Source organism: Pogoniulus pusillus, chromosome 27, assembly GCF_015220805.1.
Source record: "Pogoniulus pusillus isolate bPogPus1 chromosome 27, bPogPus1.pri, whole genome shotgun sequence".
In the NCBI taxonomy this organism is placed as follows: Eukaryota; Metazoa; Chordata; class Aves; order Piciformes; family Lybiidae; genus Pogoniulus; species Pogoniulus pusillus.
The window spans coordinates 2,034,992-2,089,805 of NC_087290.1; the positions used below are offsets into that span (position 1 = coordinate 2,034,992).

The 54,814-nt window shown below is 54.5% G+C and overlaps 1 protein-coding gene across 1 annotated transcript; it reads left to right on the forward strand.

Annotated features, from left to right (window-relative positions):
• The first annotated feature begins 1,275 nt into the window (after nucleotides 1–1,275).
• Nucleotides 1,276–39,202, forward strand: YWHAG (tyrosine 3-monooxygenase/tryptophan 5-monooxygenase activation protein gamma). The gene is made up of 2 exons (XM_064166376.1): nucleotides 1,276–1,570; nucleotides 37,924–39,202. The coding sequence occupies exons 1-2, from the start codon at nucleotides 1,484–1,486 to the stop codon at nucleotides 38,578–38,580; spliced, it is 744 nt and encodes a 247-aa protein (XP_064022446.1). The 5' UTR covers nucleotides 1,276–1,483; the 3' UTR covers nucleotides 38,581–39,202.
• Nucleotides 39,203–54,814: the final 15,612 nt, after the last annotated feature.

Genomic DNA, 54,814 nt, shown 5'->3' on the forward strand with positions numbered 1-54,814 from the left:
GTGGGTCTTGGTTGTGAGTGGCTCTGGGCTGTGAGTGGGTCTGGGACAATTGTGGCTCTGGGCTGTGAGTGGGTCTGAGCTGTGAGTGGGTCTTGGTTGTGAGTGGCTCTGGGCTGTGAGTGGGTCTGGGACAATTGTGGCTCTGGGCTGTGAGTGGGTCTGAGCTGTGAGTGGGTCTTGGTTGTGAGTGGCTCTGGGCTGTGAGTGGGTCTGGGACAATCATGGGTCTGGGACAATCATGGGTCTGGGTTATGAGTGGGTCTGGGTTGTGAGTGGGTCTGGGACAATCATGGGTCTGGGTTATGAGTGGGTCTGGGTTGTGAGTGGGTCTGGGACAATCATGGGTCTGGGTTATGAGTGGCTCTGGGTTGTGAGTGGGTCTGGGACAATCATGGGTCTGGGCTATGAGTGGCTCTGGGTTGTGAGTGGGTCTGGGACAATCATGGGTCTGGGTTGTGAGTGGGTCTGGGCCGTGAGTGGGTCTGGGACAATCATGGGTCTGGGTTATGAGTGGGTCTGGGTTGTGAGTGGGTCTGGGCTATGAGTGGCTCTGGGTTGTGAGTGGGTCTGGGCCGTGAGTGGGTCTGGGACAATCATGGGTCTGGGTTATGAGTGGGTCTGGGTTGTGAGTGGGTCTGGGCTATGAGTGGCTCTGGGTTGTGAGTGGGTCTGGGACAATCATGGCTCTGGGTTGTGAGTGGGTCTGGGCTATGAGTGGCTCTGGGTTGTGAGTGGGTCTGGGACAATCATGGCTCTGGGTTGTGAGTGGGTCTGGGTTGTGAGTGGGTCTGGGCTGTGAGTGGGTCTGGAACAATCATGGGTCTGGGCCGTGAGTGGCTCTGGGTTGTGAGTGGGTCCAGGCCGTGAGTGACTCTGGGCCGTGAGTGGGTCCAACCCCACGCATGAGTCACCTTCGCGAGTGGGTCCTGCTTAGGAGCGGGCTCAGGTCCACGCCGGGGCCTTGCGTGCCCTCATCTCCTCCTGCGCACCTCGCTCCCCCTCCCCCCATCCCCCGCGCCGGCGGCAGCGCAGGGCCCGGGCGGGCCGGGCCGGTGCCGGTGAATCAGCACAGGCCTCGGCGGGCGGCGGCCGGGGGGCGGGGCGGGGGGCGGGGCGGGGGCGGGGCCGAGCCTCCCGGGGCATGCCGGGAGATGGAGTCCCGCGGGGCGGCGCTGGAGGGCACCTCCCGCTCCCGGCGCGCCCCCCCCGCCGGACTGCATCTCCCGGCGTGCCCCGGTGGCGGGCGGCCGGGCGGGGCGGGGCGGGGCGGGGCGGGGCAGGGGGGTTGTGGTGGCCCCGCGGCGCACGCACAGCACCGGGTGCAGCCGCCGTCGCCTCCAGCCGCAGCAGCGCCCGTTCTCCTCCTCCTCCTTCCTCCTCCTCTTTCCTTCCTTCCTCCCGAAGCCAACCCTTCCTCCTCCTCCTCCTCTTCCTCCTCCTCATCCCGGAGCCTTCCTCGCCCTCTTTCCCCGGCCCCGTGAAGATGGTGGACCGCGAGCAGCTGGTGCAGAAGGCCCGGTTGGCCGAGCAAGCCGAGCGATACGACGACATGGCGGCCGCCATGAAGAACGTGAGTCCCGGCCCGTGGCCGCCCGCTCCTTCTCCCTGCTCGAAGCCTGTGCCCCCTCTCCCGCTCCAGCGGCGCCGGGGTGGGCAGGGAGCTTCCGCGCTCCCCTCTCCCGTCCCGCGGTGTGTCCCCGTCCCATTCCCCGCCGCCCCTCCCCGCCCCGTTCCTGTCGCCGTCCCGCCGAGCGGACCCGGTCCCCGCTGCCTTGGGCTTTCACCCCGCTGGTCTCTCTGCCTTAGAGCCGCCCCCTCCCCGTCTTTTGCCCCCTTCTGCAGCCCCCACGCATCTCTGTCTCCTGCCCCGCGACCTCTCGCTCTGCCCTGCGCATCCTCTTTGGTACCTTACAGCCCTCCACGCGTCCTGCGCTCTGAGCTGGAGCCCCGCGCCGTGCCCCGGGCATCACCTCCTTCGCTGCCGTAGGGACCCTCGCTCTGCCCCCCCAGTCCCAGAGCCCTCAGCACCTCCCTTTTTCTACCCTAGATCCCCCCACTTTGCCCCACGCATCCTTTCTTTTTCCTACCCTGGAGCCCCCTGCCCTGCCCCGCACCTCCTCTTCTCTACCATAGAGCCCTCCCCCCCCTCCATTCTGCTCCACGCATCCTTTTTTCTGCCTTAGAGCCCCCCACTCTGACCTGCACATCCCTCTCCTCTCCCCTGCCCTCGACTCCCCACGCGTCCTCTCCTCTACCCTAGAGCCCCCCCCGCGTCCTTTCCTTGCCCTGCTTACCCCCCCCAGCCTCTCCCCTCCCCTGCTTCCCCCCACATCTCTCTTTCCTGCTCTGGAGCCATCCCCCACGGCCCTTTTGGCAGCCCTAAAGCCCCCACCCAGCCCCACACGCTGCGTTCCCTGCCTCGGAGCCCCCACCCTGCCTCGCCATCACCTCCCTGCCCCGTTTCTCCTCTCCCTCCCCCTCGCCACCAGACCCCTCTGCCGTGCTCCCATCCCCACTGCCCTGCCCCAGTGTGTTGTTGGGGGGTGTGGGGGGAGAGCAGAGGAGCTGCGGTGCTCCCTGGGCAGGATTTGGGAGGATGGCTGGGGGGGAGTGTGGGGGGGCGGATTTCGATTGCCAAGCCCTGTAGGGAGCCCTGTGGTGGGTCTGGGGGGTGGGTGGAGAGGGGAGGTGTGGGTTTGGCTGCAGAGCTCTCCTCTGCTGCCCACATTGCTGCCGTGCATCCCTTCGTCTGAGCAGGGTTTGGGGGGGGGTTGGGTTGCCAAGCCCTGTAGGGAGCTGTGTGATGGGTCTGGGAGGGGGTGGGGTGGGTTTGGCTGCAGAGCTCTCCTCTGCTGCCCATATTGCTGCCGTGCATCCCTTCGTCTGAGCAGGGTTTGGGAGGGTGTTGAGGGGGGGGGTTGGATTGCCAAGCCCTGTAGGGAGCTGTGTGATGGGTCTGGGAGGGGGTGGGGTGGGTTCGCCTGCAGAGCTCTCTTCTGTTGCCCACAATCGCTGCCCTGCATCCCTTCGCGTGTGGTTGGGGAGGGTTTTTTTTGGGGGTGGGGGGGGGAGGTAGGGTGGTTATGCAGTGACACCCCCCCCCCCGCCCCACTCCACCAAAAATGGGGAGCCCTCGGGCTGCCAGAAGCTCTGCTCTTGGTCGGAGAGCTCTGAATTGAGTCATCTTGTATTCATTTCACGCTCCTAAAATAAAGCCTCTGCATATAGCAGGCTGAGCTGGTTTGTGACACTGAGAGCTCCCCTTCAATCCTGACATTTTGACAATATAAGAAGAGGAGGAAAAGGGGAGGGGGAGGAGAAGGAGGGAGGGGGGGAGGAAGGCAATGACTCCCCCCCCCCCCCCCCCCAAAAAAAAAATCCAAACCCAAAACCCAACTCTCTCTCCCCCCCCCACCTCAAAAACAACAACCACCCCAAAACCCAACCCCTCCAAACCCAACCACCCAACCCCATATCTCTGCTCTGATCTTGCAAACAAAGCAATCGTGGGAGGCAGGATCAAGTCATTCCAGAAGATTCTGCATTTGTCATATTGCAGAGAGGCTAGACTGGGTGGAGGGAGGGAGGGAGGGGGTGCTTTAAAGGGGAAAACTGGGATGGCTGCTTGGCTCCTCCAGGCAGCTCCCAGCCTTTCGCCGGGAGCCCCGACGGGTGGGCAGGGGGATGGCGAGCCGGGGAAGGCGCCGCCGCCAGCCCCGGGCGCAGCTCTCCGGCTCTCTCCCGCTGCCGCTCGCTGTCTCCTGCCCGGATTGCACCATTTTGTCAATAACCTTGGCGGTTATCAAGCAGCCCAGCCCTGGCACCGCCCGGCTCAGCGGCGGGCAAGGCAGCAGTGAAATGTGGGATAATGGCAGCCAGATGTTGTCACCTTGAAGCCACCCAGGCTGTCCCTGCGCTGACGGGGGTGTGTGTGTGGGGGGGGTGGGAAGAGCTGCCGGCAGCCGGGCTTTAGCCTGGGAGCCTGCTGTGTGAGCACATCCCCGCAGCTCCGTGCCTTGGGGATGGTGCAGCCGCCCCCGGGACAAAGCCGGCTGGGCACGGCCGGAGCCCTCGCTGCGGCGTTCCCGGCGGGATGGTTTCCCTGCCTTGCCCAGCCGGGCTGGCTGTGAACCCCGAGGCGCTGGCCGGGTGCTTTCTGTCCCTGCCTGGTCCTTGCTGACCTGCCTGGAGGAGAAAGGAGCTTTTGACAAGGGCTTTGGAGTGAGTGGCAACGGATTGAAGGTTGAGAGTGGAGAGTAGGAAGGAATTCTTGCCAGTGAGGGTGGGCAGAGGCTGGCATGGGTTGCCCGGGGGGGAGGTTGTGGATGCCCCCCACCGTGCCTGGAGGTGTTCAAGGTGAGGTTGGATGGTGAAGTTTTTCCTGGCCAGTATCTCCAGGAAGGAGGACATCCACAGCCTCCCTGGGCAGCCTTTGGCCAGGCTGGATGAGGCCTTCCTTGAGCAACCAGCTCTAGTGGGAGCTGTCCCTGCCCGTAGCAGTGGAGGGGGGGAGTTGCAACCGGATGATCTGGAAGGTCCCTTCCAACCCATTCTGTGACTCTGAACACCAGGGCTGGGGCCCACGGCGAGGCTCGGGCAGTGCCAACACCTGCCGGCACGGCACACAAAGGCAGAGCTTTGTTCTGCAGCCCTGCTCCAGTCGGTCCGTCCAGCCCTGACGGACGCCCTCGGGCTGGCTCTTGTGCCAGCCCCCAGCCCCCTGGTGCAGGAGGCTGATGACCTCGCACTCATTGCCTTGGCAACGCCTGGTGATGTCATATGCCATGGTCCAAGCTGCAATGCACCCAGGTGGTAGCAGAGAGCATGCGGGCTGCGGCTGCCTGAGGTGATGCAGAAGCATTCTCCTGCTCGGTTGTTGTCGCCTGCCCTCCTCCTTCTCCTCCTCCTCCTTCCCTGAGGCCGCCCTGGGAAGTGCCAAGTGGGTGGCTTTGCCCTGCCGCTGCCGTGCGTTCGTTACGGAGGTGTCCTGCCCCCCCGGCTCCAGCTCGCTGCTGCTGGCGGTGGTCCCCCCGCGGGTGGTGGCACAGCAGCCCTGGGTGTGGTGGTGCCGAGCGAGGCTCAGCTCTGCCTGTCTGGGAGCAGAGTGGCCGTTTTCATGGTTTGAAGTGGAAATCATAGGATCCCGAAATGCCAGGTTGGAAGGGACCCCCCCCCCCTCCAGGATCATCTGGTGCAAGCTTTCTGAGTCACTGTGTAGCTGAAAGGAGCTGGCCCAGCAGCCAGGCAGGCTGAGCCTGCAGGCTGCCCAGCGTGGGGCACTCCACTGCTTCCCCTGGGAGGTGATTCCAGTGTCCAGACGCTTTTTCTGCTGCAGCCCAGCGGGAATCTCCCCGGCAGCAACTTGTCCCCATCGCCTCTTGCCTTCCCCGTGGCCCTCCCTGTGAGAAGGGAGCCTGCATCCTGCTGGCAGCCACCCCCTGGTGCCCTGCCCGTGGCAGTGAGGTGCTGGGGCTCTTGCTGCTTGTGGTTGCCCGGTGCTGGTTGGCCACAGCCCTCACACCAGCCCCCTCCAAGCCCTGCTCCCCATCTGTCACAAGTCCCAGCTCCCTCTTGGCTGCAGCTGGTCCCTGCAGTCACGTTGCTGCCGTGGGAGCAGGGCTGCTCCTCCCACCCCTCAGATGGGACAGCTTTGCTGGGCAGCCTCCCTCGGCAGCAGATGCTCCCCGTGCCAACCAGAGGGAGCAGGATGTGATGCTGGACCCAGGGTGGGTGCAAGGCTGGGCGCAGGGCATGGCTGCATGACCTTGGTCGTGTCCCCTGTCACCTCAGCGCTGTCTAGGGGGTGCGGGCAGCCTGTTAGCAAGCAGCAACCTCCCTGCCGGTCCCCGGGGTGCCGACCCTTGGCAGAGGGCAGACGTTGGCTTTAAGCTTGCCGTCGCCGCGGGGGCAGCGGCCAGGCAGCCCCAGCAGCTCCCCTCCTTGCCTGCAGTGCCCACGCTGGAAGCCTTCCCGTCTGGATCGGCTCCGTGGAGAGCTGCCCACCCGCGCCGGCGTGGGGCTGGCGATCGATAGCCATTAGCTGGGGAGGGCTTTTTGCAGGTGGAGCCCTGCCAGGCCCCCGGCGGGCACGGCGTGGGCAGCACTGCACGTGGCTCCCCGCTGGGTGCGGGGGATGTGGCGGTGCCAGGCAGGGCGGTCTGCGGCAGGAGTGCCCTGGGCAGGGTGGGATGTGTGTGTGTGGGGGTGATAGAATTGCACCTATGTGTCACGGAGCTGCGGCAGAGCCCTTGAGGGCTCCTGGGAGGGCAGTGCCAGGCTGTGGGAACCCAACCCCTGCGGAAGGGCTGTGGCTGAGGAGCATCAGCCGTGGTGGTGGGTGTGGAGGGCTGGACTCTGCCGAGAGGCAGCCAGCTGCTGCCAGGCACCGCTGCCTCCCGGTGCAGCAAATGGCTGCGGTGGGTGGAGGAGGAGCGGGGCGTGGGGCACCCCCTGGCAGGCCGCCGTGCTCCGCGACCAGGCTGGTGCAGGGAGCAGGGAAGAGGAGAAGGGACACAAATCCCTCCCCTGCGGAGAGTCCCCGGGGAGCAGGGCAGGGCTGCTCGGCTGCCTTCCGCCAGACAAAAGGATGCGGTGGGCAGGCTGCCGGGCAGCCCATCTGCGCCGGCTGCGAGGGAGCAGGCAGCGCAGGCTGCTCCAGTAGCACTTCCCAGGGGGCTCGGGGAGGGCTTTGGAGAAGCCATCGGCGGTGCCAAGGTGGAGAGGGCATGGCTGGCACCCGCCGCCTGTGGCGCCGCTCGGCCTCCCGCCCCGCTGCGGTGCGGCGCCTGCTTGCCAGGCAGCTCTGGCACGGAGGGGAGAGGGGCACCGGGGCCCTGCCCTGGGCGCTGGGGCAGCGGGAGTCAGGAGCAGGCAGCTGAGCTCCCTTCCCGGAGCTGCGTGGGGGCAGGAAGCGATCTCCTGCTGTGTCCAGTTCTGGGCCACTCCATTCAAGAGAGATGCTGAGGTGCTGGAAGGTGTTTGGAGAAGGGCAGCAAGGCTGGGGAGGGGCCTGGAACACCAACCCTATGAGGAGAGGCTGAGGGAGCTGGGGGGGTGCAGCCTGCAGCAGAGGAGGCTCAGGGCAGAGCTCATTGCTGCCTGCAGCTGCCTGCAGGGAGGCTGTAGCCAGGTGGGGTTGGGCTCTGCTGCCAGGTAACCAGCAACAGAACAAGGGCACCCAGTCTCAAGTTGTGCCAGGGTAGGTCTAGGCTGGATGTTGTTAGGAAGTTGTTGTCAGAGAGAGTGATTGGCATTGGAATGGGCTGCCCAGGGAGGTGGTGGAGGCACTGTCCCTGGAGGTGTTCAAGAAAAGCCTGGATGAGGCACTTAGTGCCATGGCCTGGTTGACTGGGTAGGGCTGGGTGCTAGGTTGGACTGGATGAGCTTGGAGGTCTCTTCCAACCTGGTTGATTCTATGATTCCGACCTCCTGAGGGCTCCTTGCCTGGGGCTGGCTCTGCACGAACTGGCCTGGGGACCGTCGAGTGGTAGGGCTTGAGTGGAGCAGCTGACCTGGAGCCCCGGGGTCTGGGACACATGAGCTAGGGGAGCTCGCTAAGCCTGCAGCACTGCAAGCTCTCTTACAGTCCTCTTTAAGGTCTCTCTCAGCTTTAGGGGAAAGCCACTGCCTGCTGAGACCCTGCTGGGGGCTTCTCAGCTGGCCAAGGGCAGCAGCCTGGGGTGGGCTTGGTTAAATGTTGGGTTTGGGTTGTCTTTTTAGCTAAGCAGAAGTGATACTGAGGCTGTGACAGAGCACACAGCAGCTGAGTGGTCTGCAGAGGAGTGGTGCAGGGATTGCCCTCATCAGCTGGGCACTGCTGAGGCCATAGCTTGAATCCCAGGGTCGGGTTTGGGCCACTCACCACAAGGACATTTGGGAGCTGGAGCCAGTCCAGAGAAGTGCTACAGGCTGGGGCCAGAGTGGCTGAGAGCAGCCAGGCAGAGAGGGAGCTGGGGGTGCTGGCAGAGAGGAGCTGCAGAGGAGGCAGCAGTGTGCCCAGGTGGGCAGCAGAGCCAATGGCATCCTGGGCTGGCTCAGGAGCAGTGTGGGCAGCAGGGCAAGGGAGGTTCTTGTGCCCCTGTGCTCAGCACTGCTCAGGCCACCCCTGGAGTGCTGTGTCCAGTTCTGGTCTCCTCCATTGCAGAGAGCTGTTGAGGTGCTGGAAGGTGTTTGGAGAAGGGCAGCAAGGCTGGGGAGGGGCCTGGAGCACAGCCCTGTGAGGAGAGGCTGAGGGAGCTGGGGGTGTGCAGCCTGCAGCAGAGGAGGCTCAGGGCAGAGCTGATTGCTGCCTGCAGCTGCCTGCAGGGAGGCTGTAGCCAGGTGGGGTTGGGCTCTGCTGCCAGGCACCCAGGGACAGAAGAAGGGGACACAGCCTGGAGCTGTGCCAGGGCAGGTCTAGGCTGGATGTGAGGATGCAGTTCCTGTCAGAGAGAGTGATTGGCACTGGAATGGGCTGCCCAGGGAGGTGGTGGAGTCTGTGTGGCTGGAGGTGTTGCAGCCAAGCCTGGCTGGGGCACTTAGTGCCATGGTCTGGTTGGTTGGGCAGGGCTGGGTGCTAGGTTGGGCTGAGCTTGGAGCTCTCTGCCAACCTGCCTGATTCTATGATAAGGGCTACAAGGCTGGGGAAGGGTCTGGAGAACAGGGCTGGAGAGCAGCTGAGGGAGGTGGGGGTGGTTTGGTCTGGAGAAGAGGAGGCTGAGGGGAGACCTCAGTGCTCTCTACAGCTCCCTGAGAGGAGGCTGCAGCCAGGTGGGGCTTGGGCTCTTCCTGTTGGTAATAAGTAACAGGACAAAAGAAAGTGGCCTCAAGTTGCCCCAGGGGAGATTTAGGTTGAGCAGGAGGACCAATTTCTTTCCCTGAAGGGTTGTAAATCCCTGGCCCAGGCTGCCTCATCCAGCCCAAGGCCTCATCCAGCCTGGCCTGTGAACATCTCCCTGGAGATGTTCATCATCAGGTTGGACAGGAAAAACTCCATCACCCAGCCTGGCTTTGAACACCTCCAGGGAGGTAACATCCACAGCCTCCCTGGGCAGCCTGTGCCAGTCTCTCCCCACCCTCACTGCAAAGAATTTCTTCCTCCTCTCCATTCTCACTTTCCCCTCTCCCAACTCAAATCCATTCTCCCTCCTCCTGGCACTCCCAGCCCTTGTCCAGAGTCCTTCCCCAGCTCAGGCACTGGAAGGCTGCTCTGAGGTCTCCCTAGAGCCTTCCTTTCTCCAGGCTGAACAACCTCACCTCTCCCAGCCTGTCCCCACAGGGGAGGTTCTCCAACCCTATGATCATCTTCATGGCTTCCTTTGAACCTGCTCCAGGTCTTCCTTGTGCTGGGGGCCCCAGAACTGGCTGCAGTGGTGCAGGTGAGGTCTGAGCAGAGCTGAGGGGCAGGATCTCTGCCCTGTGCTGCTGCTGCTGCTCACACTTCTGATGCTGTCTGTGCACAGCTGCTGCAGCCTCGATGCTTCCAGGTGTTGTTCTGTCCTCCAGTGCTCTGCAGCTCAAGTCAAAGCTTTGGAAAGAGCTGTGGAGGTTTTTTTTTGTGCTGGCTGGTTTGGAGCCAGCTTAGACCTTCCTGCCTTTGCTCTCCAGGCTTGCTTTCTTCTCCCTAGAGAAGGGCAGCAGAGCAGGGCTGGTGAGGAGCAGTTGAGGGGCCTGGGGTTGTTCAGTGTGGAGGAGATGAGGCTGAGGGGGACACCTCATTGCCCTCTACAGCTCCCTGAGAGGAGCTTGCAGTGAGGTGGAGGTTGGGCTCTGCTCCCTAGTGTCAGGTGACAGGACAAGGAGAAATGGCCTCGAGTTGCACCAGGGGAGGTTTAGGTTGGACATGAGAAGGAACTTCTTAACTAAAAGGCTTCTTGAAGCCTGGAGCAGGGAGGTGGTTGAGTCCCCATCCCTGGAGGTGTTTGAGAGGCAGAGATGTGGTGCTGGAGGCCATGCATTAGCCCCAGCCTTGGCAGAGCTCAAGAGTGGCAGGACTGGATGAGCTGGAAGGGCTTTGCCACCTGAAAATGTGCTGAGTCCTGAGGGCTGGAGGCCCTGGGCAGCTGCTGCTCCTTGCTGCAGAGGGAACCAACCCGAGCTGGGGTCTCCCTGCCAGTGCTGCCACAGCAGGTGAATGCCTCTTGGTGTCTGGGAAGCAGAGCAGCTACTGCCAGCAGCAGAGAGTTCTGCTGCCTTGGGCTCTGAGAGTGGTGCTGAGTGCTGCTGGGAGCCTGCTCAGGGGAAGTGGCTGTGGCTTTGTCACTGTGCTGCTGAGAGTCACAGAGTGTCAGGGGCTGGAAGGGACCTCCAGAGCTCAGCCAGCCCAAGCCCTGCCACAGCAGCAGCACCCAGAGCAGGTCACACAGAACACATCCAGGCAGGGTCTGAGGATCTGCAGAGAGGGAGACTCCACAGCCCCCCTGGGCAGCCTGTGCCAGGGCTCTGCCACCCTCACAGGGCAAAATTCCTCCTCAGGTCTCCATGGAACTTCCTCTGCCTCAGCTCCCACCACTGCCCCTTGTGCTGGCACTGGCATCCCCCAGCAGAGCCTGGCTGCAGCTCCTGGCACTCACCTGCACACATTGATCACCACTGCTGAGGGCACCTCTCAGCTCCTCTGCTCCCAGCCCCAGCTCCCTCAGGCTCTCCTCCTAACAGAGCTGTTCCTTCCCTCCAGCATCCCTGTGGCTCTTAGGTGGTTGGGGGCCTGGGCTTTTAACCTCAGAAAGCTTCAGCTTGGCTTCAGGCTGTTGCTCAGAGAGATGGCCAGGGCCAGCTTCATCACAGACTGGCAGGGCTTGGAAGGGACTTCTGGAGATCAAGTGCAATGCCCCTGCCAAAGCAGGGTCACACAGGAATGTGTCCAGGAGGCTTTTGAGTGTCTCCAGAGCTGGAGAGTCCTCAGCCTCTCTGGGCAGGCTGCTCCAGGGCTCTGGCACCCTTACACTGAAGAAGTTCCCCCTCATGTTTAGGTGAACTTCAGAGCTTCTGTTCCAGCTGGTGCTTGCTGGTCAGTAGATGAACTGCTCTGCTGTGGCTGCTGGCTGCCAGGCTCTGCCTGTGCTCCTGCCCATGCAGCCTGAGGTCTTGGCAGGTGGATCTTCTGTAGACTTCTTCAGCCTTCTCCCTCCACAAACACAGCTCTGTGGGAATCCAGCCCATGCTGGGTGCTGCCTGAACCCACTTGGCATTGATACCAGGGTGGTGGAGGACCCTGCAAGATGAGCAAGCCTGTGGGGAGCCATGGGAGTGTTCTCCTGTAGGAAGCAGATGGTGGAACAGCACAGGGCTTGATCATTCTCAGAACACAGAATCAGGCAGGCTGGAAGAGAGCTCCAAGCTCAGCCCAACCTAGCACCCAGCCCTGCCCACCCAACCAGACCATGGCACTAAGTGCCCCAGCCAGGCTTGGCTGCAACACCTCCAGCCACACAGACTCCACCACCTCCCTGGGCAGCCCATTCCAGTGCCAATCACTCTCTCTGACAGGAACTTCCTAACAACATCCAGCCTAGATCTGCCCTGGCACAGCTCCAGGCTGTGTCCCCTTCTTCTGTCGCTGGCTGTCTGGCAGCAGAGCCCAACCCCACCTGGCTACAGCCTCCCTGCAGGCAGCTGCAGGCAGCAATGAGCTCTGCCCTGAGCCTCCTCTGCTGCAGGCTGCACCCCCCCAGCTCCCTCAGCCTCTCCTCACAGGGCTGTGCTCCAGGCCCCTCCCCAGCCTTGCTGCCCTTCTCCAAACACCTTCCAGCACCTCAGCAGCTCTCTGCAATTGACCAGCCCAGAACTGGACACAGCACTCCAGGGGTGGCCTGAGCAGTGCTGAGCACAGGGGCACAAGAACCTCCCTTGTCCTGCTGCCCACACTGCTCCTGAGCCAGCCCAGGATGCCATTGGCTCTGCTGCCCACCTGGGCACTGCTGCCTCCTCTGCAGCTCCTCTCTGCCAGCACCCCCAGCTCCCTCTCTGCCTGGCTGCTCTCAGCCACTCTGGCCCCAGCCTGTAGTGCTGCTTGGGGTTGTTGTGGCCAAAGTGCAGAACCCTGCCCTTGGCCTTGTTCAGTCTCATCCCCTTGGCCTCTGCCCACCCATGCAGCCTGTGCAGGTCCCTCTGCAGGGCTCTCACCCTGGCTGCAGTGCTCTTGGGGCTCTGGAAGAAAATTCTGGAATGTGGAGCTGAGAGATCCCTGGAGGTGTCCAAATCCAGGCTGGCTGGGGCTGTTCCAGGGTCTAGTGAAAGGTGTCCCAGTGGCAGGGGAGTTGGATCTGGATGATCTTCAAGGTCCCTTCCAAGCCATTCTGTGCATCTGTCAGATGATGAAGCAGCAGCCCTGGGGCTGCAGGGAGCTCTGCTGAGGCTGCCTCTGCTGAGCAGTGCTGGGGTGGAGCTGATGGGACAGAAGCCTTTGGCTAAGAGGAAGCTTCCCCTAGTGTCAGGTTCTTGTGTGTTCCTGAGGAAGGACCCAGCAGAGCAGAGCTGCTGTTTGGAGGCAGGCTGGTGGCCAGAGGCCATGGGCAGGGCAGTGGTTAACAGCAGCAGGAGAGTAGCTGGGGAAGAGGAGATGTCAGTGGTGATGGCATGAGAGGCCCTCCAAAGTGATCCCCAGATTAGGGATTAGAGGACTTAATGTTCTCCTCCTCCTAAAGGAGATGTCTGAATTGAGTCAGCCCAGGGAGGTCTGACGCAGCTGCTCCTGGGCCAGCAGGGACTGGGAGCACAAAACATTCCCTAATTGCCTGCAAATTCCCCCTGATCCCTTTGGGATGTGTCTTTGCACCAGGCAAAGCTCCCTGGCCTCTCAGTGTGCTCCTGGTTCACAGAAGGGCAGGGCTGGGTGGGCACCTCAGAAGACTAAGTCCAACCTCCCCCCTGCCAGAGCTGGGGCCCCCAGGGCAGGGCACACAGGGACACATCCAGGTGGAGCCTGAAAGTCCCCACACAAGGACACTCCACAGCCTCTCTGGGCAGCCTGCTCCAGGCCTCCAGCACCCTCACAGTCACAGATTTGCCACTGCTGCTCCCCTGGCACCTCCTCTGCTGCAGCTTGCCCCCAGTGCCCCTTGTGCTGCCCTTGGGCAGCCCTGGGCAGAGCCTGGCTGCATCCTGCCCACACTGCCCTGCCCAGCTTCAGCAGCCCTCAGGCTCCTCTGCCCCAGGCTCAAGGGGCCCAGCTCATGGAATGGGTTGGGTTGGAAGGGACCTCCAGAGCTCATCCAGTCCAAGCCCCTGCACCCAGCAGGGACATCCTCCACTAGAGCAGGTTGCTCACAGCCTTGCCCAGCCTCACCTTGAGTATCTCCAGGCCTCAAACACCTCCCTGGACAGCCTGCTGCAGTGTTCCAGCAGCCTCCTGCTGCAGAACTTGTTCCTCATATAGAATCATAGAATTAACCAGGCTGGAAGAGAGCTCCAAGCTCAGCCTGCCCAACCTAGCACCCAGCCCTGTTCAATTAACCAGACCATGGCACTAAGTGCCTCATCCAGGCTTGGCTTCAGCACCTCCACCACCTCCCTGGGCAGCCCATTCCAATGCCAGTCACATCCAATCTCAATCTGCTCTGCTCTCATTTCAAACCATTGCCCCTGCTGCTGTCCCTGCAGGCCTTTGGGAACAGTCCCTCTGCAGCCTGCTTGGAGCCCCTTCAGGTACTGGCAGGCAGCTCTGAGGTCTGCCTGGAGCCTTCTCTTCTCCAGGCTGAGCAGCTCCAACTCTCCCAGCCTGTCCTCACAGCAGAGGTGCTGCAGCCTCCTGCATACAACCCTTGGACTCCTTCCAGCCCAAATCTTCAGCCAGCAGAGGTTTATGTGAGCAGGAGCCTGACAGGCATCAGAGGGTCAGCAGGGACATCCTGCACTGGCTCAGGCTGCCCAGAGCCCTGCCCAGCCTCCCCTTGGGCTCTGGGCAACCTCTGGGCTTTAGCCCTGAGTTTGAAATAACAAAAGGTAGGAGAAATGTTGAGGACATGATCCTGACCTGAGATCACAGAACTGTGGAGTGGTTTGGGTTGGAAGGGGCCTCCAGGTCTCATCCAGTCCAACCCCAGGAGGTGGAGTGGGATGGTGGCCACCAGGTAAGGAGCCTGTGTCTGGCCTTAAACCTCAATAGGAAGAGTCAGAGGATCGTGGAATGGTTTGGGTTGGGATCTCAAAGCTCATCCAGCCCAACCCCTGCACCCAGCAGGGACATCCTCCACTAGAGCAGGTTGTACACAGCCTTGCATAGCCTCATCTTGAATATCTCCAGGGATGAGGCCTCAAACACCTCCCTGGGCAACCTGCTGCAGTGTTCCAGCAGCCTCCTGGGGCAGAACTTGTTCCTCACATCCAATCTCAATCTGCTCTGCTCTCATTTCAAACCATTGCCCCTGCTGCTGTCCCTGCAGGCCTTTGGGAGCAGTCCCTCTGCAGCCTGCTTGGAGCCCCTTCAGGTACTGGCAGGCAGCTCTGAGGTCTCCCTGGAGCCTTCTCTTCTCCAGGCTGAACACCCCCAGCTCCCCACCTAGCAGAGGTGCTGCAGCCTCTCTCCAATGGTTTACAGCAAGGCTCTAGCAAAACACCAGAGAGAAGTTTGGGCTCCAGCCTCAGCCAGGCTGCTGCTGGACACCTTGTTTGGACAGCTGTGGTGCTCTGCAGCATCCAGTTTATTAACAGCAGTGGGAGAAGCTGTTTTGCTCTGCTGCAAACCAACAGGCAAGCTCCAGGGCTGCTGCAGGAGATACCAAGGCCTCGTGGCTTGGGGTTGAGCAGTGATGGAGAGAAGGTTCACAGCCTTTGATTGACACCCAGCCTGTTGGGTGGGATGCAAGTTGCCTTCCTTTGAAGCTGGCAGTGCTTGAAAGGTCCCTGGTGGAGTGAGGAGATCAAAGTCTCTGCTGATTGTTGTCCCTTGGGCTTCAAAAGAGGGTTGAGAGCTGGAGCTGGGTGAGGGTGGTTAAACCTCCAGGTCAGATCTGGTCCAACCTGATGGTGAACATCTCCAGGGAGGAGGACATCCACAACCTCCCTGGGCAACCTTTGGTTGCCCAGGGAGGTTGTGGATGTCCTCCTCCCTGGAGATGTTCAAGGCCATTGAGCATCCTGGGCTGGTGGGAGCTGTCCCTGCCCATGGCAGGGGCGTTGGAACTGGCTGAGCTTTTAAGATCCCAAACCATTCCTTAGATCTAGGAGAAATGTCTTTGCTGAAGGTGTGTGAGAAGGGAGTCTGTGCAGTGCCTGCAGCAGTGAGAGGCTCAGGTCCCTCTGCAGGGATCAGGCTGGTGCAGAAAATGAAGCTTCTGGTAGAGTCACACCTGAGTGTGGTGGGAAGGCTGCTGCTGGAGGTGGTAAAACACAGTGCAGGTGCTGCAAGGAGCTGCTGCTGCTGCTGCTTGGAATTGTCAGTGCTGGAAAGGACCTCAAGGATCATCCAGCTCCAACCCCTCTGCCAGGGGCAGGGGCACCTCACACTAGAACAGGTTGTTCACAACCACATCCAGCCTGGGCTTAAAGACCTCCAGGGATGAGGCTTCCACCACCTGTGCCAGGGGCTCACCACCATCATCCCTCTTCCCAACATCCAATCTCAGTCTCCCCATTTCAGCTTTGCTCCATTCCCCCCGAGGTCCTGTACCATACCTGACAGCCTGAGAAGTCCCTCCCCAGCTTTCCTGTAGCCCCCCTGCTGAGGGCCAGGGTTCAGGGGTGCCCTGGCAGTGCTGGCTTCAGGGCTGGACTCAAATGACCTGAAAGGTCTCTTCCAACCTAAATGATTGTGTGAGTGGATGCCAGGGCAGGCCTGAGAGTGTTTTAGCATCCAGCCTTGTCAGGAGCTCAGCAGGTCCTTCCCCTGCATTGGCACAGAGTTAACCAGGCTGGAAAAGACCTCTGAGATCATAGAGTCAAAGAATCAGTCAGGGCTGGAAGGGAGCACAAGGAGCAGCCAGTCCCAACCCCCCTGCCATGCCCAGGGACACCCTACCCTGGAGCAGGCTGCACACAGCCTCAGCCAGCCTGGCCTCAAACACCTCCAGCCATGGGGCCTCAACCACCTCCCTGGGCAACCCATTCCAGCCTCTCACCACTCTCCTGCTCAACAACTTCCTCCTCACCTCCAGCCTCACTCTCCCCACCTCCACCTTTGCTCCATTCCCCCCACTCCTGCCACTGCCTCACACCCTCCAAAGTCCCTCCCCAGCTTTTTTGGAGCCCCCTTCAGATGCTGGCAGGCCACAAGAAGGTCTCCTTAGAGCCTGCTCTTCTCCAGCTTGCCTCAGCTTGTCCCCATAGCAGAGCAGCTTCTCTCCCTGCAGGAGCTGCAGGTTGCTTGGCTGCACTGCCAGCACTGCCTCTGCCATGGAGACAACCAAGGGCTGCCCAGGTACCAGCTGGTGTGCACAGCAGACCTGGGTGCAGGCTGCTGCTCACAGATTGCATGGGGTTGGAAGGGACCCTCCAAGGTCATCCTGTCCAACTCCCCTGCCCTCAGCAGGGACACCTCCAGCTGGAGTAGGCTGCCCTGGGACACACCGAGCCTGATCCTGAACGCCTCCAGGGATGGAGTCTCCACCACCTCCCTGGGCAGCCTGTTCCAGTACTGCAGCACCCTCCTGGTGCAGAGCTTCCTCCTGGTGTCCAACCTAACTCTGCCCTGCTGCAGCTTCCAACCATTGCCCTCACCCTGTCCCCACAGGGCCTGCAAACAGCCCCTGCCCAGCCTGCCTGGAGGTCCCCTTCAGGTGCTGAAATGCTGCTCTGAGGTCTCCCTGGAGCCTTCTCCAGGCTGCACAGCCCCAGCACTCTCAGGCTGTCCCCACAGCAGAGCTGCTGCAGCCTCTGGTCATCCTGGTGGCCTCTTCTGCCACTCCATCATATCAGAACCAAGCAGGTTGGCAGAGAGCTCCAAGCTCAGCCAGCCCAGCCTAGCACCCAGCCCCAACCAACCAGACCATGGCACTCAGTGCCCCAGCCAGGCTTGGCTGCAACACCTCCAGCCACACAGACTCCACCACCTCCCTGGGCAGCCCATTCCAATGCCAATCACTCTCTCTGCCAGGAACTTCCTCCTAACATCCAGCCTGGACCTGCCCTGGCACAGCTCCAGGCTGTGTCCCCTTCTTCTGCTGCTGGCTGCCTGGCAGCAGAGCCCAACCCCACCTGGCTACAGCCTCCCTGCAGGCAGCTGCAGGCAGCAATGAGCTCTGCCCTGAGCCTCCTCTGCTGCAGGCTGCACCCCCCCAGCTCCCTCAGCCTCTCCTCTCAGGGCTGTGCTCCAGGCAGGTCCATGTCCCTCTTGTCTTGGAGGCCCCAGAGCTGGGCATAGCCCTGCAGGTGAGGTCTCAGCAGAGCAGAGGGGCAGCATCTGCTCTCTCCACCTCTGGCCACACACAGTGAAGGGCTCCCAGCCTTGCCTGAGGTGCCTGTGGCACTCCAGCTCTCCTCTGCCTGGGCAGAGGCCGTGGGCACCACGTCACACTGTCACTTTTGAGCCCCTGATTAAGGGCAAGCCTCTGGTGTTGGGCTGGCCCTGGGAGCTGCTGGGGGATTTGATGCTCTGGGGGCTGGCTGAGGGGAGCAGGGTGCAGGGACAGCTGAGCCAGATTAGTCCTTGGAAGCTGTGAGGTAAAGTCCTTAAGCAGCTCAGGCTCCCAGCAGCACTCAGCACCCTCCCCACAGCAAACTTGGGGCCTCGTTCTGCTGGGCCCCAGCTTCATGTGCTGGAGCTCTGCAGCCTGCCCAGGCTGGGCTCTGTTCTGCTGGGTCCTGCCCTTGGCTCACAACCACCCCAGGGAGGCTCCAGCCTGGGGGCAGAGTGGCTGGAAACTGCCCCATGGAAAAGGCCCTGGGGGTGCTGGTTGGCAGCAGCTGGAGATGAGCCAGGCTGTGCCCATCTGGCCAAGGAGGGCACCAGCAGCCTGGCCTGGCTCAGCAGTGGTGTGGCCAGCAGGAGCAGGGCAGGGTTTGTGCCCCTGTGCTGGGCACTGGGGAGGGCACAGCTTGAGCCCTGGGGTCAGTTTTGGGGCTCTCACTGCAGGGACATTGAGGAGCTGGAGCAGGTCTGGAGAAGGGCAGGAAAGGTGGGGAAGGGTCTGGAGAACAGGGCTGGGGAGGAGCAGCTGAGGGAATGGGGTGGGGGTAATTTGGAGGGCAGACCTCAGCCCTGGGAGGAGGCTGGAGCCAGGTGGGGGTTGGGCTCTGCTCCCTAGTCTGAAGTAATAGGAGAGGCAATGGCCTGGAGTTGTGCCAGGGGAGGGTTAGGCTGGAGATGAGTAAAAGTTTCATTGCTGCAGGAGTGGTCAGGGCTTGGCACAGGCTGCCCAGGGAGCTGGTGGAGTGCCCATGCCTGGAGGTGCTCCAGACAGCTGTGGCCATGGCACTGTGGGGCAGGGTTTGGTGGCCGTGGTGGGGCTGGGTTGATGCTGGACTGGATGATCCTGGAGGCCTTTTCCAACCCAAACAGTTCTGTGATGTTAGGAAATGGGAGAGAAAACAAAAGTCAACCTTGCCCTGTGCTGGCCAAGTCTTAATGCTCTGAGAGTTCCCAGCCCCTTGGTGGCTGCCTGAGAGTGGATCCAATCCTTCTGCAGGTGGGAAAAGGGAGAAGCAAGTCCTGAAACGTGTCCAGCAAAGCTGTTGAGGGGAGAGCTGCACTTAACCCTTCAAGAGCTTTTCACCTTGCAGCTGCAGAAGTTGCCTGCAGGCCAGAAGAGTCTGTAGAGAGCCCTGAATTGTCACTCTGCTTTCCCCCCAGCATCTGCTCTGAGCTTCAGGCTGCCCACAGAGGTTGTGGAGTCTCCTTGTCTGGACACCTTCCAAAGCCACCTTCTGGCACTGTGATCCTGGGCAAGCTCCTGTGAGTTGCCTCTGCTTGAGCAGTGATGATCTTCCACAGGTCCATTCCAACACCACCATCATCAGGTCCTCAAACTGCTCTGTGTGCCCCAGGAGCTCCCATTGAGTCGTGGAATCAGTCAGGGCTGGAAGGGACCTCAAAGCTCAGCCAGTTCCAACCCCCCTGCCATGGGCAGGGACATCTCCCACCAGCACAGCTTGCTCAAGGCCTCATCCAGCCTGGCTTGTGAACATCTCCAGGGAGAAGGACATCCACAACCTCCCTGGGCAACCTTTGGTTGCCCAGGGAGGTTGTGGATGTCCTTCTCCCTGGAGATGTTCATCATCAGGTTGGACAGGAAAAACTCCATCACCCAGCCTGGCTTTGAACACCTCTAGGGAGGGGACAGCCACAGCCTCCTTGGGCACCCTGTGCCCACCCCCAGCAGCCTCCAGCCTGGTACCAGGATGTGAGTGCTCATCCTGAAAGAGGCAGAGAGGCAGCAGTGGGGACCTGCCTTCTGCCCACAGCCTCTGCTCATCATCTCTGCTCATGTCATGGGGGGTGAAACACTGGCACAGGTTGCCCACAGGTTGGGGATGCTCCCTCCCTGGAGGTGTTCAAGGCCAGGTTGGATGAGGCTTTGAGCAACCTGCTCTAGTGGGAGGTGTCCCTGCCTGTGGGAGGGAGGGGTTGGAACTGGCTGAGCTTTGGGGGTCCCTTCCAACCTAAACCATTCTGATTCTGTGTCTGGGACAGAATCACAGAATCAGGCAGGGTTGGAAGGGAGCACAAGGAGCAGCCAGTGCCAAGCCCCTGCCATGCCCAGGGACACCCTACCCTAGAGCAGGCTGCACACAGCCTCAGCCAGCCTGGCCTCAAACACCTCCAGCCATGGGGCCTCAACCACCTCCCTGGGCAACCCATTCCAGCCTCTCACCACTCTCCTGCTCAACAACTTCCTCCTCACCTCCAGCCTCACTCTCCCCACCTCCAGCTTTGCTCCATTCCCCCCACTCCTGACACTCCCTCACACCCTCAGAAGTCCCTCCCCAGCTTTTTTGTAGCCCCCTTCAGATCCTGGCAGACCACAAGAAGGTCCCCTGGGAGCCTCCTCTGCTCCAGCCTGCACAGCCCCAACTCTTTCAGGCTGTGCTCACAGCAGAGCTGCTGCAGCCTCTCAGCATCCTCCTGGCCCTGCTCTGGACACTCTCCAGCATCTCCACAGCCCTCTTGTCCCAGGGGCTCCAGAGCTGGATGCAGGACTCCAGGTGGGGTCTCAGCAGAGCAGAGCAGAGGGGGAGAATCCCCTCCCTGGCCCTGCTGGCCACACTGCTGCTGCTGCAGCCCAGGCTCTGCTTGGCTCTCTGGGCTGCAAGTGCACACTGCTGGCTCCTGCTGAGCTTCTCCTCCAGCAGCACCCTCAAGTCCCTCTCCTCAGGGCTGCTCTCCAGCCACTTACTGCTCAGGCTGGATTGGTGCTTGGCATTGCCTCAACCCAGCTGCAGGACCTTGCCCTTGGTCTTGTTGAACTTCATGAGGTTGTCTTGGGCACAGCTCTCTGGGTGGCATCCCTGCAAAGAATTTCTTCCTCCTCTCCACTCTCCCTCTCCCCTCTCCCATCTCAAAGCCATTCTCCCTCTCAGGTCATTAGTGACAGAAGAGAAGGGAATGGCCTCAAGCTGCCACTGGGTAGGGTTAGAGTGGACATCAGGAAACATTTTTTTCCCAGCAAGAGTGGTCAGGGACTGGAATGAGCTGCCCAGGGAGTGGTGGAGTCACCCAGCCTGGGTGTTATTAAAGGTGGTTTGGATGTGGTGCCTGAGGATGTGGTTTGGGGTGAGCCTTGCAGAGTTCTGGCTTGGACTTGGTGGCCCTGAAGGGCTTTGCCAACCTGGATGTGTCTGTGGTCCTGTTCCAGCCCTGGCCCAGGCTTGGGCCATCATCCCTGGAGGTGTTGAAGCCAAGCCTGGCTGGGGCACTTAGTGCCATGGTCTGGTTGGTTGGTTGGGGCTGGGTGCTAGGTTGGGCTGGCTGAGCTTGGAGCTCTCTTCCAGCCTGCCTGATTCTGTGATATGATGGAGTGGCAGAAGAGGCCACCAGGATGACCAGAGGCTGCAGCAGCTCTGCTGTGAGGACAGCCTGAGAGTGCTGGGGCTGTGCAGCCTGGAGAAGGCTCCAGGGAGACAGGGAGCCTGCAGGGAGGCTGTAGCCAGGTGGGGTTGGGCTCTGCTGCCAGGCAGCCAGCAGCAGAAGAAGGGGACACAGCCTGGAGCTGTGCCAGGGCAGGTCTAGGCTGGATGTTGTTAGGAAGTTCCTGGCAGAGAGAGTGATTGGCACTGGAATGGGCTGCCCAGGGAGGTGGTGGAGTCTGTGTGGCTGGAGGTGTTGCAGCCAAGCCTGGCTGGGGCACTTAGTGCCATGGTCTGGTTGGTTGGTTGGGGCTGGGTGCTAGGTTGGGCTGGCTGAGCCTGGAGCTCTCTTCCAACCTGCTTGGTTCTACAGTCAGGGAGACTTCCTTTGCTGCCAGAGAGGTCAGCTGCCCAGGCTGGGGATGGTGGAGCCAGGTGGTGATGTGGGGCTGCTGCTCAGGTGACAGATGGTGCCAGCCTGATGTCCCTTCTGTCCCTGTGTAGTGAGCAGGCAAAGGTGCTGGCAGCCCATCTGCTGGGCACCTGGGCTGACCCCGAAGGGCATCCTCCTAGCTGCTGGGGCTGGTGTGGTCCCCCTGGCTGCCCTCTCCATCTGCTGGCAGGAAGGCAGCAGACCTCCAGGGATGGATTCTTTGTCCCAAGGGGTTTAACAGGAGAGAGGCAAGAGGACAGTGATGCAACTTGTCCTAAGGGGTAGGTTCCAGCTTGTTTAATTACCTGTCCTGCAGCAAGGCTGACAAGCACCATGGGGTGAGGAAGGAGGACCAGAGGAACTTGGCTGTAGTTCCCAAATGGCTCCAAAGGCAGCTCCCAGCAGTGGGAGAAGCTCCATGCTGGAGCTCTGTGATGAACCTGTGCAGAGCATTCAGGAGTGGTCTGGAGCTGATGCACTTGAGGGGGGGACAGGATGCCCAAGCTGGGAAGGGAGCTGCCTGCAAGATGGGGACAGCTTTGAGCTGGCACTGTTGTGCCAGGCTGAGGGGTGATGGTTTGAACTCTGAGAGTGGAGAGAAGGGAGAAATGTTTGACATTGAGAGTGTGGGGAGAGCCTGGTCCAGGCTGCCCAGAAAGGTGGGAGATGCCCCATGGCTGGCACCACAGAGAAGGGCAGCAAGGCTGGGGAGGGGCCTGGAGCACAGCCCTGTGAGGAGAGGCTGAGGGAGCTGGGGGGGTGCAGCCTGCAGCAGAGGAGGCTCAGGGCAGAGCTCATTGCTGCCTGCAGCTGCCTGCAGGGAGGCTGTAGCCAGGTGGGGTTGGGCTCTGCTGCCAGGCAGCCAGGGACAGAAGAAGGGGACAGAGCCTGGAGCTGTGCCAGGGCAGGTCTAGGCTGGATGTTGTTAGGAAGTTGTCAGAGAGAGTGATTGGCATTGGAATGGGCTGCCCAGGGAGGTGGTGGAGTCTGTGTGGCTGGAGGTGTTGAAGCCAAGCCTGGCTGGGGCACTGAGTGCCATGGTCTGGTTGGTTGGGCAGGGCTGGGTGCTAGGTTGGACTGGCTGAGCTTGGAGCTCTCTTCCAGCCTGCCGGATTCTGTGATTGCAGATCAGGTTGGTTGAGGCTGTGAGCAGCCTGCTTTGGTTGGGGCTGTCCCTGCTGGCTGCAGGGACTGGGTGGCCTGGAGAGGTCCCATCCACCCGGGCTGTGAGCCTGGCACTGTTCCCTCCAGCTGCTTGCTGTGCTGTGCCTTGGTTGTCCTCACCAACAGCCAAGGCTGGGTCTGTGAGGTGCCTGGAAGCCACCTCTGGAGGAGAGGCAGCTGCTCCCCTGGGCCTGCCTTATCTGCAGAGCTGCAGGGGAAGCTGGCAGGGCACATGGCTGGCACCCAGGTGCCAAGGCAGGGAGGGCTGGAGCCGTTGGGGCAGTCCTGGCACTGCAGCCCTGCAGATAAGGGGGCAGGAACTGCTGCTGCCCAGCGTGGAGCAGGAGCAGCTCTCAGCTCTGCTGCTGGCACAGACTGCCAGGCCTTGCTCCTCTTGGAACCCTGGCATGCTGGAGGCACAGAATGGCTCAGGCTGGAAGGGACCTCAGAGATCATCCTCTCCAACCTCCCTGCCATGGGCAGGGACACCTCTGAACTAGCCCAGGTTGCCCAAGCCCTGTCCATGCTGGCCTTGAACACCCCCAGGCAGGAGGCAGCCACAACCTCCCTGGGTAACCTGGGCCAAAGTCTCACCACCCCTGTGCTGAAGGACTCCTTCCTCAGCTCCACTCTAACCCTCCTCTGCCTCAGCTTCAAACCATTCCCCCTGGGCCTGTCTCAGACACCCTCATGAGAAGTCTCTCTGCAGCCTTCCTCTAGGGTACCTTCAGGTACTGGAAGGCAACTCTGAGGTCCCTCCTGGAGTCTTCTCTGCTTTAGGCTGAGCACCCCCAGCTCCCTCAGCCTGTCCTCAGAGCAGAGGTGCTCCAGCCCTTGGCTCACTCTTCAGTCAGAGAACCTCAGAATCAGGCAGGCTGGCAGAGAGCTCCAAGCTCAGCCAGCCCAACTTAGCACCCAGCCCTGCCCAACCAACCAGACCATGGCACTAAGTGCCCCAGCCAGGCTTGGCTTCAACACCTCCAGCCACACACACTCCACCACCTCCCTGGGCAGCCCATTCCAATGCCAATCACTCTCTCTGCCAGGAACTTCCTAACAACATCCAGCCTAGACCTGCCCTGGCACAGCTCCAGGCTGTGTCCCCTTCTTCTGTCCCTGGCTGCCTGGCAGCAGAGCCCAACCCCACCTGGCTACAGCCTCCCTGCAGGCAGCTGCAGGCAGCAATGAGCTCTGCCCTGAGCCTCCTCTGCTGCAGGCTGCACCCCCCCAGCTCCCTCAGCCTCTCCTCACAGGGCTGTGCTCCAGGCCCCTCCCCAGCCTTGCTGCCCTTCTCCAAACACCTTCCAGCACCTCAACAGCTCTCTGCAATTCAGGAGCTCAGAAACTGGACACAGCACTCCAGGGGTGGCCTGAGCAGTGCTGAGCACAGGGGCAGAAGAACCTCCCTTGTCCTGCTGCCCACACTGCTCCTCAGCCAGCCCAGGATGCCATTGGCTCTGCTGCCCACCTAGAGTGGGGAGTCATAACCCAGGTGATTGGAAGTGGCTTCCTGAGCTGAAATGGTTTGAAGCTGGAGCAGGGGAGATTTAGATGGGACATTAGGAGGAAGTTCTTGACAGGGTAAGACACTGGAACAGTCTGCCCAGAGAGGTGGTGGAGTCCCCATCCCTGGAGACACTCAAGATCAGGCTTGATGGGGCTCAAAGCAACCTGCTTGAGTTGGGAATGGGCAAGATGACTTCTGGAGGTGCCTTCCAGCCCAGTGCATTCTCTGATTGTCTGAAATCCATCAGAGCCAGACTGAAACAGGATCTGCAGGCTCCCAGGAGCAACCCAACCTGTGTGCAGCACCTTGAGGTTCACTTTGGCTTAAGCAGTTCAGCTCCAGAGGCCAAGGAAATAAATGAGCTCTTAGTTTTCATCTCTCCCAATCTCAAGGCTATCTTGGGTGTTTCAAAGTCACCTTAACAAAGGCTTACAGATTGGGATCAAAGCTGCTGGGGACTGGAGGAACAGGCAGAAAGCCTCATTTGTGTCTGGCTGCCTGAGCAGGGACACCACAGGCAGCAAAGGTCCTCATGGTGCTGGATCTTAGAGTCACAGACTGGGGTGGGCTGGAAGGGACCTCAAAGCTCAGCCAGTTCCAAACCCCCTGCCATGGGCAGGGACATCTCCCACCAGCACAGCTTGCTCAAGGCCTCATCCAGCCTGGCCTGTGAACATCTCCAGGGAGGAGGACATCCACAGCCTTCCTGGGCAACCAAAGGTTGTTGGATGTCCTTCTCCCTGGAGGTGTTCATCATCAGGTTGGACAGGAAAGACTTCACCATCCAGCCTGGCTTTGAACACCTCTAGGGAGGGGAAAACACCTCTAGTGCCAGGGAAACTGATGGAGCAGGTTATCTTGGGGGTGATAAGAGCACACCTGAGGGATGGCAAAGAGCTCAGGTCCAGCCAGCATGGGTTTAGGAAGGGCAGATCCTGCCTTTCTAACCTGATCTCCTTCTATGATCAGGTGACTGCTTGGTGGATGTGGGGAGGCCTGTGGATGTGGTCTGTCTGGACTTCAGCAAGGCCTTTGACACTGTCCCCCACAGCAAACTGCTGGCTAAGCTGTCAGCCCATGGCTTGGATGGCAACACTCTGTGCTGGGTTAGGAACTGGCTGGAGGGCTGAGCCCAGAGAGTGGTGGTGAATGGTGCCACATCCAGCTGGCAGCTGTCACTAGTGGTGTCCCTCAGGGATCTGTGCTGGGCCCCATCCTCTTTAACATCTTCATAGATGATCTGGATGAGGGCATGGAGTCAGTCATCAGCAAGTGTGCAGATGACACCAAGCTGGGGGCAGATGTGGCTGGGTTGGAGGGCAGAAGGGCTCTGCAGCAGGACCTTGACCCCCTGGACAGATGGGCAGAGTCCAAGGGGATGGCTTCAATAGCTCCAAGTGCAGGGTGCTGCACTTTGGCCACAACAACCCCATGGAGAGATACAGGCTGGGGTCAGAGTGGCTGAGAGCAGCCAGACAGAGAGGGATCTGGGGGTGCTGATTGATACCTGCCTGAACATGAGCCAGCAGTGTGCCCAGGTGGCCAAGAGAGCCAGTGGCATCCTGGCCTGCATCAGCAATGGTGTGGCCAGCAGGAGCAGGGAGGTCATTCTGCCCCTGTACTCTGCACTGGTTAGACCTCACCTTGAGTGCTGTGTTCAGTTCTGGGCCCCCCAGTTTAGGAGGGACATTGAGATGCTTGAGCGTGTCCAGAGAAGGGCAACGAGGCTGGGGAGAGGCCTTGAGCACAGCCCTACGAGGAGAGGCTGAGGGAGCTGGGATTGGTTAGCCTGGAGAAGAGGAGGCTCAGGGGAGACCTTATTGCTGTCTGCAACTACCTGAGGGGAGGTTGTGGCCAGGAGGAGGTTGCTCTCTTCTCTCAGGTGGCCAGCACCAGAACGAGAGGACACAGCCTCAGGCTGTGCCAGGGGAGATTTAGGCTGGAGGTGAGGAGAAAGTTCTTCCCTGAGAGAGTCATTGGGCACTGGAATGGGCTGCCCGGGGAGGTGGTGGAGTCGCCGTCCCTGGAGCTGTTCAAGGCAGGACTGGACGTGGCACTTGGTGCCATGGTCTGGCCTTGAGCTCTGTGCTAAAGGGTTGGACTTGATGATCTGTGAGGTCTCTTCCAACCCTGATGATACTGGGATGCTGTGGTTTGTGGTGGGAGATAACCCAAGTGCAGGGTGCAGCAGGAGATGGCTGCTGTTTGTCCTGCTGGAGCAGGAATGTCCTCTGGTGGTGTTCCCAAGGTGTTGGCAGTGGGCAGGTTTGAGGTGCTGGTTGTGCCTCCCTCCAGGAAAGCACAGCTCCTTTGCAGATAGAATCAGAGTCTTGTTTGGGTTGGAAAAGGCCTCTGGGATCATCCAGTCCAACAGCAACCCAGCCCCACCATGGCCACTAAACCCTGTCCCCAGGTGCCATGGCCACACCTTTCTTGAGCACCTTCAGGCATGGGCACTCCACCACCTCCCTGGGCAGCCTCTTCCAGTCCCTGACCACTCCTGCAGCACAGAAATTATTCCTCATCTCCAACCTAAACCTCCCCTGGCACAGTCTCAGGCCAGTTCCTCTCCTTCCATCACCTGATCCCAGGGAGCAGAGCCCAAACCCCACCTAGCTCTATTCAGGGAGTTGCAGAGAGCAATGAGCTCTGCCCTCAGCCTCCTCTTCTCCAGGCTGAACCTCTCTGGGGGTGCCACCACCTCCCTGCAGGTGTCTGATGTCTTCAGGGACTCAGGATCTCTTCTAGGCAGTCAGAAAAGCAGAGGTGCTGAGGCTTGGAAGGTGATTGAGGCTGCCAGGATGCAGGTGATGCTCCCTGGGGCTGCTCAGTTCATCTGCCTCTGTGCCGAGGCAGAGCATCAAAGCTGGGCAGGAGCCACCAGTGGGTGGGCACTTAGAACCAGGGAGAACTCAGTGCTGTGATGGATCTCCCTGGCAGTGCTGAAGGGTCCTCAAAGGATGATGATTTCATGCCAGCACTGACTCCTTCCCAGCTGAGGTGAGCTGAGAAGAGGAGGGGTCCTGGAGTGACCCTGGGGAGCAAAGCAGCCTGCCCCTGGCTGGGAGCAGATCTCAGCTGGAACTCTCAGGCTGCTTCTGGAAGGGAGCTGCAGTGCCAGCACAGAATCATTCTGATTGGAAGGGACCCTGAAGGTCATCAGTGTCCAACCACTGAACCCACCACGGAGCCAGGGCCCTCAGCACCCCCTCCACACAGCTTTGAAACCCCTCCAGGGATGGAGACTCCACCACTGCCCTGGGCAGCCTGGGCCAGGCCTTGGCCACCCTCCAGGGGAAGAAATTGTTCCTCGTGGCCAAGCTAAACCTCCCCTGGGGCAAGCTGAGACCATTTCCTCTTCTCTTGTGTCCTTCTGAAGCTTGTTCCTTGGGAGCAGAGCCCAACCCCCACCTGGCTCCAACCTCCTTTTGGGGAGCTGTAGAGAGCAATGAGCTCTGCCCTCAGCCTCCTCTTCTACCTCCCCCCAGCTCCCTCAGCTGCTCCCCCCAGCCCTGTTCTCCAGACCCTTCCCCACCTTTCCTGCCCTTCTCTGGCCCTGCTCCAGCTCCTCAATGTCCTCTTTGGAGTGAGGGGCCCAAAACTGACCCCAGCACTAGAGCTGTGCCCTCCCCAGTGCCCAGCACAGGGGCACAATCCCTGCCCTGCTCCTGCTGGCCACACCACTGCTGAGCCAGGCCAGGCTGCTGGTGCCCTCCTTGGCCAGATGGGCACAGCCTGGCTCATCTCCAGCTGCTGCCAACCAGCACCCCCAGGGCCTTTTCCATGGGGCAGTTTCCATCCACTCTGCCCCCAGCGTGGAGCCCTCCTGGGGTGGTTGTGAGCCAAGGGCAGGACCCAGCACTTGGCCTCATTGAACCTCATCCCACTGGCCCCAGCTCATGGATCCAGCCTGGGCAGGTCTTTCCATAGAGCCTCCAACAGACCAACCCAGCTTGGAGTCATCTGCAAGCTGCCCGAGGCTGCAGATCCTCTCATGCAGGTCATTGCCAGAGAGATCAAACAGAGCTGGCCCAGTCCCAGCAGGGCTCAGCCTTGAGCTTTTGGGGAGCAGAGGCCATGACAAGAGTGGGGGGGGTGAAGCTTTGCATGCTCCCTGGCTTCTCCTGGCTGCAATGTGATCCGTGGGCATGCAGGGAGCCTGCCAGGCTTGGGCAGTGCTGAGTCAGAGCTCAGCTGCAGCAGGGAGAGCTTCTGAGAGCCACTGAGGGGTTTGGCTGCAGATGAGAGCTTGGATTTCTCCAAACCTCTGGACTCTGGAGTAGGAGAAGTCCAAACCTTCCAATAGGCTTTGTGCAGTGGGAAGGAATGGACTGAGCCTTGTGGCTTTGGGGTGCTTGAGTCTTGGTGGTGCCAACATCACTGTCTTTATTGATGATCTGGAGCAGGGGATTGAGTCCAGCAGCAGTCAGTTTGCAGATGACACCAAGCTAGGAGCAGCTGTGGAGCTGTGGGAGGGTAGGAGAGCCCTGCAGAGGGACCTGGCCAGGCTGGATAGGTGGGCAGAGGCCAAGGGGATGAGATTGAACAAGGCCAAGGGCAGGGTTCTGCACTTTGGCCACAACAACCCCAAGCAGTGCTACAGGCTGGGGCCAGAGTGGCTGAGAGCAGCCAGGCAGAGAGGGAGCTGGGGGTGCTGGCAGAGAGGAGCTGCAGAGGAGGCAGCAGTGCCCAGGTGGGCAGCAGAGCCAATGGCATCCTGGGCTGGCTCAGGAGCAGTGTGGGCAGCAGGACAAGGGAGGTTCTTGTGCCCCTGTGCTCAGCACTGCTCAGGCCACCCCTGCAGTGCTGTGTCCAGTTCTGGGCTGGTCAATTGCAGAGAGCTGTAGCCAGGTGGGGTTGGGCTCTGCTGCCAGGCAGCCAGGGACAGAAGAAGGGGACACAGCCTGGAGCTGTGCCAGGGCAGGTCTAGGCTGGATGTTGTTAGGAAGTTGTTGTCAGAGAGAGTGATTGGCATTGGAATGGGCTGCCCAGGGAGGTGGTGGAGTGGCTGTGCCTGGAGGTGTTGAAGCCAAGCCTGGCTGGGGCACTTAGTGCCATGGTCTGGTTGGTTGGTTGGGGCTGGGTGCTAGGTTGGGCTGGCTGAGCTTGGAGGTCTCTTCCAGCCTGCCTGATTCAGTGATTCTATAACACTGCACCCTCAGAGGCTGCAGGACTTGCTGAAGCTGAACTTGGTGTCTGTGGGCTTGAAGACTGCTCCCTGCCAGGCCTGGTAGAGATCAGCCCTCCCTGGCTGGACGTCTTCTTCTTGGCTTCTGACCCCAGGCAAGGCTGCTGCAGTGTGCCAAGGGCATATGGGGCAGATGCTGTGCCAAGGGAAGCTCCTGCAGCTGAGACCCTTGCCTGCAGACCAGCAGGGAAGTGAGAGCTGAGTAGTCAGACAGGGAAGAAGCTGCCCAGTGAGGTGCTGGAGCTGCCATCCCTGGAGGTGTTTGAGGGTGGCTCAGCTGTGCTTTAGGGGTGAACCTTACAGAGCAGGGTCAGTGCTTGGGCATGATCCCAACCTGACTGACTCTGAGTCTGCCTCCTGCTGCTCTGCATCCACGGAGTCAGGCTTGTGGCAGGGCTTGTTTGGGGGCAGAAGGAGCAGGAGGGGAGGTGAAAATGGCCTTGGGTTCTGGTTCAGAACATCTCCAGGGCTTGGACCTGCTGAGGCTCCAGCTGGCAGCGGGGGTGGGCTTGCTCCTGCACTTGGCCATCTCCTGCCTCCTCCCCACCTCCACCTGCAGAGCCTACAGGAGGCTGACACTTGCTGGGCTTCGTGCTGCAAGTTCTGCTTTGCTCTGGCAGGCAGGGAAGTGAAAGCCAGCATGGGGGAGCTGCCCAGGCAGCAGCTGGGCTGCAGTGTGGGGTCCTGCACCTGGGGAGAAGCACCCCCTGCAGCAGGACAGCTGGGGGGGACCTGCTGGGCTCCAAGGAGAAGGGGAAGGACCTGAGAGTGCTGAGGGACAAAAGGTTCCCATGAGGCAGCAATGTGCCCTGGGGGGCAAGAAAGCAAATGGTGTCCTGGGGGGCATGAGGTAGAGTGTGGGCAGCAGGGCAAGGGAGGTTCTCCTGCCCCTCTCCTTTACCCTAGCCAGGTTAGCTGCAGTGCTGGGTCCAGTTCAGGAGCCAGGGAAGTGCTGCAGAGAGCCCAGGGGAGGCTGCAGAGCTGCTGAGGGGCCTGGAGCAGCTCTGGGAGGAGCAAAGGCTGAGAGCCCTGGGGCTGAGAGCCTGCAGAAGAGCAGCCCCAGAGGGCATCTGAGCAATGCTCAGCAAGAGCTGAAGGAGCTGTGGGGGGCAAGAGCCTGGGGCCAGACTCTTGTGAGTGGTGCCCAGGGACAGGCCAAGGGGCAGCAAGGGGCACAAAGTGTGAGGCAGGAGGTTGGCTGTGCAGAGGAGGAGCAAGTTGTTTGTTGTGAGGGTGCTGGAGGCCTGGAGCAGGCTGCCCAGAGAGGCTGTGGAGTGTCCTTGTGTGGAGAGCTTCCAGAGCCCCTGGGCACAGTGCTCCTTGTGTTGGCACAGGCAGCACAGTGGTGGCAGCCCAGAGTCTGTTGGCAGAAGGTGCTGCTGCCCTCGGCGGGGACAGCAGATCAGCAGCAGCAGCAGCAGCAGCTTGGCTGAGATGTGGCAGCAGGTTCTGGGCACAGCAGCACTTCTCAAAGGCAGCTGAGCCTGGGATGGGTCTTTTCCACCTTCCAGTGACTCTGCTGAGGCAGCTCAGTGGGCTCCTGCTGCCCAGGGGCTTGTGTCCTGGCACAGGTGTGGGGAGGAGCAGCTGAGGGAGCTGGAGTGGAGGAGGCTGAGAGGAGACCTCACTGCTCTCTACAGCTCCCTGAAAGGAGATTGGAGCCAGGTGGGGGTTGGGCTCTTCTCCTCCTCTTCTCTCTCCCTCAGGCACCAGAAGGAGAGGCAATGTCCTGACACTGTGCCAGGGCAGGGTTAGGCTGGAGATGAGGACAGATTTCTTTGCTGCAGGAGTGGTCAGGGCTTGGCACAGGCTGCCCAGGGAGGTGGTGGAGTGCCCATGCCTGGAGGTGCTCCAGACAGCTGTGGTCATGGCACTGTGGGGCAGGGTTTGGTGGCCACGGTGGGGCTGGGTTGCTGTTGGACTGGGTGATCACAGAATCAGAGTGCCAGGTTGGAAGGGACCCCCAGGACCATCTGGTCCAAGGTTTCAAGGTGACAGCAGAGCAGCAAAGAGCTGGCCCAGCACCCAGGCAAGCTGAGCCTGCAGGCTGCCCAGCGTGGGGCAGTCCACTGCTTCCCCTGGGAGGTGATTCCAGTGCCCAGCTGATCTCATGGGGAAGCATTTTCTGCTGCAGCCCAGTGGGAATCTCCCCAGCAGGAACTTGTCCCCCTTGCCTCTTGCCTTCCCCGTGGCCCTCCCTGTGAGAAGGGAGCCTGCATCCTGCTGGCAGCCACCCCCTGGTGCCCTGCCCGTGGCAGTCAGGGCTCCCCTAAGCCTTCTCCTTTCCAGGGTGCACAAACCACGTTTGAAACCTGTCCCCCTCCTCCTGTCACTGCTCTCAGCACTGCTGTCATGGAGTCCCAGAATATCAGGGGCTGGAAGGGACCTCCAGAGCTCATCCACTGCAACTCCCCTGCCAGAGCTGGATCACCTAGGGCAGGTCACACAGGAGCACATCCAGGCAGGGTTTGAGTATCTCCAGAGAGAGAGACTCCACAGCCCCCCTGGGCAGCCTGTGCCAGGGCTCTGCCACCCTCACAGGGGAAAAATTCCTCCTCAGGTCTCCATGGAACTTCCTCTGGCTCAGCTCCCACCACTGCCCCTTGTGCTGGCTTGATACTGCTGAGGCTGAGTTTGTCCCTGCCCTTTCTGGGGCTGGAGGTGAGGCTGGCAGCTCTGTAGTTGATAGAATCATACAATCAGCCAGCTTGGAAGAGACCTCCAAGATCATCCAGCCCAACCTATCAGCCTGGCTCCTCCTTCTTACCCCTTCTGAAGGCTGGAGTGATGTTTGCCCTCCTCCAGCCCAGCCTCCTCCTGTTGGGGACACAAGTGCCAGGTGGTTTCCCTGCAGCCTCCTGTGGGGCTGCAGCCTATTCCCTGCCCTGGGGCTGAGGGCTGTGGTCGATGTCCTGCCTGTGTGACACTGCTCTGCCATGCTTTGCCCTCCTGGGAGCCTGCAGACACCTGCTTCATGAGGCTCCCTCTCTGCTCCGATGAGCTCCCTGGAGGAAAACTGCTCCCTCCACAGGTCCTTCCCATCTGTCAGCCACTTGGGTGGAAGGCTTTGGAGAGGCAACTTCCTTTGTTAGTCCTGAAGAGCCTGCAAGTGGGAAAGTTGATCCCACAGAACTGCCTGTGGCTTCCATAAACCTGTCCTGCAGCAAGGCCCTGCTGGGGAGAGGGGAGAGCAGCTGAGGCTGTGACATGCTGCAGTGATGAGTCCCTGCAGACGTGGCCGTGGGGTGGCTTCTGAGTCACCTGTGTGGCCCACACTTGCAGCTGGGGTCTGTTCAGTGTCTTTGCTGATGATCTCTGCCCCTGTGCTCAGCACTGCTCAGGCCACCCCTGGAGTGCTGTGCCCAGTTCTGGGCTGGTCAATTGCAGAGAGCTGTTGAGGTGCTGGAAGGTGCCCAGAGCAGGGCAGCAAGGCTGGGGAGGGGCCTGGAGCACAGCCCTGTGAGGAGAGGCTGAGGGAGCTGGGGGGGTGCAGCCTGCAGCAGAGGAGGCTCAGGGCAGAGCTCATTGCTGCCTGCAGCTGCCTGCAGGGAGGCTGTAGCCAGGTGGGGTTGGGCTCTGCTGCCAGGCAGCCAGGGACAGAAGAAGGGGACACAGCCTGGAGCTGTGCCAGGGCAGGTCTAGGCTGGATGTTGTTAGGAAGTTCCTGGCAGAGAGAGTGATTGGCATTGGAATGGGCTGCCCAGGGAGGTGGTGGAGTCTGTGTGGCTGGAGGTGTTGCAGCCAAGCCTGGCTGGGGCACTGAGTGCCATGGTGTGGTTGGTTGGGCAGGGCTGGGTACTAGGTTGGGCTGGCTGAGCTTGGAGCTCTCTGCCAGCCTGCTGGATTCTGTGATTCTGAGTGCTCAGAGAGCCTCTGGGAAAAGGCAGCATCTCCTGTGGGCATCAACCTCCATGTCCCCATGCAGGGCAGAAAGCTGCTGTAGCTGGTGAGGCTCTTGTAGTGTCACTGTCACTTGATTGACAGCTGGAGGTAAGGGTAGGGCTGGGATTTATGGATGCTCCTAGTCCCACTTCACAGAATCCCAGATTGGTTTGAGTGGGAAGGGACCTTCAAAGCTCATCCAGTCCAACCCCCTGCAGCCAGCAAGGACAGCCCCAACCAGAGCAGGCTGCTCACAGCCACAGCCAACCTGACCTGCACTGCTGCCAGCCATGGGGCAGCTCCCACCTCTCTGGGCAGCCTGGGCCAGGCTCTCCCCACCCTCAGGGGCAAACATTTCTCCCTTCTCTCCACTCCATCTCCCTCTTCCAGTCCAAACCATCCCCCCTTAGCCTGGCAAAACAGGCCCTGATCAAATTTCCCTTACTCAAAGCAGGGCAACTTAGATGGAGGAAGACCCTGAGTAACCTTCAGATCTCTTCAGGGACAGACAATCCATCAGCTCCAGGGCAGGAGGATACCTTCAGTGTCCTCCAGAGTGTCTCAAAGATGACTTTAAGCTCACAGTGTCAGTAAGTTATGTTTGTGCAAGTGTCAGTAGAGGGAGGAATGGAATCAGGTCAGGCTTAAGTCCTGTCAAAATATGGGCAACCAGAGGCCTGAGCAGTGAGAGCAGTGGGCAGGCTGGAGGCAGCACATCAGCAGCTTGCTGCATGTTGTCACAGAGCCCCAGCAGGGTGAGGTTGGAAGGGACCTCTGGAGAGCATCCAGCCCAGCCCCACTCCTACAGCAGGGCACCCACAGCAGCTTGCCCAGCAGCACAGTGCCAGGGGGGTTGGAAGCTCTCCACACAAGGACACTCCACAGCCTCTCTGGGCAGCCTGCTCCAGGCCTCCAGCACCCTCACAGCAAACAACTTGCTCCTCCTCTGCACAGCCAACCTCCTGCCTGACACTTTGTGCCCCTTGCTGCCCCTTGGCCTGTCCCTGGGCACCACTCACAAGAGTCTGGCCCCAGGCTCTTGCCCCCCACAGCTGCTTCAGCTCTTGCTGAGCATTGCTCAGCTGCCCTCTGGGGCTGCTCTTCTGCAGGCTCTCAGCCCCAGGGCTCTCAGCCTCTGCTCCTCCCAGAGCTGCTCCAGGCCCCTCAGCAGCTCTGCAGCCTCCCCTGGGCTCTCTCCAGCACTTCCCTGGCTCTCTGCAACTGGGGAGCCCAGAGCTGGACCCAGCACTGCAGCTGTGGCCTCCCTAGGGCAGAGTAGAAGATGAGAGGGTGAGCAGAACCTCCCTTTGCCCTGCTGCCCACCCTCCCCTCCATGCCCCCCAGGACACCATTTGCCTCCCTGCCCCCCAGGGCACATTGCTGCCCCATGGGCACTTGCTGTCCCCCAGCACTCCCAGCTCCTTCTTCTTGCAGCTGCTTCCCAGCAGGACCCCCCCCTCAGCTGTCCTGCTGCAGGAGGTTGTTCCTGCCCAGGGCCAGGACCCTACACTTGCCCTTGGGGAGCTCCATGAGGTTCACTGTAGCAGGCTGGGATGGGGCCAGTGCAGGGCTGAGCCTTGCCCCAGCTGCTCTGCAGGAAGCAGCACCTCACACACAGCCCAGGGCCCCCTGGTCAAACAGCCACTGTTCACCCAGCTGGCAGAGGAGGGATGAGCACCAGAAGCTGCTGGATGACCCCAGCACCCCACACCCTGCTCACCTGAGAGCTGCCTTGGCATGCTGCCTGTGCACCTTGTCCTGGATCGTTGGTGGCTGCTGATAGTCCCAGCAGCTTCTGCCCTCCTGGACGTGGTGCTTGTTTCCCTGCTGCCTGAGCCCCCTTTCACCCTTGGCACAGAAGGCAGCACAGTAAGACCCTCCTTGGCATGGAGTGACTTCCCTTGGCATGGAGATGGCAGGTGTTTGGAGAAGGGCAGCAAGGCTGGGGAGGGGCCTGGAGCACAGCCCTGTGAGGAGAGGCTGAGGGAGCTGGGGGGGTGCAGCCTGCAGCAGAGGAGGCTCAGGGCAGAGCTCATTGCTGCCTGCAGCTGCCTGCAGGGAGGCTGTAGCCAGGTGGGGTTGGGCTCTGCTGCCAGGCAGCCAGGGACAGAAGAAGGGGACACAGCCTGGAGCTGTGCCAGGGCAGGTCTGGGCTGGATGTTGTTAGGAAGTTCCTGTCAGAGAGAGTGATTGGCACTGGAATGGGCTGCCCAGGGAGGTGGTGGAGTCTGTGTGGCTGGAGGTGTTGCAGCCAAGCCTGGCTGGGGCACTGAGTGCCATGGTCTGGTTGGTTGGGCAGGGCTGGGCTGGGTGCTAGGTTGTGCTGGCTGAGCCTGGAGCTCTCTTCCAGCCTGCCTGACTCCGTGACCTTGTGGAGCAGCTGGCAGCCACAGCGCAGCAGGCAGCAGGAGTGGAGGCTCCTCTCTCTGGCTGCCTCTGCAACGAGGAAGGAGCAGAGGGGCTGCAGATCAGAGGCCTGAGGACTCTGTGTGCATTGTGGCTCGGCTCTAGCTTGGCTTGGGGAGAAGCCATTTGCCAGGCTGTGGCTGAGCAGCTCCAAGAGCAGCTGCAGGCAGCAGAGCTGTTGCTGCAGCCAGCAGGTCAGTGCTGCATGAGCAAACCTGAGTCACTGCAGGGAGCTGCTGTGCTGGAGCAGGCTGCAGCTGCCCACGGGGGCCCTTGGCCTCCTGCTCAGCACCATAAAGGTGATTATCTGGGCCCAGAGCAAACCTTGGCCTCGCAGGTGCTGGTGAGGCTGACTCAGTGTTTGCAGAGCCCTGCGGATCCCTGCCGTGACCCAGTCCGGGGCAGCAGGCGCTGCAGAGGTGGAGTTTGCAGCTTCCTGCTCCGCGGGGCCGTGCCCAGGGTGTGGATGTGGCAGGGCCCTCTGCTGCCAGCCAGGGGGGGATGGCAGGGATCTCTAGACTCAAAGTGCCACTTGGCAGCTGGCACTGCCCCAGCTGAGTGGAGCTACGTGGCCCTGAGGGCACGGGGACCCGCTTAGAGGGCATGGCATGGGGGTCAGAGGGGTGGGCAGCTGGAGGTGACAGGACCACAGAATGTTAGGGGTTGGAAGGGATCTCCATAGGTCATTCAGACCAGGCTCCTGCCAGAGCGTGGGGGTTGGCACAGACCATAGAGTCTAGGTCAGGAGGTGCTGCCTGGGTGGCTTCAGCTGGCAGTGGGGCTGTGGAAGCTGGCATGAGATGGTTGCAGTGCCAGCTGTGATGCTTCCAGGACAGGGTGGCATTTGGTGGCTGGTTTGGGAGGTGGCTCCATTGTCTCCTTAATCCATGGTGTGGGAGGGAGGTAGCAGCATTGATGATCTTGTCTTGGGGCAGGGACAGTCCCTTCGGGGAAGAGCAGGCTCTGACCCACATCAGCTTTTACCTCCTTGGCAGTGCAGATGCCCCAGGAGCTGGACCTGTAACCTGCATCTTGAAGTGTCCCCTCCCTGGTGGTGTTCAAGGGCTTGGAGTGGCAGGACAAGAGGCAATGGATTGAAGGTTGAGGAGGGCAGGTTGAGACTGGAGAGTAGGAAGAACTTGTCGGTGAGGGTGGGGAGATGCTGGCACAGGTTGCCCAGGGGGAGATTGTGGAAGCCTCCTGCCTGGAGGTGTTCAAGGCCAGGTTGGATGATGAAGTTTTCCCTGGCCAACCTGGTGTTGAACATCTCCAGGGAGGAGGACATCCACAACCTCCCTGGGCAACCTGCTGAGGTTGTGGATGTCCTCTTCCCTGGAGAGCTGTTCCAGACCAGGCTGGATGAGGCCTTGAGCACCCTGCTCTGGTGGGAGGTGTCTCTTGCCCATGGCAGGGGCGTTGGAACTGGATGATCTTTGATGGGGTCCCTTCCACCCCATCCTGTGACTCTAGGAACCTCACCACTGGCAAAGGGGATCTCTCTCCTAGAAGCTCTGGCACAGACTGGTCTTGGATGGGATGGAGTCAAACCCAGGGCATGGCTTCCAGCTTGGCTCCCTCTGCCAAGGGAGCAGATGTTGGGTGAGGGCAGGACCTTGCTCACAGCAGAACCTGTGGTGGGGACCATCAAGTGTCTGGGGCTTAACCCAAACTCCTCTCTTCTGTCTCCCTCTATGGATGCCCTGACCCAGAGCATGGCTTCCAGCTTGACTCCCTCTGTCAAGGGAGCAGACGGTGGGTGAGGGCAGGACCTTGCTCACAGCAGAACCTGTGATGGGGACTGTCAAGTGTCTGAGGCTTAACCGAAGCTCCTCTGTCCCTCTCTGGCTCCTCTGACCCAGGGCATGGCTTCCAGCTTGAGTCCCTCTGTCGAGGGAGTAGATGCTGGGTGAGGGCAGGACCTTGGTCACAGCAGAACCTGTGATGGGGACCATCAAGTGTCTGAGGCTTAACGCAAGCTCCTCTGACCCAGGGCATGGCTTCCAGCTTGACTCCCTCTGCCGAGGGAGCAGATGCTGGGTGAGGGCAGGACCTTGCTCACAGCAGAACCTGTGGTGGGGACTGTCAAGTGTCTGGGGCTTAACCCAAACTCCTCTCTTCTGTCTCCCTCTGTGGATGCCCTGACCCAGAGCATGGCTTCCAGCTTGACTCCCTCTGTCAAGGGAGCAGACGGTGGGTGAGGGCAGGACCTTGCTCACAGCAGAACCTGTGATGGGGACTGTCAAGTGTCTGAGGCTTAACCGAAGCTCCTCTGACCCAGGGCATGGCTTCCAGCTTGACTCCCTCTGCCAAGGGGGCAGATGCTGGGTGAGGGCAGGACCTTGCTCACAGCAGAACCTGTGATGGGGACCATCGAGTGTCTGGGGCTTAACGCAAGCTCCTCTCTCCTCTGTCCCTCTGTGGCTGCAGGTGACGGAGCTGAACGAGCCCCTGTCCAACGAGGAGAGGAACCTGCTCTCGGTGGCCTACAAGAACGTGGTGGGGGCGCGGCGCTCCTCCTGGCGAGTCATCAGCAGCATCGAGCAGAAGACCTCCGCCGACGGCAACGAGAAGAAGATCGAGATGGTGAGGGCTTACCGCGAGAAGATCGAGAAGGAGCTGGAAGCCGTCTGCCAGGACGTGCTGAGCCTGCTGGACAACTACCTGATCAAGAACTGCAGCGAGACGCAGTACGAGAGCAAAGTCTTCTACCTGAAGATGAAGGGGGACTATTACCGCTACCTGGCCGAGGTGGCCACCGGCGAGAAGAGGGCGACCGTGGTGGAGTCCTCGGAGAAAGCCTATAGCGAAGCCCACGAGATCAGCAAGGAGCACATGCAGCCCACCCACCCCATCCGCCTGGGGCTGGCCCTCAACTACTCGGTTTTCTACTACGAGATCCAGAACGCCCCGGAGCAGGCCTGCCACCTGGCCAAGACCGCCTTCGACGACGCCATCGCCGAGCTCGACACCCTCAACGAGGACTCCTACAAGGACTCAACGCTCATCATGCAGCTCCTCCGCGACAACCTAACGCTCTGGACGAGCGATCAGCAAGACGACGACGGCGGCGAAGGCAACAACTAAGGAAGCAACCCCCCCCCCCTTAAACCTGGATGGACTGGCAGCCGCACGCTGATGCTAACTACTGCAGTCTTTCATTTGTTTCCCACCAGTGGGGGAGGGGGTTCAGGGGGTTGGGGGGGGGGAGGGGAGGGACAGGGAAGAAGGGGAGGGGAGGGGGGGGGGAGGGGAAAAATCAAACCCTTCCCCGGGAGGGCTTCCCCGCACCCCACACCCCCCACGACCTGTCCTTGATTGCCTCTCGTTGACGTTTTTTTGCCAAAACACCACTAGTGGAAGTCAGGCTGTGGCTGTGTGCTGGTATGGAATTGCAGCCTCACTGGCGTATGGACTGTTCTGTAGATTTAATTAATCCAAGTGGAGCTGTCTTTAATTTAAACTTTATTGCTAGAAATCAAAACAAACAAACAAACAAACAAACAAAAAAAAAAACCCCAACAAAACACACAGGGAAAAAAAAAAAAGGAAAAAAAAAAAGATAAAAAAGAGGAAAAAAAACAAAAAAAAAAAAAGAGGGTTTTTTTTTTGTTGTTGTTGATATTGAGTCTGATCCACCTGGCTGGAATGGCCCTCGAGTGGAAGGGAAGGAAATCTCCAGCCACAAAAAAAAACACACACACACACAAAACACAACCACCAAAAGAAGGAGTTCTGTGGTTCCAGTAAGGCTTCCTGCGTTTGTTTCTTCGCTCCCACTGTGTCCCTGCTCACCGCCACCGCCACTGCCACCTCCTCCTGGGGCATCTCCACCTACCCCTGCTAGGGCCCGGCTTCAAAAGGGGAAGAAAAGCAAACAAATCCACCCAAATGGGAGGAAAAGGAATGGAAAATTTGAAAGGAATTCTCAAATTGGAGGAAAAGGAATGGAAAATGTAAAAGAAATTCACAAATTGGATGAAAATGAATTTAAAGAATTTAAAAGAAATTCTCAAATAGGATGAAAAGGAATGGAAAATTGAAAAGGAATTCTCAAATTGGAGGAAAAGGAATGGAAAATTGAAAAGGAATTCTCAAATTGGAGGAACAGGAATGGAAAATTTAAAAGGAATTCTCAAATTGGAGGAAAAGGAATGGAAAATGTAAAAGAAATTCACAAATTGGATGAAAATGAATGAGATGTTTAAAAGAAATTCTCAAATAGGATGAAAAGGTATTGAAAATTGAAAAGGAATTCTCAAATTGGAGGAAAAGGAATGGAAAATTGAAAAGGAATTCACAAATTGGATGAAAATGAATGGGACATTTAAAAGAAATTCCTAAATAGGATGAAAAGGTATTGAAAATTTAAAAGGAATTCTCAAATTGGAGGAAAAGGAATGGAAAATTGAAAAGGAATTCACAAATTGGATGAAAATGAATGGGATGTTTAAAAGAAATTCCCAAATAGGATGAAAAAGTATTGAAAATTGAAAAGGAATTCTCAAATTGGAGGAAAAGGAATGGAAAATTGAAAAGGAATTCTCAAGCTGAAAGAAAAGGAATGGAAAATTTTAAAGGAAATTCCCCAATTGGAGTGAAAAGCAATGGAAAATTGAAAAGGAATTCTCAAATTGGAGGAAAAGCAATGGAAAATTTAAAAGGAGTTCTCAAATTGAAAGAAAAGGAATCAAAAATTTAGGAAAAAATCCCAAATTGGATGAAAAGGTATTGAAAATTTAAAAGGAATTCTCAAATTGAAGGAAAAGGAATGGAAAATTTAGAAGGAATTCCCAAATTCAATGAAAATGAATGGGAAATTTAAAAGAAATTCCCAAATAGGATGAAAAGGTATTGAAAATTTAAAAGGAATTCTCAAATTGATGGAAAAGGAATGGAAGAATTAGGAAAAATTTCCAAAATTGGAGGAAAAGGAATGGAAAATTTAAAAGAAATTCCCAAATTGAAGGAAAATGAATCAAAAATTTAGGAAAAGTTCCCAAATTGGAAGAAAAAGAATTGAAATTTTTAAATTCCCAAATTTAAGGAAAATGAATCAAAAATTTAGGAAAAGTTCCCAAATTGGAGGAAAAAGAATTGAAAGTTTAAAAGAAATTTCCAAATTGAAGGAAAAGGAATCAAAAATTTAGGAAAAGTTCCCAAATCAGATGAAAAATAATGGAAAATTTAAAAGAAATTCCCAAATTGAAGGAAAAAAAAGTCAAAAATTTAGAAAATGTTCCCCAAATGGAATGAAAAAAGAATTGAAAATTCAAAATAAATTCACTAATTGAAGGAAGAGGAATCAAAAATTGAGAAGAAGTTCCCAGATTGGATGAAAGGGAATTGAAAATTTAAAAGAAGTTCCCAAATGGAATGAAAATTAATCAAATTTTTTTTCTTTCATTCCCTAAATTGAATGAAAAAGAATAAAAAAATAATTGAAAGGAAATTCCCAACTCAAAGGAAAAAGAATTTAAAAAGAAAATTAATTCCCAAACTGAGAGAAAAGGAATCAAAAATTATTTTTCAAATCCCCAAATTGAATGAAAATCAAAATTTTCATTCCCTAAATTGAAAAATTGGGGGGGGAAAAAAAAAGGAGTTTTCTTTTTAAAATCCCAAATAGAATGGAAAGGAATAGGGGGAAAAAAAATTTAGTTCCCAGACTGAATGCAAAGGAATTGATTTTGGTTTTAATCCCCAAATTAAATGAAAATTAATTAAAAAATAAAATTAATCCCCAAATTAAATGAAAATTAATTTTAAAATAATCCCCAAATTAAATTAAAATTAATTAATTTTAAAAAATTAATCACCAAAATTAAATGAAAATTAATTAAAAATAAAATTAATCCCCAAATTAAATGAAAAGTAATTAATAAAAAATAATCCCAAAACTAAAGGAAAAATAATTAAAAATTAATCCCCAAATTAAATGAAAATTAATTAAAAAATTAATCCCCAAATTAAATGAAAATTTATTAATAAAAATTTAATCTCCAAATGAAATGAAAATTAATTAATAAAAAAGAATCCCCAAATTAAATGAAAATTAATTTAAAAAATAATCCCCAAATTAAATGAAAATTAATTAATAAAAATTTGATCCCCAAATTAAATGAAAATTAATTAATAAAAAATAATCCCCGAATTAAATGAAAATTAATTAATGAGAAAATTAATCCCCAAATTAAATTAAAATTAATTAATGAAAAGATTCATCCCCAAATTAAATGAAAATTCATTAATTAAAAAAAAATTAATCCCCAACATTAAATGAAAATGAATCCATTTAAAGAATTAATCCCAAATTGAATGAAAAGGAAGCAAAAAAATATGAAAGAATTCCCAAGTTGAAGGAAAAGGAATCCAAAATTTTAAGCAAATCCCCAAGTTGAACGAAAAAGAATAAAATTTATCTTTTAAATCCCCCAAAATTAAATGAAAATGACTCAAATTTTTCTGAATTCCCAAACTGAATGAAAAGGAATTGGACAAAAAAAAAATCCCCAAATTGAATGAAAAGGAATTGAAAAAAAAGCCAAATTCGATGAAAATTAATTAAAAAAAGAATAAATTTATTTTAAAATCCCAAAATTAAATCAATTTTTTTCATTTCCAAACTGAATGAAAAGGAATTGAATTTTTTTTTTCATTCCCAAACTGAATGAAAAGGAATTGAATTTTTTTTTTTCATTCCCAAACTAAATGAAAAGGAATTGAATTTTTTTTAATCCCCAAATGGAATGAAAAATGAATAATTAAAAAATTAAATCCCAAATTGAATGCAAAGGAATCAAAACCTGTTAAAAACATTCCCAAATTGAGGGAAAAGGAAGCCAAAATTTTAAGCAAATCTCTCAGTTGAATGAAAAAGAAGAAATTTAGATTTAAAATCCCCAAATTAAGTGAAAATGAATCAGATTTTGTTTTTTAATTCCCAAATGGAATGAAAATGAATTTAAAAAAAATTAATTCTCAAACTGAAGGAAAAGGAATCCAAAATTTTAAGCAAATCCCCAAGTTGAATATTAAAAGGAATAATTTTTTTTTTTTAAATCCCAAAATTAAGTGAAAATGAATCAAATTTTTGGGTTTTAAGCCCAAAATTGAATGGAAAGGAATTGAAAAAAAAAACAAATCCCCAAATTGAATGAAAAGGAAGCAAAAAAATGTTGAAACCATTCCTGAGTTGAAGGAAAAGGAATCCAATTTTTTAAGCAAATCCCCAAATTGAATGAAAAGGAATCAAAATTTAAAAGAAATTTCCAAGCTGAAGGAAAAGGAATTCAAAATTTTAAGCAAATCCCCAAATTGAATATAAAAAGGAATAAATTTATTTTTTAAATCCCAAAATTAAGTGAAAATGAAGCAAATTTTCTGTTAATCCCCAAATTGAATGAAAAGGAATTGGGAAAAAAAAATCTCTAAATTGAATGAAAATTAATTTTAAAAGAATTAAATCCCCAAATTGAACAAAAAGGAATTAAAAAAATTATTAATTTCCAAGTTGAAGGAAAAGGAATTAAAAATTTTAAGCAAATCTCCAAATTGAATGCAAAAGAATAAATTTATCTTTTCAATCCCCAAAATTAAATGAAAATGAATCAAATTTTTCTTAATTCCCAAACTGAATGAAAAGGAATTGGACAAAAAAAAATCCCCAAATTGAATGAAAATTGATTTAAAAAAATTAAATCCCCAAATTGAACAAAAAGGAATAAAAAAAAATATGAAAGAATTTCCAAGGTGAAGGAAAAGGAATCCAAAATTTTAAGCAAATCTCCAAATTGAATGCAAAAGAATAAATTTTGTGTTTTAAATCCCCAAAATCAAATGAAAATGAATCAATTTTATTTTCAATTCCCAAACTGAGTGAAAAGGAATTGAAAATAAAAAATATTAAATCCCCAAATTGAATGAAAATTGATTAAAAAAAATTAAATCCCCAAATTGAATGAAAATTGATTAAAAAAAATTAATCCCCAAATTGAATGAAAATTGATTTAAAAAAATTAAATCCCCAAATTGAATGAAAATTGATTAAAAAAAATTAAATCCCCAAATTGAATGAAAATTGGTTAAAAGAAATTAAATCCCCAAAATGAATGAAAATTGATTAAAAAAAATTAAATCCACAAATTGAACAAAAAGGAATCAAAAAAAAATTGAAAGAATTCCCAAATTGAAGGAACAGGAATCCAGAATTTTAAGCAAATCTCCAAATTGAATGAAAAAGAATAAATTTATCTTTTCAATCCCCAAAATCAAATGAAAATGAATCAATTTTATTTTCAATTCCCAAACTGAGTGAAAAGGAATTGAAAATAAAAAATATTAAATCCCCAAATTGAATGAAAATTGATTAAAAAAATTAAATCCCAAAATTGAATGAAAATTGCTTTAAAAAAATTAAATCCCCAAATTGAATGAAAATTGATTTAAAAAAAATTAATCCCCAAATTGAATGAAAATTGATTAAAAAAAAATAAATCCCCAAATTGAATGAAAATTGATTTAAAAAAATAAATCCCCAAATTGAACAAAAAAGAATAAAAAAAATATGAAAGAATTTCCAAGGTGAAGGAAAAGGAATCCAAAATTTTTAAGCAAATCTCCAAATTGAATGAAAAAGAATAAATTTATCTTTTCAATCCCCAAAATCAAATGAAAAGGAATCAATTTTATTTTCAATTCCCAAACTGAGTGAAAAGGAATTGAAAATAAAAAAGATTAAATCCCCAAATTGAATGAAAATTGATTAAAAAAAAATAAATCCCCAAATTGAATGAAAATTGATTAAAAAAAAATTAAATCCCCAAATTGAATGAAAATTGATTAAAAAAAATTAAATCCCCAAATTGAACAAAAAGGAATAAAAAAAAATATGAAAGAATTTCCAAGGTGAAGGAAAAGGAATCCAAAATTTTTAAGCAAATCTCCAAATTGAATGAAAAAGAACAAATTTATCTTTTCAATCCCCAAAATTAAATGAAAATTGATCAATTTTTTTTTTTTAAATTCCCAAACTAAATGAAAAGGAACTGGAAAAAATTTACTTTAATCCCCAAATTGAACGAAAAAGAATAAATTTCTCTTTTCAATCCCCAAAATTGAATGAAACATGAATCAATTCTCTTTGTTTTGGGTCCCCAGATGGAATCAAAATGAGTCCAAAGTGTTTAAAGCTGTTCCCAGACTGAAGGAAAAGGAATGAAAACTGAAGACAGATTCAAGTGAAGAGTTGAGGGCTGAGGCCAGACTCACCCAGCCTGGGTCTGGGCTGTAGGCTTTGGGTTGTTTTGCTGCTGTGGTTTGCTGAGGGCAGCTGCTGGGCTCAGTGCTCCCTGCAGTGCCTTCGCTTCCCTGCCTGGCCATGCTTCTCCCTCCTCCTTCCCACCTCTGCCTTGTCCCTGCCTCCAGTGGCTTTGCTTTTCCCTCTTCCTGGTGGATTTTGGGTTCCTTCTTCCTAAGGGGTTTTGGTTTCCCTCTTCCTGGTGGATTTTGGGTTCCCTCTTCCTGGTGGGTTTTGGTTTCCCCCTTCCTAGTGGATTTTGAGTTCCCCCTTCCTGGTGGATTTTGGGTTCCCCCTTCCTGGTGGATTTTGGGTTCCCTCTTCCTGGTGGATTTTGGGTTCCCTCTTTCTAGTGGGTTTTAGTTTCCCTCTTCTTGGTGGATTTTGGGTTCCCTCTTCCTGGTGGATTTTGGGTTCCCTCTTTCTAGTGGGTTTTGGTTTCTCTCTTCCTGGTGGATTTTGGGTTTCCCCTTCCTGGTGGATTTTGGGTTCCCTCTTTCTAGTGGGTTTTGGTTTCTCTCTTCCTGGTGGATTTTTGGTTCTCTCTTCCTAGTGGATTTTGGGTTCCCTTTTCCTAGTGGATTTTGGGTTCCCCCTTTCTGGTGGATTTTGGGTTCCTTCTTCCTAAGGGGTTTTGGTTTCCCTCTTCTTGGTGGATTTTGGGTTCCCCTTCCTGGTGGATTTTGGGTTCTCTCTTTCTAGTGGGTTTTGGTTTCTCTCTTCCTGGTGGATTTTTGGTTCTCTCTTCCTAGTGGATTTTGGGTTCCCCCTTCCTGGTGGATTTTGGGTTCCCCCTTCCTGGTGGATTTTGGTTTCTCTCTTCCTGGTGGATTTTGGGTTCTCTCTTTCTAGTGGGTTTTGGGTTCTCTCTTCCTGGTGGATTTTGGTTCTCCCTGGTGGATTTTGGGTTCCCCCTTCCTGGTGGATTTTGGGTTCCCTCTTCCTAGTGGATTTTGGGTTCCCCCTTCCTGGTGGATTTTGGTTCTCTCTTCCTAGTGGATTTTGGGTTCCCTCTTCCTGGTGGATTTTGGGTTCCCTCTTCCTAGTGGATTTTGGGCTCTCTCTTCCTGGTGGATTTTGGGTTCCCCCTTCCTGGTGGATTTTGGGTTCCCTCTTTCTAGTGGGTTTTGGTTTCTCTCTTCCTGGTGGATTTTTGGTTCTCTCTTCCTAGTGGATTTTGGGTTCTCTCTTTCTAGTGGGTTTTGGTTTCTCTCTTTCTAGAGGGTTTTGGTTTCTCTCTTCCTGGTGGATTTTGGGTTCCCCCTTCCTAGTGGGTTTTGGTTTCCCTCTTATTAGTGAGTTTGGCTTTCCCTCTTTCCAGTGAGCTTTCTTTTCCCTCTTTCCAGTGGCTTCTGTTTCTGTCTCTAGTGGATTTTGGTTTTCCTCCTTCTGATGAGTTTTGATTTCCCTCTTTCCAGTGGGATTTGATTTCCCTTTTTCCAGTGGGATTTGTTTCTCTGTCTCTAGTGGATTTTGGTTTTCCTCCTTCTAACGAGTTTTGCTCTTCCCTCTTTTCAATGAGCTTTGATTTCCCTCTTTCCAGTGAGCTTTGTTTTCCCTGTCTCCAGTGGGGGTTGTTTTCCCTGCTTCCAGTTGACTTTGCTCTCCCTTTCTCTTCGGGGTTTTCCCTACTTTCCAGGGGGTTTTATTTTCCCTGTTTCTAGTAGGCTTTGGCTGTTCCTCTTCCTGGTGAGTTTGGCTTTTCCTGTCTCGAGTGGATTTTGTTTTCCCTGTTGCCAGTGACTTTTGTTCTTCCTCTTTCTAATGAGTTTTGTTTTCCCCCTTTCTAGTGGATTTTGCTTTCCCTGTCTCTAGTGGATTTTGCTTTCCCTGTCCCTAGTGGATTTTGCTTTCCCTGTCCCTAGTGGATTTCACTTTCCCTGTCCCTAGTGGATTTCAATTTCCCTGTCTCTAATGGCTTTCACTTTCCCTGCCTCTAGTGGATTTCACTTTCCCTGCCCCTAGTGGCTTTTGCTTTCCCTGCCTCTAGTGGATTTCAGTTTCCCTGTCCCTAGTGGATTTTGCTTTCCCTGTCCCTAGTGGATTTCAATTTCCCTGCCTCTAGTGGATTTCAATTTCCCTGCCCCTAGTGGATTTCACTTTCCCTGTCTCTAGTGGGTTTCAATTTCCCTGTCTCTAGTGGATTTCAATTTCCCTGTCTCTAGTGGATTTCAATTTCCCTCTTTCTAGTGGGGTTTGATTTTCTCCTCTCTCCTTCCCTTAGTCTTTCCTCCATGCCCAGCCCTCACCTGTGGGCTACCTTTAGCTGTCCTTTTGTCACCCAAAGTGAGAAACCCACACCAGGAACACCCCCAAAAAAACCCACCCAAACCAAAGCTGCTGTAGTGTTGATTCTTGTTTCCATCCCCAGCTTCTAGCAGGTGCTTTGGCTAGCAGCTGCTTACAACTACTCTGACCCCCACAGCCAAAACAAATCAACCACCACCAAACAGAAGAATAAAGGTTTGCAGACCTTAGAGGGAAAAACAAAACCAAAAGGGGGAAAGGGTTTTCAGAGGTTAAAAGGAAGAGGAATAAAAGCCACTGAAGTAATAATAATTAATAATAATAATAATAATAATAAACAACAAAAAAGAGGTTAAAAGCAACAACAGCAAAGAAAAACAACCAACAGAAAAAAAAACCCCAAAGCCAACCAAAAAAAAAAAAGAGCCTTCAGGTCTGTAAATGTCACAGTGCTGGGTTTGGTATTCCCAGTGGGAAGGTGCCACAGCTGCTTCCTCAGGGATTGCACTGCCATTCCTTTTCCCTTCGCCTGCCTCTCTCCTGCTTGGACCCAGGAGGTTTGGCAGCAGATCTCCTCCAGTCCCCAGGCTCCCTTGTTTGTCACCAGGGGAGGTGGGACTCTTTTCCTCCTGTTTTTATTTCCTCCTGGGGAAGCTTTGTGGTGTAATGAGTGAACTTAAGGAGCTCACAAGCTGGTTTGGTAGAGAGATGCTCCAGGGAAGAGCTACAACCATACCCATCCCTAGTGCCCATCGGGGAGCCCAGCAACTTCCTTCTCTTCCTAGCAAAAAGTCTTTTCCCAAGTCTGGCTGATCTGGCATGAAGGTGGCAGAGGGCATCCCAGTGGCTTAGCAGGGAGTGCTTAGCCCAGGTTGAGTCCAGTTAGGTTATAGGTTTTGCTTTCCCATCATTGTTGGAGGTTTGCTGGCTGCTTTGTGGCTGGCAGGGTGCCCTGCCCTGTGGCATTCCAGCCAAAGCTGTGCCCCCCCATGGCTTCCCAGCTGAAGCTGTGTCCCTGTAGCTTCCCAGCTGAAGCTGTGCCCTCATGGCTTCCCAGCCAAAGCCATGCCCCTTTGGCTTGCCAGCTGAAGCTGTGCCCTCATGGCTTCCCAGCCTAAGCCATGCCCCTTTGGCTTGCCAGCTGAAGCTGTGCCCTCATGGCTTCCCAGCCAAAGCCATGCCCCTTTGGCTTGCCAGCTGAATCTGTGCCCTCATGTTTTCCCAGCTGAAACCATGCCCCTCTGGCTTGCCAGCTGAAGCTGTGCCCCTCATGTTTTCCCAGCTGAAACCATGCCCCTCTGGCTTGCCAGCTGAAGCTGTGCCACTCATGTTTTCCCAACTGAAGCCATGTCCCTCTGGCTTCCCAGCCCTCAGCAGCAATGGCACTGGTGCATGGTTCTTCTGCTTTGGTTTGGTTTGTTTGGAGCAGGCTCCCACTGGCCCCCCTGACAGGCAGTCTGCAGCTGGCACACTGCAGTGCCACATGCACAGTGCCCTCAGCTTGGCAGGGGTACATTGCTCCAGCCCCATCCCTGCAAGTTCCTCAGGGCATAAGCAAGGGGAGCCCAGGATGGTGCTCTGGACATGTCCTGGTGATGCTGGCAGAGCTACCTTCATGAGTGGAGCCTTACCCAGGCTGCTTCTTGACCTCCAGGCATGTCCTGGTGATGCTGGCAGAGCTACCTTCATGAGTGGAGCCTTACCCAGGCTGCTTCTTGACCTCCAGGCATGTCCTGGTGATGCTGGCAGAGCTACCTTCATGAGTGGAGCCTTACCCAGGCTGCTTCTTGACCTCCAGGCATGTCCTGGTGATGCTGGCACAGCTACCTTCATGAGTGGAGCCTTACCCAGGCTGCTTCTTGACCTCCAGGCATGTCCTGGTGATGCTGGCACAGCTACCTTCATGAGTGGAGCCTTACCCAGGCTGCTTCTTGACCTCCAGACATGTCCTGGTGATGCTGGCACAGCTACCTTCATGAGTGGAGCCTTACCCAGGCTGCTTCTTGACCTCCAGGCATGTGCTGGTGATGCTGGCAGAGCTCTTCTGGAGATGCCTCCCTAAGCCTCGCCCAGCCTTGCTCCCTCACAGCAGCCACCGGTACCAGCGGTGAGCATCTCCACCGAGCAGTCAGCTGGCCCTGGGCTTCTGCCCTCCCTCCGTGACCCCTCCTGCCCCCCTGAGCGGTGTCGTGTGTGTGTCCCCTCCCCCGGCAGTATCACTCGGAAGCCATTTACTGGAATTACAAAGCCACTCTTCACTTTCCTGGCTTGGTTTCGGATCACTTCTCAGCCGTTTGCCGCTCTCAGCTGCTTGCGGAAGCTTTCGCAGGCAGGACAGAGAGAGAGAGAGATGAGGATGGCACAAGAGGGCTTCAAACCGGCAGGGGGAGAGCGGGTCGGGGTGGTGGGGGGTGGGGTGGGAAAGTTGGGGGTGGGGGAGGGGCTGGATTTTTAAAGCCTCTCGAACGGTTTTCGGTTCGGGGTTGGTTTGTTGTTTTTTTTTTTTCCCTTTCGGTTTCGCTTCTTTCGTTTCGGTTTATCCCTTTGGGTTCGGTTTTTCCTTCGGGAAGAGATGCACTTGCCTGTGATCCTGTCTCCCGCGCCCCCATTTCCCCCCCCCCCCGGCTCCATTGCTCTCTATGGATACAAATATTGTGCATGCTGGTGTCGTACTCTATTACCGTAGCTTGGAACTCGATTAACTTTTAATCCTGTAGGTGTTCTGTATTCCTATGGCAAAAAAAAAAAATAACAATGAAGTCCTCCAAAATGCTTCTTTTCGTCTTTTTTTTTTTTTTTTTTTTTTGCTTTGGGTTGGGATTTTTTTGGGGGTTTTTCTTTTTGTTTGTTTGTTTGTTTTACGACGACAACCAAAAAAAAACAAAAGTTTGGGTTTTTTTAATTTATTTTTATTTATTTGGCTTTTTTTTTTCCCCTTTCTTTTTCCTTCCCTCCCCCTTCTTTTTTCCTTCTTTTTGGTTTCTTTTTTTTTCCCCTTTCTTTTTCCTTCCCTCCCCCTTCTTTTTTCCTTCTTTTTGGTTTCTTTTTTTTCCCCCTTTCTTTTTCCTTCCCCTCCCCTTCTTTTTTCCTTCTTTTTGGTTTCTTTTCTTTTTTTCCCCTTTCTTTTTCCTTCCCCTCCCCTTCTTTTTTCCTTCTTTTTGGTTTCTTTTCTTTTTTTTTCCCTTTCTTTTTCCTTCCCCTCCCCTTCTTTTTTCCTTCTTTTTGGTTTCTTTTCTTTTTTTTCCCTTTCTTTTTCCTTCCCTCCCCTTCTTTTTTCCTTCTTTTCGGTTTCTTTTTTTTTTCCCTTTCTTTTTCCTTCCCTCCCCTTCTTTTTTCCTTCTTTTTGTTTTTTTTTTCTTTATTTTTCCTTTCTTTTTTTTTACCTTTCTTTTGTCTTTTTTTCCTTCTTTTCTTCCTTTTTATTTTTCCTGTATTTTTTATTCCTTTTTTTTTTCCCTTTCCCTTTTGCTTTTCTTTTTTCTTCCCTTTTATTTTCTTTTCTTTTTACCGTTCCTTTTTTCTTATTTTTTTCTTTTTTCCTTCCCATTTTTCCTTTTTTTTTCCTTTCCTTTTTTCCTTTTTTTTATTTTTCCCTTTTTTCTGTCCCTTTCCCTTTTGCTTTCCTTTTTTCTTCCCTTTTCTTTTCTTTTCTTTTTACCGTTCCTTTTTTCTTGGTTTTTTTCCTTTTTTCTTTTCCATTTTTTCTTTCTTTTTTTCCCTTTCCTTTTTTCTTTTTTCTTTATTTTTCCCTTTTTTCTTTCCCTTTCCCTTTTGCTTTCCTCTTTTCTTCTCTTTTTTTTTCTTTTCTTTCTTTTCTTTTCTTTTCTTTTCTTTTCTTTTCTTTTCTTTTCTTTTCTTTTCTTTTCTTTTCTTTTCTCTGTTCCTTTTTTCTTATTTTTTTTCTTTCTTTTTTCCTTTCCATTTTTTCTTTCTTTTTTTCCCTTTCCTTTTTTCTTTTTTCTTTATTTTTCCCTTTTTTCTTGCCTCTCTTCCTTTCCTTTTTTCTTTTTTGTTTCTTTTTTCCCTTTTCTTTTTCCTTTTTTCTTCCCTCATTTCGTTTTTCTTTTTCCTCTTTTCCTTTCTTTTTATCTTTATGTTTTTCCTTTCCTTTTTTCTTCTTTTCCGTTTTTTCCCTTTTCTTTTTTCTTTGTTCTTCCCTTTTTTCCTTCCCTTTTTTCTTTTTTCCCCTTTCCTTTTTTCTTTTTTCCCCTTTCCTTTTTCCTTTTTCCCCCTCTTTCCCTTTTCTCTTTTTCCTTTCTCGTTTTTTACTTTTCTTCCCTCTTTTCCTTTCTTTTTTTTTCCTTTTTTCTTTCTTTCCTTCTCACCTTTTTTCTTCTTCCATTTTTTTTCTTTTTCCCCTTTTCCCCCCCTTTTCCCACTTTTTTCCTCCTTTTTTGTTTTTTTCCCCCTTTCCCCTCTTTTTTCCCCCTTTTCCCCTCTTTTTTCCCTATTTGTTTTCCTTTTTTCTTTTTTTCCTTTATTTTTTTCCTTTTTTTAAACCTTTTTCCCTTTTTTGTTTTTCTTTTTTTTATTTTCCCTTTTCCTTTTTTCTTTTTTCTTTTTTCCCCTTTATTTTTCTTTTTTCCTCTTCTCTTTTCCTTTTTTCTTTTTTTCTTTGTGTTTTTTCCCCTTTTTATTTTTTCATTTTTTCCCCTTTTTTTCTCTCTTTTTCCTTTTTTTTCTCTCTTTTTCCTTTTTTTCCCTCTTTTTTCCTTTTTTTTTTCTCTTTTTCCCCCTTTCCCTCCCTTTTTTCCCCCTTTTTTATTGTTCCCAGGGGAGTTAACCCCTTTTATTTATTTACCCATTCATTTCATCATCTCTTTCCCTCCTTTCCCAACTTAGTGATGGTAACAAACTGACCTGTTCTGGGTGTTGCTGTAGTGCTCATGCGATCCTATAGCGAGTTTTACTTTTCTCCTCTTCTTACTATTTTTTTTTTGAGACAATGAAAAAGAAGAAGAAAAAAAAAAAAAGGCAAAAACATTCTAAAAAGAGAGAGAGAAAAAAAAAACACTTAAAAAAAAGGAAAAAAAGGAAAAAAACCACGAAAAAAAACTACAAGAAAACACCAGTGTTAGCTTAACCTTAATGTCTGGTGTTCGTCATGGTGAAGCTATAACTATTACAGTGTAGGAGAACAATGACTGTGTTCTTTGAATGAGCCTTTGTTTGTGCTTCTCGTCATGTTCTGCAGTGAAAAACTCTTTTGAAGCTCCTCCTTTTTTTTTTCCTCGCTTTTTTTTTGTCTTCTCTTTCCCCCTTCCCCCCCCCCCCCCCCCCCTTTTATTCCCCCACCCCCTCCTCCTCCCTCCCCTTCCCCCCCTCCCCGACTCCGTGTTTCTGTAAGGAATTCTTTCACACACGGACCATCCTTAGCGGTTTTTCTTTCCTCAGTGATGGAATATCATGAATGTGAGTCATTATGTAGCCGTCGTACATTGAGCAAATAAAACTTAACAGATCTGATGGCGCAGCTGCTTCGGCCTCGCCGCCCGGGAGGGGGCGCTGCAAGGGGGCGCTGGGATCGGGAACCTCACCCGCGTCGGCCTTGGCATCCTCCTCCCTAGGCTGGGGGCTCTCCGTCCTGGCCTTGGGGCCCTCATTCGTGACCTCAGGTTCCTCATTCTAAGCTTGGGTCCTTCACTCCTGCTCCTCACTGCTAAGCTTGGGTCCTTCACTCCTGCTCCTCATTCTAAGCTTGGGTCCCTCACTCCTGCTCCTCATTCTAAGCTTGGGTCCCTCACTCCTGCTCCTCACTGCTAAGCTTGGGTCCCTCACTCCTGCTCCTCATTCTAAGCTTGGGTCCCTCACTCCTGCTCCTCATTCTAAGCTTGGGTCCCTCACTCCTTGCTTTGGGTCCTTCACTCCTGCTCCTCATTCTAAGCTTGGGTCCCTCACTCCTGCTCCTCATTCTAAGCTTGGGTCCCTCACTCCTTGCTTTGGGTCCTTCACTCCTGCTCCTCATTCTAAGCTTGGGTCCCTCACTCCTGCTCCTCATTGCTAAGCTTGGGTCCTTCACTCCTGCTCCTCATTCTAAGCTTGGGTCCCTCACTCCTGCTCCTCATTCTAAGCTTGGGTCCCTCACTCCTGCTCCTCACTGCTAAGCTTGGGTCCTTCACTCCTGCTCCTCATTCTAAGCTTGGGTCCCTCACTCCTGCTCCTCATTCTAAGCTTGGGTCCCTCACTCCTTGCTTTGGGTCCTTCACTCCTGCTCCTCATTCTAAGCTTGGGTCCCTCACTCCTGCTCCTCATTCTAAGCTTGGGTCCCTCACTCCTTGCTTTGGGTCCTTCACTCCTGCTCCTCATTCTAAGCTTGGGTCCCTCACTCCTGCTCCTCATTCTAAGCTTGGGTCCTTCACTCCTGCTCCTCATTCTAAGCTTGGGTCCCTCACTCCTGCTCCTCACTGCTAAGCTTGGGTCCTTCACTCCTGCTCCTCATTCTAAGCTTGGGTCCCTCACTCCTGCTCCTCATTGCTAAGCTTGGGTCCTTCACTCCTGCTCCTCATTCTAAGCTTGGGTCCCTCACTCCTGCTCCTCATTCTAAGCTTGGGTCCCTCACTCCTACTCCTCATTCTAAGCTTGGGTCCCTCACTCCTGCTCCTCATTGCTAAGCTTGGGTCCCTCACTCCTGCTCCTCATTGCTAAGCTTGGGTCCCTCACTCCTGCTCCTCATTGCTAAGCTTGGGTCCCTCACTCCTGCTCCTCGTTCTAAGCTTGGGTCCTTCACTCCTTGCTTTGGGTCCCTCACTCCTGCTCCTCATTGCTAAGCTTGGGTCCCTCACTCCTGCTCCTCGTTCTAAGCTTGGGTCCTTCACTCCTTGCTTTGGGTCCCTCACTCCTGCTCCTCATTCTAAGCTTGAGTCCCTCACTCCTGCTCCTCATTCTAAGCTTGAGTCCCTCACTCCTTGCTTTGGGTCCCTCACTCCTGCTCCTCATTCTAAGCTTGGGTCCCTCACTCCTGCTCCTCATTGCTAAGCTTGGGTCCCTCACTCCTGCTCCTCATTCTAAGCTTGGGTCCCTCACTCCTTGCTTTGGGTCCCTCACTCCTGCTCCTCATTCTAAGCTTGGGTCCCTCACTCCTGCTCCTCATTCTAAGCTTGAGTCCCTCACTCCTGCTCCTCATTCTAAGCTTGAGTCCCTCACTCCTTGCTTTGGGTCCCTCACTCCTGCTCCTCATTCTAAGCTTGGGGTCCCTCACTCCTGCTCCTCATTGCTAAGCTTGGGTCCCTCACTCCTGCTCCTCATTCTAAGCTTGGGTCCCTCACTCCTTGCTTTGGGTCCCTCACTCCTGCTCCTCATTCTAAGCTTGGGTCCCTCACTCCTGCTCCTCATTCTAAGCTTGGGTCTCTCACTCTTTGCTTTGGGTCGCTCACTCCTGCTCCTCATTGCTAAGCTTGGGTCCCTCACTCCTGCTCCTCATTCTAAGCTTGGGTCCCTCACTCCTTGCTTTGGGTCCCTCACTCCTGCTCCTCATTCTAAGCTTGGGTCCCTCACTCCTGCTCCTCATTCTAAGCTTGGGTCCCTCACTCCTGCTCCTCATTCTAAGCTTGGGTCCCTCACTCCTTGCTTTGGGTCCCTCACTCCTGCTCCTCATTGCTAAGCTTGGGTCCCTCACTCCTGCTCCTCATTCTAAGCTTGGGTCCCTCACTCCTGCTCCTCATTCTAAGCTTGGGTCCCTCACTCCTGCTCCTCATTCTAAGCTTGGGTCCCTCACTCCTGCTCCTCATTCTAAGCTTGGGTCCCTCATTCCTGCTCCTCATTCTAAGCTTGGGTCCC

What these genes read in the sequence shown, in the direction of transcription:
- YWHAG (XM_064166376.1), top strand. Translation starts at nt 1,484, where the DNA reads ATGGTGGACCGCGAGCAGCTGGTGCAGAAGGCCCGGTTGGCCGAGCAA. An exon ending in TGGCGGCCGCCATGAAGAAC is followed by an intron (nt 1,571 to 37,923) that starts GTGAGTCCCGGC and finishes CTGTGGCTGCAG; the next exon opens with GTGACGGAGCTGAACGAGCC.